Here is a 72,089-nt window from a genome sequence, read left to right as displayed (position 1 = left end):
ATAAAGTAAAAACATTGTAAACATTAAAAGAACATATATATCATACATACAAGTATACAGATACATCTACAACAATTAATTGTGTCATGCATTGTTAAGAATGAAATTAAATGGCACATTTAAAGAGTAATTTGTTCCATCTACTAATAATATGAGAATATAAATGAATGTCATAGTTCCAAAGAGATTTCACTATACAGTTCTTACTATTAGATATTCTTGTCATAATTGAGAAACATACTTTCTCATTACTTCATCAAAACTGAATTTATTATAATTTACAAACATGTTGGAGGCACTGTTCCACCTAGGAAGACCTGACACAATTACAAAATACAAAGAAATGTAGCAGAAGATTTCATAGCTTAAGTTACAAAATCATTAATTGTCAAGATTAACTGAGCGTAAAGTTAACTGCTGAAAAATATGGATACGTTTTAAAAGTTCATGATTTCCATTTAGAGTCAAGAAATGGTAGGCACGCTGCTACAGAGCCATTGGAAATGCAAACGCTCCAATTACTATTTTCACGTCATTAAAAAATTCCAGCTCATATTTCATTCCACATTCCTTACATATGTGTTCAATAATCTATGTATCCACCTATCGATCTATCTTATCTCATCTCACCCATTTTCATCCATTTCCTCTCATATCATCCGTTTCGTCTCATTTCATTTTCATTTCATCCATCTCAGCCCATCCCATCCATCTCATTTCATCTCATCCATAATTTCTCTGTCACTCTCATCTCTCTCTTTCTCTTCCTCGTCTATCTTTGTTCATATCATCTCCCTCTGTCTCATCTATCTATATAATGAAATCTCACACAGGATACTCAAACTTCCAACTAATCTGAAATATTGCCAAATTGTTCGCACTCTTAGGACATGGTGGTTGATCGTCAGTAAATAATTATCAACTTATATTAACTTTAAAAAACTTACCTAAAATTTGTGAAAAACAATCGCCTTTAATCTTACCTGATTTGTAAAGAAATATATTATTACACACTCATATCCAGGTTTCAGAGAAAAGCCTTTATTCCAAACCTCACTCACAAAGTTGGGAGATGCATCGCTAGCAACTATATATGACGGAACAATTATCGAAAGAAACTTACTTGGACTTTTGAAAACCATTTAAATTTTTAAAATCATGACATATTGATGAAAAACTCAAGGCATGCAAAATCGGCGATCATTCGTTGGTCTGGTTTGATTCTTACCCAACAGGAAGACAACATTGTGTATCTATGGTCCATCCAACATCTTTCGTACAATACGTCTAGCTTGGAAGACCTCAAGGTTCTAGTCTTGACTATTTGCTCCTTGACTTTTTCATTAATGATTTAAAACTTCATATGAATGACCCTGAAACTGATATTTATGCCAATGACAACCTTACATGCTATGAATCGTACAATCCATTCCCTTGAAAAGATCACAGCAGGACGTTGATGTTTTACTGTGGTGCGAAACCAACAAAATGCAAATAAATCTACAGGAAAATCTAACTGTATGACACTTGAAACAAAGGCGATAAATAAATAAATTAGACAATATCACTATATTTATTCAGGGAGTTAAGTGTATTGATATAGAAAATCAAATAACTTTTAGGCGTAATTCTTGATAGGCATATATCTTGGAAAAATCTGATATAGCACAGGTAGACTGTATTCATATGTCCAGGAATCTATGCTAAATGGTTTTATAATATTATATAGTGTCTTTGTTGGATTATGGTTGCTCGAAATGTAGGAAATGCATTGCTACGAATCTTAATTAGTTAATTAAACTCCAAAATGAATCTCTTAGAATCTTACAAGTAAAGGATATCCATCCTCATATTTGTTTGTTAATTTACAGTAGTTAGTTTTTTCCTTACTGGAGAAAGTTCATTAAAGCTAGTTTGAGAATTAAATCTTTTCATTACATGATTACACAATATATCAATGATCTCCTATTTATAGCTTCCAATATCCATTTACACGATATGCGGTCTATTTCGAACTCAGATTTTCATTTGCCTAAATTCAAACGAGTCCATACCTTTAACATTGGTAGACTGATTCAGAATTAAGTATATTATCACCAGAATATATACATATATATGATTTTTAGACACCATATATCTAAGATAAGAGTATATTAATTCCACTCTTCATCTACTGACAATGATTCGTGCACACAGAGATTTCATAATTTTTTTTCCCTCCTATACAGGTTCTAAATGCACATACCTGTGATGTTCAGAATAGCCGAATCATATAAGATTCCACCGTTTGTGGCAACGACTGCATATATTCCTTAATCTTCGAAATGCACTGACTTATGTGTAAGCGAAATGGTATTTCCCTTGATTATGCATTCCCAGCGTCGGTAATACGATTTAAAAGGATCGCAGGTACCAGCTTCTGGGTTACATATCGATATCCTAGATGGAGACAACCATCTTCCAGAGTAAAACAGAACTTCAGCCACTTTCTTTGAAGCGTATAATGGATTAAGAAAGACTAATTCCACGTGCTGCTGTACGGCACAGGTCCTTTCAATTGTATCTGAAATATTAATGTATTCTAAGAACAAAACACACATTGAATATGAAAAAGATTCATGGATTATTACATTGGTGGGTTTATCAACAAATGTTACAATTTGAAAACTATCAACAATCACAATTTATCTCGATTTAAGAAGTAGAAATTACCTTGGCAATTGGTAAATGAGTAATTTTCTCAACGCAATGTACATCATTTAGGACGTCAATTTCATAGTAAATAATCTATTATTTACATATTTCGTTTGCATCACACTCTACATGTCTTATTAAAACGACTCTATATGGCTATTTCAAATTACAACGAGATCACCTTGGTTCGTGAGATCGTTATACTGCTGTTCGTTTGGCAAAACATTGATAAATATAGATTTTGAAATAATATGTCTTCTTGCCAGATTAAATGTAAGCAAATAGAGGAGTAATACCTCAGTGGGACATATTCAACTGGTTTGATACCTGTCCGGGAGAGCCAATCCCGATCTCAAGACCTTCAAATCTTTTCATTTAGCCTTATTCTCAAATTATCCTTTCTATTCGTATTTTCTACTGAAACAATCCATCTCCCATTATATACAAATGATATTTCCTTACATACATAGTTCGCCTCCACGCAACTGAAGCCTGTGTATCTCAATAACAATGTTTGAAGTCTTTAGTGCTTATTGTAATGATTTGGTTATTACGTTTTTGTTTTGAGTTCGAAGAGTCTTTTCATTTTTAAATCTAACTTTGTGTGTCCATGTGATCAGACCTACGTAGTTGATTGCTAGCAAAGACGAGAGTGACATGTTGCGACCCAAAATCCAGAGAGTTCTACGATTCGTCTGAAGAGAGTCGAGTCGGAAGTTTAGAAATTCGTATGAATTTATAGATTCTTTAAGTCCAATACTTGCATACACTTATAGATTGTTTTGAATTTAGATGTAGTTTTCTGGACAATTCAATTCGTGTTTATCCCACGTTTAGAGATACCAGGTCCAGATTTGATGCAACAACGCAGCCTTGGTGTAATATTGAAGCAAATAGGGTAATTTCTAAAAATGTGATACAAGATTTGTAGATATGGAATCCAGCTACAAAGAACCAAGTAGTGGATGGTCTATCAACAGTATATTATATTTTTTAACAAACTGAAGAAATGATGGTCAACCTAAATTAAAAACATTTCATCCAGTGTATCATGCGTTTCAACAAAATTAATTGCTTTTATGGACATATACTGCAAAAGAAAATCAATTTGGTAAACTAACAATGAAATTTCTTTCAGTCTCCTGGCTAGCAGAATACGGAAAGATTATTCTGGCAAATGTGAGCGGTTCTGAAGATAGTGTTTTGAAGTTAGGGTTGATACCTATAGCAGCAGAGAGGGTGAACAGACCACTTAGGGGAATGGTCACCCTTGTGTTTGACCAAAAAAAATAGTGACCACTCATAGAGGTCAATTACCACGTCTACGATTATTGTTTGTCCCAAACAGAATTGTAGACGCCCCTCTCTGCTGATATCAATATTGGGAATCATCATCTGAATCATGGGAATCTTCATCTGTTTCATGTTCATCTGAATCTTCAGAATTTGTTCTATGTTTCAAGTAATATTCAAGTTCTGATGGTGGTTTTTCTATTTTGGGATTTATGTTCTTTCTTTTTCTGTAATAGTTCATCAAACTTCGATATCGATCTCCACCGCAATTTTTGCAAATCTGATATAATCCTCTAACGCCGTTGTTACATCCAACACATCTTCGTGGACCAGCATGAGGGTTTTTCTTTATAAGATAATTATGTTTCTTGCAATATTCTCCACGGCACCTTTTGTTGCATTTATCTGTTGTTCCTTGACGCAGCCACGCACAGTTGTTCATTATATTAATGATATCTGTTTAATTCAATTTAATTTTATCATCACCACTGTTACCCAAATATTTTATCAATACCCACACGATATCTTGTTCTTGGATCATGTAAATTTATTGTTATAAATCCATGCGGGGTAGCTTGCGCTCGTGAGAAGAAATTTTTGAATTTAATTATATCCATGTCACCACCACACCAAGTTTGATGAATATTTCGCAACGTGTGTGTGTCTACGCCATTAAACACAACTAAAATGTTGCAGTTGTCTCTGATCACCTTCGGAATTTGTGTATATCGTTGAGTAACATAGATCACATCTGTATTTTTATGTCTACCTCGGGAAAATATTCTGGCTGGATTTGATTGTTTATCTAGCATCACATCGTCGTATACAACTAAATTATTAATAAATCCGTCTATGGAATCTACGGATGGTGCTTCATCAATATCGGTTATAAACTCTATAACATCATTATCCTCATCCAGTAATCGCGCGTTTTCATTGAAATCTTTAAGTACATCATAACATCGTTGATCATCAACGGATGGTGCTACTAAATATAATTTATCCCATTTCAACCATCTCATTATCAGATTAAGTAATAATTGCGTCTTACCCGATCCAGATGGTCCTATGATAATCATTCTGATGGAGTTCGGTAGCGCAGGATGATGCTTAACTGGCTCTCGTTGCCGAGTTGCTGAAAAATCAATTATATCCATATATATTATAACATGAATTTATATTGTTTACGCTGTAAAGTTAAAACTCCAACTATTGATTTAGCCACGGTTATAACAAAAAACAAAAAAATAGCGTACGGTGGAAAATGTTCTATATGCGGTAGAAAGAAATTTTCATTTTTACCTAATAAGCGCGGTGGTGATATTGCTAATTTGATGTCAAAGTTTCCAGGTGCTCCATGGGCTAAATACAGTGGGGAAAAACATCTACCAGGATATAATTATTGCGGTCCTGGTACCAGACTTGGTATCAGGCTCGATGATCAAGATCAACCAAAACCAGGCGAGGAACCAGTAAACGCTATTGATCGAGCTTGTCATGCTCATGATGTAGCTTATAAAAGTCAAAATCTACAAGATAGGCATATTGTAGATGTAAAATTAATTCATTCATTAAATTCTATAAAAAATAAAAATATTAGAGAATCATTAGCTAATTGGTTAGTAAGATCCTCGATGAAAGGTAAATTAGCGATTGGGGCTGGTAATTAATAATGGAATCAATTTATTATTCACCGAGAGGATACTGGAGAGGCAAAGCAGCAATTGGTAAACTCGCTGATGCAGCGGCGGTTAAACATTCTACTGCTAAAACGTGGTTATCTAAACAAGCAATATGGCAAATTTATCTACCACGTCCTAAACAAATTCAGTACGCGTATTTCGATGTCAGTGTTCCTAATGAAGTTCATCAAGCTGATATTCTGTTTTTACCGCATGATACTGTGCGTGGAAAAACGTACAAGTACGCGCTAACCGTAGTTGATGTTGCAAGTAGATATAAAGAAGCAGAGCCGCTATCAGCGAAAACATCATCTGAAGTAGCCGATGCGTTTGAACGAATTTATCAACGAGGACTTGGACCACAAGGTGGTCTACGATGGCCGCAGCTACTACAGGTTGATCCTGGCAAGGAATTTCTTGGTCCAGTATCATCGCTGATGAAACAACATAATACCAAAATACGACGAGGTCATACTGCAATTCACCGTGATCAAGCAATTGTTGAGCGATTTAATCGAACACTTGCTGAGCGGTTATTTGGATATCAATACGCGAGGGAATTTATTCAGGATAAAAGATCTCGCGAATGGGTTGCAAGATTACCAATCGTGATAGCTGCATTAAATAATGAGATTACACGAACAACCAACATGAAACCCATTAGCGCGGTCACAAAAATAAATATACCAACACAACGAAAAGATGCTGGAAAACAAAAAATATTAGGTGATGTCACAGTCAGATATTTATATGAGCCTGGTGAACTTGAAGGTGGTAAAGCGAGAGCAACTGATCCTATTTGGAGTGTTACCACACACAAAATATCTACCGTGACAAGATCCACTGGAAGAAACGTAGGCGTTTCCAGACCTGCAATCTACAGATTAGATTCTGCTGCTCCTCAACGTGGATTTACACGTGAACAACTACAAATAATTTCCGCGGATACACAACTACCACCGCGATCACTTCGGTGATTTCGATCACTTAACTAGCGCCTCTACGTCGATTACACTCAAGACAGGTTAACATGGTATTTTCTCGTGTATGACCGCGACTATTATCTTTTCTATCTACGGTAAATTGTCTTGAATCATTACTCGAATACCGCCATAACATTATACAATTACAACATGCGCAATGATTGTTCTGCTGCTGTTTTAACTCAATAATAAATTCAACATCAAGATCAAAGTCACGTTTATTTTTTTTGTCAGATTGTTTGTATCCGATTAATTCTTTTCTTATTATATCATCATCGATGATGTTAAATTTATCAACGATTTCAGGAATTATAATTCTACGTAATTGAGATATATTTCTGACCCTCGATACCGCTAAATAAACTAAATTTAACCACTCGATGCGATCGTCTACAATCCAAACTCGTGTATCAGAAATAGTTAATCCCTGAGACGAGTGGATCGTCATAGCGTATCCCAACACCCATGGAGATTTGTCAGCGCGTAGTGCATCTTCGACCACACTGATATCAACGGCGACAATATCATTTAATACGAGATTCTGTTTCCTTGACTCTGTCAAGGGTCCTGGAATATCAACATTAATATTCTGTTTTCGTGTATCTGATGGTCTATAACACAACGGTACGGGTAATTCTGAATATTGTTCTTTATGTAGTTGAAATAACTGTTGTTGTAAAGCGTCTCTGATTATTTTTCTACTTGCTACGATCAAATCGGTGGGTCTCCATGAGTTCAAAAAATCACTCATTGATGTCTCTGAGATCACTCCACGTATTATTTCACACTGAATTTTGTTTGATTGTAATCTGATTAATTTTTTAAACTCCCTCAAATTTGCATCAAGAGCTCTATGATCATCATCTATTTCTTCGTAATAATCAACGAAATTTTTTAACCAATCATGTGGAGATGGTCCAACAAAGGGCGGCGGTTGACCATGATCGCCACACATTATTATGGCGGTATTTTTCGTCAACAACCAATCAAGAAACATTTTTAATGTATCCAATGACACCGTGCATATCTCATCCCAAATAATTATTTTAGGTATATATTTTTCTCCCATCCGTTCAGGAGTCCATGTATCTCCGCGCCATCGGAAGAAACTATGATACGTGCACGATTGTACTTGCCGCTGTTTCATCTCACGTGCAAGTCTATATGTGGGTGTCAGCACGATTATATCTGAATTTCTAAAAACATTAATCGTTCGAGTTGTTTTGCCGCATCCACCAGGTCCATTGAGATATACTGTCTTATATCTAGTTATTGGATCACTCAACGATGGTGCCTTCGACATTTCTGATATTTTATTACCCTCACGATAAAAATCTCTCACTGGAACATCTGCTGATTCTGTGTAATTGTGTAATAGTTCCTTTTTTATTCTCCACGAACCCCATCGTTCATCATTACTTGTAAATTTCATAACAGGTTCTAAATATTTACTTGAAATATAAAACGAATCTGTTGCGACTCTGACTGCGGTCTCAGGAAATCTATTAATCATCGATAATAAATTTATAGAAACATAAGCCAACATGGAAGATCTTAGATGAGTATATTGCGGGGATACATCATTTATGTAACTAACGATCGTACCTAATTTTGTTCCGTCGGACAAATAAACACTCTCTCGATTTACAAATGTATTTTTCGCCGTTGTATCAGCGATTATAAAATCGTACTCGGCATCATCTAAAATTAATCGTGCGTGATGTCTTTTATAATCATATGCACCACCTTGAGTAAATTTACCTATAATTTTTCTACCGAGATCTTTTGCGGTTTTGAGTTTATTAGGAATATCATCTTCGGAAATATCCTTAAACTCGCTAATAACTTCAGAATCTGACATGGGCAACCAAACTTTGGTCTGTGCATGATATGATATAATTGCCTCACTGACCACCAACGATGTCAGTATCGTACAATCTAGCATGTATCGTAACAAAACTATAGGTGCCCAACGTTTTTCACAAAAATGTCTGCCAAACCAAACATAACAAATCTTGTGAAGATTTTCGTTAAACTCGAACGATTCAATACAGGCGAATCCAGTCAGATCAAAATCAGGTAATGGTCCATTAATTGCCACTCGCGTCATCTCGTTTGTAGGGTGACCAAATCTTTCAAAGTACGTAGAACAATCTCCGTATCCCAGAAAACTTCCTGGATAACATGCAACCATATCAACCGAAATAACATCATTGTAATTGTATTTGGTATTCCATAATCCGCCATGTCCATATTCGACGCAACTTGCGCGTACGTCCTCGAGTAAATCAAATCGTGTTGGTTTCCATGAATTTCGTTCTCTGGCGAAATGAGCCGCAACAGATGGAACGGTAAAACAATTAGTTAGTAATTTGTCAGTATTTTCCGCGTGCTTGCACTGTAAAAACGTCGCAAGATTTTTCATCTCGTCATGGAGGGATTCTGTTCGATATATTTCACCGTTCGGTTTGACAAACTGATCAAATTCACCCTCCTCATTACTTTTGAATAACCATACCGATACAGGATCGGTTTTACTTATTTCGTTGATAAAATCAAACATACTATCTGCCACAGAATTATCTGCCACAGCCATATCTGTGGGGTAAAATCTAACAGTTCGATCACGTGGAAATATTGTTACCGCGTTAGTCCATGCGTGCGCGTTATGATCGATAATATTTATTGGAGCTCCTTTCGATTTATATTTCGACTGGTACAGTACTTCTCCCGTTATTGTCGCCACAGTTATTGGAAATTTTAATATTTTTCCTAACTCAGCAACATCTTTTATTGTAGCACCGGTATCCTTAACTGAATCAGCCCACGAGTTTATTTTTTCACGCCTTAAATCAGTTAATCCATTTCCACGCATCGCGTTTGTAAAGTGTTCTATTACTCGTTCAGCTACACAATTTAACCTTGAAAATTTCATCGGCGCTAGTTTATCAACGTTGGGTTTTTTATTTATCTCATAGATTCCATAAATAACTGCTGTTACAGGATATGCTCGCTCATAATACGGTTTATCAATACCAGTCAATAGACCCGGTCTGGAATTTTTACTTAATATGATAGTTTTATTATTACCAAGGACAGGATCATATTTGTCACGGATAATCCAACTATCTGTTTCTGTTAATACAATAAATTTTACTCTGAAGAAATATTTTTGATTGCCCTCGTATTCAGCGATGTAGTTAATGATAGTTGCCGCTCGTTTGTCGTTCATTGTGGCGTCCGTGACAAAGTCAGTGTTTCGTATAATCTTGAACGTTGACCATGTATGAGATGCACCATCCGTGTAAAATTCTTTCTTGGCGTCGTGAATTTTCGAGATCAAACTTTTATTTTTCGGATCAACCAGATCTCGTACTGGCAAGTCAGAAGATAATCTGTCAAGGTTGAATTTATACTTAACAGGCCTAGTTTGGGATAATCTCTCAAACTCGTTCATATAATTAAAACAAATATTTAAATAAAGAAAATTATATATATATATATACAATGTCCCAATGCAGATGGTTGATGATCGGCTCAGTAAATCGATGCAACAAATCCTGTAGAAAGGAATTTTGTTGGATGCACTCACAAAACATACGACGAGGAAGTCTAGGACCAATACCATGTCTACGGTGTGGTATTGGAGTGCGAGGAAAGACAGAATTATGTGGGAAGTGCGGCGGGAAACGGTTCAGAGAACTCAAAAGATATTATGACAAAAAAAATAATAGCGGTGAAAACGCTATAAAATCCGTGAGGGATTATATATCAAGATTTCAGACAAACAATGATTTAAACATATAATATTATTATAATGGAGCAAAATATATTTGTCCCACATCCTGTCATAACAAACTATGAATCAAATATTAATGGTATCATCAGACACTGCAAGTTGAAGAAACAAGTTGGTTATATTACTAATGCTGGTTATCTAATGTTCACATGCGGGGGGGGAAAAGAAACATTATCTGTGTCATAGATTTACGTATGAATGTTTCTTCGGAGTGATCAATGATGGTCTTGTTATTGATCATATTGACGGGGACACTCAAAACAATAATTTATCCAATTTACAAGCTATCTCTCACAGCGAGAATAATACACGCGGTAATACAGGAAGATGTAAGACAATCGGAAAGAGGGCGGTAATTTCCTCAAACATAGAAACTGGCAAAGAAATTATGTTTCGTTCAATATCTTCTGCTGCGAAATATTTTGATATTCACCCGCAATCAGTACAAAGAGTGGCAGAAAATATGTTTAAAACCACCTTCTCGAAAAAATATAAGCAGAAAATTATCTTTAAGTATCAATAACTATCAGCACCACATTATTAACTATCATCACCACATTATTAACTATCATCACCACATTATTAACTATCATCACCACATTATTAACTATCATCACCACATTGAATTAATTTTTTAATTTATGTCACAGTAGGTCCTCCATACACTACTGAATTTTTGATTACATAAGGGGAGATTACTTTGTAATATATAGTTTTCTTCGTAGATGGTTGGTTTTTTATGATCGTAATTAGTCAGTTTAACTAATTACATCGTAACTAATTACATCGTAACTAATTACTCGTAGAAGTATTATTTATGTTTTTTAAATATTTCCCCATCATACAACACATGATAATGTTATTGATCCGTAGGAAGCTGTGTGTGAAACAGAAACCGTTGCTCATTGTAATCGACCTGCAGTTGTGTGTTCACTGAACTTACATTCTGGAAAGTTCTTTGACTGGTGCATTAATGCCACTGTATTATTGATTCTCAGTCTACTTAGGAAAACCGCTACAAATACAGAAACTGTTGTTTATTGATTCTCAGTCTACTTAGGAAAACCGCCACAAATACAGAAACTATTATTCAGAAACTGTTATAAATACAGAAACTGTTATTATTCAGAAACCGCTACAAATACAGAAACTGTTATTATTCAGAAACCGCTACAAATACAGAAACTGTTATAAATACAGAAACCGTTATTATTCAGAAACCGCTGTTTACTGTAAATATTGGTTCCTTTGCTATATATTAACTTCCGAAACATATGTTCGTAACAATGTTTGATAGCTCGATCAGTATGGTATTGGACTGTGACGCTCGCGGTCCAGGATCGAATCCCCATGGCTGACAATTTGTCGGTGGTGCGCATAATTGCGATTTTTATAATAGTGGGGGGAACCGCAAAAACCCCTCCGCTCAGCAAATTCACAACCACAATATTGACTTGTGGTTGATACATATTTTCGTATCACCCACTGGATTAATTATTGTGGGTGGGATTTTGCTGAGCGTACATGTTTGTACTGTCCTTAGTTAGTGCTGTTTCATTCATAATCTGAGCTCGCTAATACACTCGATAGGGGCTCTTCATTCATTGTATATATGTTATATGTATATCCTCTAAGCTTGGTAGATTGCGGTGGCAAGCTACGAGTTTAATGAGGACTGTGCTGTCCTTGTGCTGTCCTTAGTTAGTGCCGTTTCATTCATAATCTGAGCTCGCTAATACACTCGATAGGGGCCCTTCATTCATTGTATATAACCATCTCATTGTATATATGTTATATGTATATCCTCTAAACTTGGTAGATTGCGGTGGCAAGCTACGAGTTTAACGAGGACTGTGCTGTCCTTAGTTAGTTATATGTTATGTGTATATCCTCTAAACTTGGTAGATTGCGGTGGCAAGCTACGAGTTTAATGAGGACTGTGCTGTCCTCCCTCTTGGGCCTCTAGACCGTTGTTTGGCGGGTTAGGGGCTCTCGTAGAGGGAATATTTGCCTAATGAACTTGGTAGATTGCGGTGGCAAGCTATGAGTTCTTGGTTGTGCTGTCCTTGAAACATCCCGACGAACTCGCTAAACACTCGATAGGTGTTCAGGGATATTTTTTTTATTTTAAAGATTCATATATTATATAATGAACCATGAAAATATCAATGATGTAATTGTCGCTATTAAAAAATTAAAAAAAGATGGAATTAATATATCTGATGAACTTAATCCTGAAAAAATAGTTTCTGATTTTGAGATTTTACAAGAACGTAAAACCATGGGGACACACACACTATCATCTGAATACAGTCTCATGAAACGGATTCAATCGGCAATGTTTCAGTCGCTAGCTACCGTAGAAGATGATCATGTGAAGGAGTTCGTTCCTCTTTCTACCGCCGTAGAAAGAATTAAGTCGTTATTATCCCACGAGTATGAGGCAAAGAAAACGATTAGTACTCGCATAAGACTATTAAGAAAAATTATGTCAGAGAGTAACTTCGTTACTGGTGAAACGATCCAAGGTAACTTCGTTACTGGTGAAACGATCCAAGGTAACTTCGTTACTGGTGAAACGGTCCAGAGTAACCTCGTTACTGGTGAAACGATCCAAGGTAACTTCGTTACTGGTGAAACGATCTAAGGTAACTTCGTTACTGGTGATAATGAAAATGAAAGTTTTGGTAACTGGGGTCCATGTCAACGCTGACCACGTGTATTGGTAGTCAAAATCAAGTAGTTCTAACCTTGTCAAATTTGTTCCTAATAAATTTTATTTATTATAAATTTTATTTATTATAAATTTTATTTATTATAAATTTTATTTATTAATAATATTATTTTTACTGAATTATTTTATTTTTTTTTTACTAAAATCAAGAAAAATGCACGAACTACTTGATTCTGACGGGGTAGTTGGTAGTCAAAATCAAAGAAAAATGCACGAACTACTTGATTTCTGACGGGGTAGTTGGTAGTCAAAATCAGGAAAATTGAGCAATTTCGTTGTATTTTAGTAAAAAAAAAATAAAAATCTCAGTAAAAATAATATTATTAATAAATAAAATTAATTTATAATAAATAAAATTTATTAGGAACAATTTGACAAGGTTAGAACTACTTGATTTTGACGGGGTAGTTGGTAGTCAAAATCAAGTAGTTCGTGCATTTTTATGTTTCTGACGGGGTAGTTGGTAGTCAAAATCAAGTAGTTCGTGCATTTTTATGTTTCTGAGGGGGTAGTTGGTAATCAAAATCAAGTAATTTGTACAATTTCAGTAAAAATCAGGAAAATTAATAAATATTATTTTTTTTTGTGATAGAAATTTTAATTTTACTTTCATCGACTAGCTTTTTTAGTTGCCTGGGCCGATTAATTTGTACCAAACACAAATTTGTGCCAGTAATAATAAAATATTTTTTTAAGTTGATCGAATTTGATTCTGAAGATCTACGACAAAAGTCCTTAGACAGAAATCCTTAAGACGGAAGTCCTTACGACGGAAGTCTTAGGACTTTACATACAGATTTATTACAAGCTCTTCTTCACGTATGTCAATTAAGCGATTAAGGTGGTCTGTGAGTTTAAAATTGATTCGTGTTAACATATTATTGTGACACCGCAAATACACGGGATTAGTTGGTTCTTGCACGATTAAATTTCCAGGGGGAACTTGTGGTGAGAACGTGTATAGGATGTATCCTTGTTGAGCTTGATTTGATCTTCCGAGATCTATTTGATAGTTGCCATCGATTACGTCACAAACCAGATTGACCGCGACCGTCGGTGTTATATTAACGATCCGCGGAGATACGTGTCTTCCGCCGCCATGTGGATCATTATCATGTCTAAGAACAGTTGGAGGTGGAATTAATTTTCTCCATGCATCGAGTAGTTTAGGAAAAAACTCATCAATGACATCATTGATAGATTTTCTTAACTCGGTTACACTATACCCGGGAAATTTATAATTTGGTACATCGGCTTCTGTTAATTTATATTTTTCTAACCATTTATATGCATCAGAATTTTTAGGTGATTCTAAAAGACTAAGCATCGCCTGAACTATTTGGTTATTAATATATTCCATATCTGATATAAGCTGATTTAATATTTCCACACGCGTGATGATTTTTTCACGCGATGACGCTGATATGTCAAAAATATGTTCGTTAAAATATTGATTTAGTTGATCTAGTTGTTTTTTACACTCTTGATTGATTTCCTGAAAATATTCAATAATATCTTCTCGATAAAAACCCTTAAAATGTCCTGTTTCTCCCGGATTTTTAAAAAACCATGCCTCAATTTCACCGAAGAAGGAAAAATTGTGAAGCATTGATTTATTTTTTATAATACGTAGTTGTTCCCCGTATGATGGATTAATTTCATGATATGATTGTCTATCCGTGACATAATCAGACTTTTTCGGTTCTGGTGGTATCGGTGTTATCGATGGTGATATTTCAGGCCAACCTAGTACGGATCTTATCGTGGACTGATAAATATCAACGGCATAATCAGGCGAGTTTATTTCAACCGTCGAGGACAGGGTGGGTTCATGAACATTAATTGATATTTTTGATTCTTTTCCCGTTATTGATTTTATTCTACGCGCAAATTCCTCACTGATCTCTTCAATCTGGTAACTGCCGGTTGGTATTCCAACAACAACCCAGTCAGGTGTTCCATCGGGTTTGTTGTTGTTAGTAAATACGAGCGAATTATTTGCTGGTGTATCATGAAATGATTTTGATCTGATATTTGGCCAGCTGTAATATACTCGTAATTGTGCTAGTGCTATTTCTTTTACTGGAATTGCAGTAGGAAAATTAACACTAAATTCAGGATTAGTTGAACTTACCGAGATCATCGTTATCTTTGGCGGAGTTGTGTTGGTCACGATCTGCTGGATTAATTCTGTCATTATTGATACTTGTATCTTTAATACCTTCATCGTATATTTTGGTTATCATTGAAAATTCGAAATCAGATATAATTCCATCACTGAGACTCGCTGATAACAACGAGGATAATTTCGAGTATGCTACCGTCGCTGTATGTAATTTTATTTTGTAATCGGATAATTTTTCGTTCGTACAAGTACATATTTTTTTTGTGATGATACCAAGCACACCTGCAATAGTTGTTGCTGCTGAAATACAGATAGTTACAGCTACTGGTGCCATCGTTGTCAACGCTGATAATATTACACCGGTTCCAGCAACAACAGCGGATACTGAATAAACAATCACATCAACGATAACCAATCGTCGTCGATATTTTTTTACTTTTACTGTATATTGATCAACTTGATCTTTTAGCGCAGCCTGCCATTCACGCGCTTGATTGTATCTGTATTGTGCACCGTCCATATATATTTTTATACAGTAACCAATTGAGGTGTTTCAGCTACAAATTCCAAACACCACCAGAAGGATGTTGCGGTTAATTTCTTATCATCTGCTTCCAGAATAAATATTTCTTCGGTTCCGCTATTTAATACAACAGATACAACCCCGGAAAACCTGTCTGTGGAATGACGCCATGGAAACGTTGTAAATATTTCAAATTTTGCAGCACTGAACACAGACAACCTGTACACGCCAGTGACTGTTGCGGTATATTTGATAGTATTATTTTGCTGCGACCATGTTGCAAATCCCGATGATACCGTGCATACGATGTTTGTGATATGCCCGGGAGTTATTGCAGCTGGAATTTTAATCAAATTGGTTTTGCTGACAATCTCAGGAATTCCCGCTACGACGTCTTGCTGTGTTTGTTTGATCGTGTCTAGGTTACTTTTGATATCAACGAGTTTCATGTCAATGGCGCGTGGAGTACCGAAGAATTTATCTATGGTATCATCGATTTTTTGAAAATTTCTTCGAAATCTTCCAAAAGCTCCTGCGTGAACGTCATACTCAGCCCGTAACGTGGATAATTTACCGTCTACGGTGCCATAGTTGACATCGACGTATTTTTTTGTTGCTGCGTCTTCGTCAGATGTTGGATCTTTTAAAACTACTATTTTGTTCCCGTTCATGCTAAGTTCACCTGTCATTGTGTCACCGGTGTTTCTCACGCGATTAGCAACACTTTTTGCAATTTCATCTCTGATGGTTTTAAGTGACGTACTTGAATCTCTGATTTTGCCGCTATCAGTAAACACGGGAATATTATCTGTAACTGCACCAAGTACTCGCCGGACTATATCATTGCATTTGATATTGCTGGTTTTTAGTTTACCATATCGATCTTGAAAAATAATAACTTCATCTGGGTCAACTCCAGCAAGGTTCATAATATCAGCGAGGTCATCTTTAGTCGCATACTTTGACAGATCAACGTCGGATTTTATTTTCTTAGTAGTAGAAGATCTTCCGTAGATGTCAACCATTATAATAAGATCCGTTGTTTAAAATGCTTTACGCGCAACAAATCGGTTGCTTGTATAATCGTGCACGACTTTATGTGGCGGCCTGGATGATTTTGATATAGCGTCGAGTACATTAATTACTTCACGGCCGCATATTGGCGGATCTGTCATTGTTTGTGTGGGTAGCGTTGAATACCAAACTTTGGAACCTCTAGTTGTTGCGTGGAGTGGTGCGACATACTTGATAAATTCAACAGGTGGAGCTAACCCGTACGAATCAAAATAAACAATTCCACGCGGGTCAACCGCGTATGATACCCAATGAGTACCAGGTCCGGAACGTTTGTCAAGATTAATAATACCTGTTTCTAGTTTGTTTGGTTGTTTCGGTAATTGATCTCGCATAAAAACACCTCTAAAGGCGGATATTTTTAATTTTTTAGCAGCATCAAGTAAATCAAAATTTGATGCTGGAACGTCTAACGAAATGATCCTGGAAACTTTAGGCCTCTCCCCCAACGAGATCCCGGTAATCTTAGACCGCGCCCCTTTTTTTTGTATCCTTGCCCTGTTGCTTTCTTTAGTGCCATTCCAGCGGCTGTTCCAACAGCACCTAACGCGGCCGCTTTTGCTACGGCTGGAGCAGCTGCAGCTATTAATGCCGGAATGGCCGCAAGAAGTGGAAATATACCACCCGTTTTAACCATGTCTTTGATGGCGCTCGGGGAGAGATGGAATTGAACTCCAGTTTTTGATTCTAGGGCTTTATTGAAATGTTTAATCTGATTATTTGTCAGCGATAATTTGTTTGGACCACCACTAATATGATCTCGTTTTAGTGATATTTTAGTTCCGCATTTGTTGGCGGTTTTTGATTGAAGCTTTTTTACCTGACCCGGGGTCAGAGTAACATTAACATGACTATACGACATTTTTATATAAATAATATTTTTCTAAATAACACGATTAAAGATTTTCCACCGGTGCATCAACGATCCTCATTCGACCACTACCACCTTCAAGTAACATGGCCTTGTCGCTAAGTATGACCGCGATCGCTCTGTAGAAGCCGGGAACAACTGGTGGACCGGGTATATCAGGAGGAGGGTTAGTAACATGAGCTCGAAAGTGTATATCAACAACAGATTGTTTGGATAAATCAAGATGTTCTAGTGAAAAATAATAAATCGGATATAGACCTGTAAAATCTAGTTGTGATATTTGCAACCCGGTATCTATATTTTGATCACGTCCCATGAATGACATTAAACGATGATATGCGCGCGCTACATGATTTTGATCAAAATTTAGTTGTATATCCTCGGCTGGTTCTTGATGTCCATTTATCCGTAAGGAAACTTCATTAACTCCAAGGTTATCAAATATCATATGTGAACGTTGTTGATTATTCGTCCGAACATTATCTTGTAGTGCAATAAAAATATGTCGTGGTGCAGAAACACCCTGTTGTGATGCTATATGCCATGTAAATAAACCATTAATATTGCTTTGAGCAGCATCTGTGGTTACTGTTAACCATGATAGCAATGATTTGCCGCCTTGATCCATAAAAGATAGTAATTTTTGTTCCTCAGTAATAGATGGAGTCATTACTGGCATCCATAGTGAAAGTTTTGATATATTTACTTTACCAGCATCAGCAACACCAGCACCTCGCCAGATTGCATCATTATCATCACCTTTTCTTACGAGCACAATTGTGTGTTTAGCTCCAAAGATGACTTTTCTAACATTTCTGCAGAATCCAAAGATGTGAGATAATGGAATTGCACATGAAAAATTTCTATCATCTCCTGACAGCGCTGCTTGGCGTGTTGCAAATCCTAAGTTGAAAGTCGTGCTATCACCTTTTACAATATCAAAAGCAGCAGCTGGTCTGGCTGCGTATTCAGGACCATCAGCAACCGGTTGTGGATCAGATGCAGTATTTTGTGGTGTCCGTATTTTAGCATACCTGATATGATCAGCGTTGTTGGTAATATCCTTAGCAAACATCATTGTTGGACCAGCTGATCTTGTAAAGTCGTCAGAATATCTCGCCAGACCAATTATTGTTGTAGCAACATCAACATCCTTCTGAACTGATTCAATATTTTTTCCATCAATCATGTATGTGGCGCTATCAAACAACGCCATAATCCCGTTGTTGACAAAACCAACACGTAAATTAGCAGCATATGGCGTATTAGCTACAACATTCGTTACAAGTCTACCTTCTACTTCAATAAACGCCTCAGCGGGCAAGAAATATCTACTTGTATCATGAACCTGTAATTCGATTCTCCCTCGCTGATTTGGTAGTCTTGCGTCATAAGAATAAAATTGATAATCACGTACTGACTCGTACTTAAGGACAGGTGCCTCCATATCAAATGCTGGGTCTGATTCGCGCCTGAACATTTTTATTATAGTTACCATTTTTCCAAATGATGATCATCGTCGACGAAGACCACTTCCTGCTATTAAATTTGCTGTTATATTTTTTTCCGCTTCTTCAGATATCGCCGCTAGTTTTTGATTTGCAGCCTGATTTATTATTTTACTTACGTCCGCGGGCATCACCTCAGTACTTGCCAGTTTCACCGGTGGTTGTTGTTTTCGTCGCAATAATCGTGCTAATCTTTCCTTGATCGCCAAGAACGCCTTACCAGCAACATTGACAATTGCACCAGGAGCTTTATCACGAACAATATCAATAGCCTTCATCGATAATTGTTTTGCAACAGGTGCTACTTTTGGAGCTATCCTCGTGAATAATCCCCGAATGACATCACCAAGTCCATTTCCGTAAATAACACTATAGATTGGTAATCGTGAGTTTACCGCTCTAACCTGTGTGGGTTTACGATGATTATCATGCACAATCATCTTATTTTATTTACCATTTATCTAACAACTAGTCATCAACGAGCTCATCAATAAGTTCTCGGTAAACGCCAATATTCATGATACCACCTTGAAATAGTCGCCGACAAATATCAGCTGCTTCATTGGTTATTTCTGGTGAATTATTTCCAGCTCGTTTTCCTCCTATGAGAACTTCTAACCGTGATACGTCATTGATGATATTATCAGGACAAATAAAATTATTTCCCAGACCACTGCCAGTAGCTCCTTCTTCTTCTGATTTCTTAAATAGTCTTAAGGGTGATCTTTTCTTAAATAGTCTTGAGGGTGATACTTCTTCTTCTTCCTCACTTATTGTTCTGAGAGATTTTGGTTCTTTTTGTGCAAGATACATGTCTATTTTTCTGCGATAATCATTATATACCTCATCACTAGGGTAAACTCTTTCTTTATTGTAATATATACGATATATCCATTTATACCAGATTTCAGGATCACTAATACGAGTGGAACTATGTTCAGGTCTTAAAAGTTCTTCTTTTTTATTAAAACTTTCTACTGCAAGTTTTGATAACGTATTAATATCCTCAATTTCTTTTATGAACTTGATACCCGCACTAGTAAATTTATTGCTCAGCATAATCATTTTCCCTTCTTCTGATTTTGTTGATTCACGATCTTTCATATCACCTATCGCAGCACGAAGTTGTCCAATTTCTTCAAGTATTTCCTCACCAACAGGTGGAGGCTGAGCCGCAGCTATTTTCCCGGCTATGCCAGTTGGAAGATCTCGTAAAATCTTCTTTGCCTGTTTAGTTCTTCTTGCTATTTTTTCAGCCTGACCCGCAGTTTGTTTTGATACCGGAAGAAGATCTTCTTTGATGACAGTTGTAACTTGTTCAGTTGCTGCAGTGACGGGTTTAAATAGTTTTTTAGTGTCTTCTTCAAACTCAACTTTTGCTTCTTGCTGCGCTTGTAGATTTTTTCTAAATGAGTCTTTGACAGGAAGAAATTTTTTAATTGCTTCTAATCGTTCTCGAGCTGTTCTTGCAGTATGAGATTCTGGATGTATCATTTTATTATAACATGATAATTTAATTAATATCAGCAAAAGAGGAATACAGAAGTTTGATGATATATTATAAACACAGAAAGAACATAAATCCAAAAATAGAAAAACCACCATCAGAACTTGAATATTACTTGAAACATAGAACAAATTCTGAAGATTCAGATGAACATGAAACAGATGAAGATTCCCATGATTCAGATGATGATTCCCAATATTGATAGCAGCAGAGAGGGGCGTCTACAATTCTGTTTGGGACAAACAATAATCGTAGACGTGGTAATTGACCTCTATGAGTGGTCACTATTTTTTTTGGTCAAACACAAGGGTGACCATTCCCCTAAGTGGTCTGTTCACCCTCTCTGCTGCTTCTATGTATCACCTCTAATCAAATCCCTATTCAGACTCTGTTTTGACTATTTGGTTTAACCAGCAGTCCACATATTATGTTGTTGTTGTTGTTGTTGTTGTTGTAGGGTTTAACGCCATTTTTCAGCACACGATAGGTTATATATGGTGGCCAGTATTAATGGTGGAGGAAGAACCCGGGAAAACCCCAGAAAGAACCACCGACCCACGAGAAGCTACTGGCAAGCTTTCTCACATACCCACATTGGCTGAATCCGAGACTCGAACCCACGCAGACAGAGGTGAGATGGCAGTGATCCGTAACGGACAGCGCTTTAGACCACTTGGTCACTCGGGGCCCCCAGTCCAAAGATCAAAGCTCGCATCTGCTGTAACGGTTGTAACTGATGTAATGTTGGACAAGTACATTTTTGAATATTAGAACCTTGTATCAAAGGTTTTCTGCATAACATGTGCCACTTTGTAGTTTAAGGAAGCTAAGACCTAAAGGTTAAAAAATGTATCAAGTAGTTAATAATGCACAAATGTTCTTAAAGTAAGGTACTAATGTTTTTATGCTGAATAATACACTCCAAAAATAAAGATAATACCAAGCTATATAATCGGTGTCATGAAGTTTATGTTGACGTAATTGCCGTACTGCAACGATGACCAGTCACTGAAGAGGAATTCTACCTGTCTTTGAAACGAGAGCGATACATTGGAATACAATATTTTCCAAATAAGGTAAACGTTTTAATATGCAGATAATTTCTCAGTTTGGTACTAAAACCGTTGCAAATTATTATCATCGTTAATTTATTGTATGGAAACAAGACATATTTCGGTAAAGGCAGCAAAGTAGATTGGAACAGCGGCATAATTGCTTTGACTTTGATGTCATATTGTTATTGCATCACACAGTTACGTCATGTTAACAGTAAATGTTGGTGACAGGAGCTTCCAAATACTTTCTTATTGTATTAGTCTCAACCTGCTTATACTGTTTCTTCATAACGAGTTTGCGGATATCACGCTATGCTCCCTTGTATACCTCAGACGGGTATATTTTGAGTCATCCCTGGAGAAAGTGTTGACAGCCTCATATTGACTATGACGTCATAAAGATGTATGGGTTGTATGCGTAATGAATTGTTCATACAATATTCTTCCTTACTAATATAAATTGTATTTTATTTATCTTAAATTTTTGAATCAGCATACTTTGTATTCTTGATTAATTTCATGTACTTTAATGAACATTTACAGTACCGTCTAGCGCCCCGAAAGTTGTTTTCTTTCGACTGTGTTTATTGTACCCTGGGCTCTGTTTTTCTTCTGTCCAATGCAGAGCGATGGAAGTGTAAGGGTCCGGGTTACTCAGTCTAATAATGTGTAGTATAAATGCTTCTTTCATATAGCATTTCACAGAGAGACGAAACGAAATTATGTTAAAATAGGTTAAAATAAAATGTTCATGTCACACCGATTCGATGACATCCCGTCGCTAATACCAACGTGAGCAATATTTCGAGGCTAATGAAAATGAACGACAATATTCTTTATTTTGGTTTTCTTCAAAAGTTGAAAATATGGCATACAAAATCTAATGTTCAGGCTCAATACAACCTTGACAAGTCATACTTTAACTACTCTATTACTTTGTATCATGCTAAATACATTCTTGGTTCTCGATTTAAGCCATCAGTGTTTTCCACTAATTAACTTAAAACAATGAAAGCATGGTGTCAGCCATACAGATGACATTTACAATTTGACTCATTTGTGAGAGAATAAATATTACAGATGTACAATTAAACGGAAAGATGACCATCAAAATTAATCAGCATTTTCAGCTGCAAACCCCTATCAACTTCAATCTTTGATTAATCCAGTTTTGACTATGTTAAATTTAAAATCAAATTTCCTGCTGTTCCTTGAACAAAGGCCCATTTACTTACATAAACAAATATTGACAACGTTAATATGTGTTGGTTCGCAATATATAAACGCTCTTCGTGTCAGCGCATCGTGTTCAAACCTTAATGCCAACGCTAAAATTACAATCGAAGAACAGAGAGAGAGATAAGTACGCAACTGCGTTTTTTTTCTATCTACTTCCAAATTTGGATTTCTCAATAGCAGGTAAGCTCATAATTTGAACCAAACTAAGACTGAAATGGAAATTTCCACCCCATGGCACTTGACGTTTTGAAATGTTTTACTGTATTTTATGATTAGTTGACAATGCTATCTTCAACGCCTATCTTTCATTATGATGGTCATTTTGCTCTCAGGTCTTGCTGCATATTTATCCACCAAAACCTTCTCAACCTGGGAGATTACATTATGGTTACATCCAATTATTGTTCTAGGATTTGGACCTATTCGACTCACAATAGAAAAAGACAAGGATGTTCAGACTTTGTAAGTAAGAAAAAACTTGTGTTAGTACCTAAACTGTCGACCATTTGAAGAGGACTTTACATCTAGGAGTAATTATTTGAATAGTAGAAGATGCGTTTTGTATAGCATGTAATAAATGTCTATGCAATTGACGCAAATTAAATAAAATGTAATGTTTAATGAACCATGAAATTCTCGACTTCGTTGTATCTTACTAAAAGTTAAGCAAGCAATCAACTCGAATGTTTTAATAATAATAATAACGTGTGTGTGTGTTTGTCTGATTTGGATTTTTAATGTAGCTTAACAATATTTCAGTCATATATCTACGATGTCTGCAGTATGACAGTTTATAGTTATGTCTGGTACTGGGGCATGATGCCGCAGACATATGTAGCATGATGTCCCACCCAGTCACATTATCCTGACACCAGGTCGACCAGTCCTAACACTAACCTCTTTCCAATAATAATAATAATAATACCAATACTACGACGTCTACTAATATTGTGCTTGTTTCTATTATTATGATTAATGAGATAATTTGACAATGACTTGAAGAAAAGTTATATAATAAAAGGCATGGAGAGCATTAGCGTTTCAATGAGGAAAAGAAGGATAATTACCGCTCACAAGAAGTATTCTTTCTCCTAATATTTGGCCGTTGTCACTGGCATAATATTTTCCTGTGTCATGGAAGGAAACATTTCGAAGGGTAAAGGTCACGTTTCTGGGAAAGTTGCTGTCTAAATTAAGTATTCTCTGCCAATATTCGTTATTGATATTGCCACGACACTTGTCACCTAAATTATAAAATGCTATAATTGCCTTATTTGAAGTTCCTCTTTTAATACCGTAGAATTCTATTTTTATCCTTTGACATGACAATGGGCACTTTTGAAACTCAATCATAATCACAGCATCTGATCCCGTTTCCCCGACACTTTTGTGTCCTGAAATGAAGAGGTAAACATTTCATTCGGGTCTTACATTTGAAAACATTTCAGCAGATTCTTATGATTTTGTAGAATTTTACGTTGGCGATATTGTTGTTCATCTGCTTGTCGTACCTATTTTGCAAGGACATTAAGAGATTATGATAATGCTGTCATTTAATCTCTCTTCGGGATCTGACGCAGACATTTTAAGAAGAGCTCAAAATATAAGTGTGGGTTTAAGAATAAACGTAGAATATTTGCATAGATGAATAAAGGTCGTCAGAATTGCGTGATTTTATTTCCATACAGTTTAACAAAACTAATGGAGTTGATAACCATTGGTATGTCTTAGTTCAAATCTCTAGGTCTGGTTTTCTCTATCTCATGTGTCACGGAACATGCAAAAATCCTCGCAGTAATAAAGATGTAGAACACAATAAATGGGCAAATGCACATGGTGTCAAGTATTATTTGAATATTTAAAATGCATGTTTTATAACATTAGTTTTATGCTTAGATTTTCCAGCCGATATTTTACTATTTTTATAAGAATTCAATAAACGTTTGAAAATCATAGAGAAAATTTAAAAATTATACATTAAATTCTGCCAGTAATAAGAGTGGAAAGAAAAAACAAAAACATTTATTTATTTATCTATCTATTTATTTTTTTAAGGAACACAATATTATTGCTAATATAACTGGAAGAAAGGCTTATTGCTTAAGATTTGTGACACGTTCATGTATTCATGAATATTAACTAAATTAAAGAATGAATCCCCGTTTGTTTACATGCAGACTTTGTTCATTGAATTAGTTGTTCATTGTTTTTTACTTACCAACTGATATTTTGAATAACCCGACGAGAAACAAATATCCAAATTGTACAATGTTTAAATACATTCTTGAACCAATGAATCCTTAATATGGATCAGAAAATGATCCAAATAACTTTGATTTAGATTACATAAACTAAATACTCAAACCTGTGAACAATAGCAATAATTTCATGTCAAGAACAATATATTCGGAAGTAAACGATGTCATACGACTTTTTTCTTTACACAGTTTCCGCTCTCTATATGTAACATCAAGCTGTGATATCTTGTGCATATCTAATCTCACATTCATATAAAAAATCTTAGAAAAGGTTGTTCTATCCCAGCATTTATCTCATCTGAATTCAAACAGTCGTTTTAGCAATGTACAATCTGCATATCGCCCTTGCAACAATACTGAAACTACTCTTCTAAAAGTAGTTAATGGCATTCTCTCTGTTTTGGAAAGCGGAAAGATTACAGTCCTCACCTTCCTTGATTTATCTGCAGCTTTTGACACAATAGACCATGACATATTACTTCACCGTCACCAGCATGTATTTGGCATTCGTGATACAGCCTTACTGTCGTTCAAGATCTACTTGGTCAACATAACACAGTTTGTGTCTGCAAATGCAATACACTCCAGCCCATTTGATCTCTGTTGTGGTGCTCCACTGGGGTCTGTTCTTGGATCTGTTCTCTTCATCGTATACACTTAGCCGCTCTCTAGTGTCATAGATTATCACCCAGTGTATAGATTATCACCAATTGTACGCTGATGACAACCAAATATACAAATCTAGCCACCCGACTGTAGTTGATGCTACCATCCAAGGTGAAGAGAGATGCATTTCTGATGTGAAATCATGGATGACATGTAACAAGCTGCCGATGAATGATGATAAAACTGAGGCCATTCTGATCACAACACAAATACTTTCTCATTCACATCCTTTACCTCAAACAATAAATACCAGCAACACCAACCTTAAATTCACACAATCAGTACGAAACCTAGGTGTTACTCTGGACATTACTCTCACATTGCACCAACATGTCATGAACATATGCAAGGCTGCATATCTTGAGCTGCGACGCATCAGCTCAATTCGCAAACATCTTTTAGATGATGCCACTAAAACACTTGTGTGTTCATTAGTACTTTCAAGACTGGACTATTGTAACTCAATTCTGTCCGGTTCATCTCAATATCTACTCCAGAAACTTCACAAAGTTCAAAACACAGCTGCTCTGATCATTCTTAGAGTACAACGATCAGAGCACACCTCCCCGTGCTCTGTACCATGCACTGGTTATTCATTCAATCCAGAACCAAACACAAAATTTGTCCTCTGTGCTACATTTCACTGACGGACTCTAGCCCAACATACAAACAACATTTTAAAAATATATGATATTCATATCGTAATATTCGTAATTGTTTTTAAATGAAGACACTGAAAATCGATAGAAGTAACAGATGTTGCATAGTATGTGCCTACCATGACATTGAAGTTGAATACCATTTTGTTTTAGTATGTCATGCTATAATAGCTTGCGTACAAAACTTAATCGAAAGTACTTCTGGAATAAACCATCCATGCACAGGTACATTAATTAAGAAAATAATATGTTTACTATTGATATTTGTTTATGAAGAGTTTACAATAAGAGCTCGATTATTGGTAAAGTAATAAATTCCATATATATATATATATATATATATATATATATATATATATATATATATATATGGGGTGTCGGTGGGGGTGAGAGTGTGTGGCAGTTTTCAGTTAACTTTTCGTTCAACCGGTGTAAAATATAATTTCTGCAAATTTGGTTAGCAGTAGGCTTTCATAGTGTATACAAGTCCATATTGTCAGATTTGCTGTCCTCAGAGACAAGTTCACAAATACAATTTAGACATGGCAGAATGTAACTATGATTGTCGAATAATAAAAACATGAAAAAAATTAAAGGTTATATCATTATCTATTTATAATAAACATTTTAAATTTCGCGCTATTTCATTAGAATGTTAAGTTAAACTATATCTCGTACACCTAATATATATAGAACAGCATATTGATTTTTGCTTGCATGTGTATATGTTTGTATACGAGTGGAGAAATGGGTATGAGAGACAGACATATATGCAAACAGACAGGTAGAGAGACAATATGGGACAAAGGAACCATTAAGAAAGAAATGAAAGAATTAGTAAGTGCTATCATGATATCTATCAATCCCATACATCGTGAACTGGTGATTTCCTCGTCATTGAATGACTACGTGCTTGCATACATATAACAATGTGGCACTTTGCTACTCCCATACATCATACACAGCTGATGTTGACATGTCACGTTAAAAAGCTTACGTTTTTGCATGCATGTATAAATGTTGTACCTGTTTACTCTAATCGATGTCTTATCAGTAGTTGTTCCAGTACAAGCCGTCATTTTATCTTCCTGTTCATAGTTTACCTTACCAGCACTAATTGCTAATCTAACGTGCGTTGTGATATGGGCCGTTTGTAGACAGAGACAGAAAAAAGAATTAGATAATATTTTTACAACAACAGAAAGAAGCAAATCAAGCCTTTGTTTTTCAACAGCAACACCTAGAAGAGGAAAGAAGAAAACAAGAGGAAGAAGAGCAAAGAATATGCAAAGGAGAGAAGAAGGACGTTGAAAATCTGACCAGTAGGGTAAGTTTTGCTTACTCTTCCTTCTTGACTGTTTAAGAGCTGAATGAATTCTCTGACTCTAGGACACTAGCCCTATGTATGTATGTATGTATGTATGTATGTATGTATGTATGTATGTATGTATGTATGTATGTATGTACATTGGACACTGCGTATAAAATCTAGTCACATGTAATATTGCAATGAAGATAAAACAGTCACATGATTTCAATAAGAAAGAACAAGAAAATAAAAGGCCACCACATGACATATCGCCTCGCACCCGTGACGAAGGCATGGTTCAAATCCATGCCAGCGATTTTAAAGACGACATGAGTGAGCCTGAATCAACAGCTTCCAAATCTGCGCCAAGTACAAGAGAAAGAATACCTTTAACCAATGTCTGCCAGTAGCACCCTAAAAGTAATATCACATTCGAGAGACTAAAAAACGCTCCTTCAGAAATGTAGAACCAAGGCATCCACTTTCACGGGGAAGTTTAAAGATATTACGTCCGATGTATTCAGTGGCGTCACTCGGGTTGGTGTCACCCCATGGTCCTCCTTCCGTAACAGACCATACAGACTCCTTAGTAATGTCATTTTGGTGTCACCCCTCTGATGGTGTCACCCGGTGCAGTCCGCACCCCCCGCATCCCCCTAGCGACGCCACTGCTGTGCCTGCTAGTCATGTATTTAACTATGATCGGTTATCCTCTTATGAAATCCGACTAGACCGAGCAGTGTGTGCTCTGTAAAATTTGCAATTTTTCATTATGGTGTCACCCCTCTGAGATGGTGTCACCCGGTGCGGTCCGCACCCCCCGCACCCCCCTAGCGACGCCACTGGATGTATCGCTAGAGACATCAGAAGGTTTCATCACCGACTTGTTGGATTTCTTGTTAACCAAAGTAAAACTACAATGCAAAACCAAAGAAGAAGATCGTTTGAGACTCTGCATAGATCACTTCAGCTTGAAGTCTAGTTTAGCGGCACGGCAGAACTGATACCTTCCAAAGTTAGCTGCAACAATCCTGCGTCAAGTTTCACATCACAGATTGCAAATCTACACGTTACATAACCCACATATCCCCTTCGAGAGGGAGCGGATGCAGAAAAGTATTGCTGGTGAACGAACTTGGCAACTTATTCACCAAGCGCATCATCGTCAAAATTAACAACCCTCAAGGCCAGATGTGCTTATTCTGAGCCATCGTCGTGGGACGGATTTTTCCGACAAGAACGAAACGGCAGAATAGAAAAGAGACCAAGTCAAACAATGAAGAGAAGCAGAACTCCCATTACAGCATGCCGGCTTATCCAAACAGATTATCTGTGACATTTCTGAATATGAAAACTGCGCCACCCCTCCGCTCCACGCTGCACGTGAAAGTGTTCCCTCAAATGGTGCGCGGAGTTCTTGTGTTCCGTACAACGATTTTCCAGACGGTAAATACATTCATGTCTATTATCACGAATAATATTTCAATGCTATTATCAATATCACCGGGTTCCTCGGATATAATTATTATGGTGAAAAATGTGACCTTGGGGTTAAAGGTCGGGAGAAACACATTCAGGGCAGAGACAAATGTCAGTGTTGTTTAGCCTCTAAGCCCTGCCTTACCGAAGGATAAGAACGATTTCATTGATCGGCTTGTAAGCGAACTTTTGACAGCCTACATGTTATCATCAACATCGCATGACGCAAGATACAAAGTAGAAAAGTGCTCGCCAACTTCTGAGATCGTGCTCTAGTTGTAGAGATCTCACACGCGTAAAAATCCCCAGGGTGCACGTTTGTCAATGAAAGAAACGATGTTACATTTGTCACTAAATCCTAGATTTGGAACATGATTGCTACATTTAAAAATCCAAATCCGAACAGAAAATTGAAAATAATTAAGGAAATGTTGTCTTTTTTATTTTGAATGCATGCAAGAGACTGTAATTTACGTTCCTAATTTCTAGGTGGCTCATCGAGAGTGCGAGCAGTGCATCTACAAGATTATTGCCCGTATAAGGAATTTGGATTTTCAAATACAAGTGACTGCTATTCGGATCGAGTTAATCTTCTGTCTGTCTTTTGATTTTAAATGTGTTGGGGACTGAGCACGTCAAAGACGAGACGGGATAAAATTCTACTCATTGGGAATCTTGCATTGGCATCATTTTTTTAATCCAACCAATTCTGGATGTTGGCCGTGTTTGCTTGGGTACTTTTTCTGGTGGAGATTGCATCCATTCTTCTCCTTTTTTAGTCCTGGTCACTGTGGGTGGTGGTGGTAATGGACTTTTCATCAGGGTCTTAAAATCTTTCGGAGTCGGTTGAGCTGTTTCGTCTAAAGCTTTCTAATGAAAGAGTTGAAGTCGTTGCAACACTTGACTGTTCCGTTGGGATATTTTTGTTTCTGACAGATCTCTGCGATCCATCAACAACTGCAATTCGTGTTGTAACTGGCACATCTCGGTCTAATGAGGATTGGGAGGTAAATGCGGGGTGCCTTGTTCGTGCCAACGATGTAACTCCATCCATCGTTTGTAAGGCACTAAAGTCAGTTTTCGTCCTTAAATCAGATTCCAAAGTTCACATCTGAGATCTTTTGACCCCAAAGGTCCCTTTGATCTTCTTGATCCTTTTTTATCTTTGACCCATTTGTGAAGCAGCTCCCATCATGAGTCTTGTAATCCTTGTTCCCAATACTCCTTACACCAGGGGTATTAACAACAGGTGCACAAATCCTCCGCGTTGCACCAACATATTTTTCTTTTGACGGATGGGTATTTTCTTTTGGACCATTTGGCGAAGAACGCATCGATGCTTGGCTAAGCATTCTTTCTGATGTAGAGACAAAGGTATAGTTCCTTTCAAGACATTCAGGCAGCATCGATGACGTCTTTGGAAGCCGTTTGAATGAGGTATTTTTGAATGGGTGGATGGGCCTTGGACAGGACGGACAACACGTACCAATGTTTGGCTAAACGAGCAGGATGTCCTTTCCTTTTCTTTTGTTTGGGGTTAGATGAGGAATGGCTTCTAGGGGGGTGACATCTTTGTTTGTTTCAGAGCACACACAAAAAATACACTGACGTCGATGACTTGGTACACACACTCTTATCTGATTTTTTCGGAGAAGGTCGAAATGTGTGTAACCAGTCAATTTGACAACCTCTTTGACTATCGCTGACGACATTTTGTTTTATGTCGCCAAAAATATCCTCCCATTTAATTACTCCTCTTTTTCCTTGGATGACTGTCGTTTCTGAAGTAGACGCCTATGATTGCCCAAGCGATTTTTTTGGATGCTGGGCCAATCAGCGAGACTGACCTTTTCTTTTTCAGTTCCATTTTGGACAGAAGAACGACAGTAGTGGTGGTGTGCACTTGTTTTAGCCGACATCTTTGTTTATTGCGGAGTACAAAAACGCTGATGCCCATCGTTTACTCCAGGTCTTTATAGTATCAACTTGATGACAGGCATCACGCGTCGTGGAGGGGTTCGCAACGGACTAAATTGAGGCAGTACTTGCTTGTATAAATCCAGTAAACTCTGTAACAAGCGCGATCTATCTGGGACATTGAGGGCAGGTACTTTGTTAGCAGCTGCCGCCGAGAATAAAGAGGCTGAGGGTGTCACCGCTGGAGGAGAATTTCTCGTAGATACGGGTTTCAATTTTGTCATCAAATGGGCAAGAACGGCTGACGAATTGGGTTTGGCTGGTATCACTAACAACGGGGAATTGGAATAACCTAAGGCTACTGGAGACGCGGTCACAACTGCTGCAGGTCGTGGCTTAGAAATGCAAGGTTACCTCCGGACTGTAGTGTCTTGTGGGAAGCTGATATTTTATGGAGTCTTTTATTGGCACTTTTCTTTTACTTTTTCTGGGGACTTCTCTTTAGCTGTGTCTGTGATCTGGCCGTGACACCACTGCTCTATTTCTTCTGGAAAAGTTTGGTTCCGAGAGTGGCTTTTTTCTTTGGGATGACTTTGGGGGCATTAGGATCCCATTTTAAAAGGGAACGAATGATTGCACCTCATATAGATCCGCTACCTCCAGGTTTGAAAATGATTTGCTTTTGGTTTGAGTGTCGATGAGGAATCTGCAAGTTGCGTCAAGACTACTTTGTTTCTCTCAAAAACAGCGTTTTGTTTGCTTAGGGATGTGTATGATGCCTTGCAGTAGTTGACGTGCTGTCACCGTAGACCATCTTAAGACTTCTCTGGGACTGGCTTCTATGACACCAGCACATATCTGTGGATTATTTTCACGACTGATGCCGTACAAGGCATGAACCAGTTTGACGGGAAATTTTAGACTGAAGGGACGTCAGGTTGAAGATGTGTGAGAGAGACCAAAAGTGACCGAGGATGTTTCTTTTGGGTTAATTTGTCGGGGACTTGTACACGACAGGCACTCCGTCTTGGCACCAGTGGTGAAAAAGATGGGTACGGAATCGCAAATAATCGGCAGTAGTGGTTTTAAAACTACGAGTGAATTGACATGTGAAGTTTGAGTGACATTGTCGTACGCATGAGTCAGCTAAGGAGTTCCTAACTATTTGGCTAACACTTGCACTTGCAATTTATCTTTAGGGCTTTTAAACAAGACCACTTAATAAGTATTGAGACTGATGGTGCGACGGGCTTTACTTTGTTGAAGCAAATTTTGTGTGATGTAGTGCCACAGGCATTAAGATGCTACCCTTTGCGCGTAAACCACAGTTTAATTTCTTCTTCGTATTCTCCTAACATGTCCCAGATGAGTTTGACTGGGGTCAGACACGATCATGTCGTCGCCAGGAATCCCTTCCACAAACACGATTGAATCGCCTTGGCTTTCTCGCAGAAGGCTGTACGCCGATTGCCACTCTTTCCAACACCACACGGTACGTTGAGGTGGACGATCGATCAAATTATGTTTATGTTCGATCAAACGTTTGACAAATTCGGTTTTACCTGAACCTTTCGGTACAGAAATTAACACGTTAAAGGGATGACTAAATTCAAGGCATCCCAACTGGCACGATCTAAGTTTTGATCGATGACTTTGAAAGTGGAGGAAGAGGGAGCAGAGACAGCAAGGTAGCCCTCGTTGAGGGAATGTAACATTTGAAACGAAGACAGACAAGACAATGAGTTTTTATACTTTTTCAGGACACTTTTATTTCATATTTGTAAAAAAATTAAACACGAAAGACAAACATTCATAAAGCCTAATGGTTAAGTACATCGATAAATTACACATCAAAATTATCAAAGTGAAATATAAACAAGTCATTGTACAACATGTTTGATGACGATGGCGTTGTGTCCAAGTGATAGTTTATAATGTTCTTAGAGTCTCTACACTTGGAATAGCCCCACAGTGGTCCTCTAGGAATGGCTTTTCGGGGATATCTATGTCGATAGGGTTCTTCTGGCACTGTAGCTAATACAGGTTTAAAGGTTACCTTTTTCACTGGACACGTTAAATTCACTTTTTCTATGAATGCGTAACACAAATCTTGGGCAATGTAAGCCACTTCTTTCGACCAAACCTCGAAACCAAAACTTTTTCAGTCAAGTGTCAATGCCATCGGTCTGCTAAACTTATTCCAAACGGGTGTCTTCAGACTCGTGATAAATAGAAAGTGTCAAGCCTTCGTCTTCTTTGGCTTCACATTGCCGCTTCAGTGTGGTTAATGAGATTCACACAAATCGGCGATGAACCTCTCTGTTTTGTCCAGTGGTACGTCGGACTTGAAATCTTTAAATTTCAGCGTGTACGTGTAGGTCGTTGTTTGCTTTTGGCAAACATTGAGTAGTCTCTTTTCGAGGGAGATGTATGGCCCTGAAAAGAACCGTTGGGGTTATTGGTTTTTTTTTTAAACAAATAGTCAGGAACGGGAGGTAATGAGCTTTAACTGTCTTATCCCTTTGCAACGGCCGAGGCTTACTTCTGGGTCTGCTACGGTCGATGATTTGGTAGAAATCACTAGGGCTGGTATCTCAGACGTAGCGGGAGTGTTAACGGTGTTGTAGTCTTTGGCTCGGGACGGTCTTTTTCTTTTATGTCGTATTAAAGAAATATGATATATTGTTTCAGACTCCTTAACTCTGCCTAAAAGTCTAAGAGTATCTTCACCGTTTGACTTTCACTATCCTCCTTCTCTCCGAGACCTTGTTTATTCTCTGCTTCTTCCTCTGCCTCTTCTTCGTTTCGCTGTTGCTGTTGAATGAGAAAGGCTTGTTCTGCTTTTTTCTGCTGTTGTAAAGATTTCTCTAATTCTTCTTTCTGCCTCTTTTTAAAATCCTCATCGTACGTAAAGGAAAAAGAAGGTGGTTAATGTGCTGGTTCCAGAACACATTACTGTGAAGAGGAGAGAAAGTCCAGTAAATTCCAATTGAAATTGTTCTCTTCTGAAAGTAGGAATTTGGTGGCTTTGGTGGCCGCTGCTATACAATCAATTCTAGTCTCAACGGCCAGTGCACACCAATTAATGGTCGTCGTAGTTTCTGTCATGTTTTAACTCTGTCACATTGATTCACTGTGCACAAACGCTAGCGCACCTATATAGGGAATGTGACGTCACAGGCAACTCTCTTTGGATTGAAAGACAGACTCCACCCTGTGACTGAATGTTGTAACGCGTGTTAGGATTGGTGAAAGAACTCAACCCATTTCGATCCGATCTTCCACTATAAATAACCGTGGTTCACTTCATTTCATTTACCTGTTCTCGTCACAAGATGTGGACTAACATAGATTCGTATATCATCCATTATGTTTAACCCGGACTATCCCATGTATGTCAAATCATCATGGGTTATGGCCCAGATCACAGAGACGACCCTTTGGAAATGAAGGATCTATGTGGAGAGAAAAGGCTGTCATCTGAAGAGAGTCTTAATCTACGATTCAGAGTCAGACGAAGTTTCAGGAAAAGAAGATAACATGTAAGATGCCCTCTATCTTAAATGAATGGTATTAACATAAAAACAAAGGCCCTTTTCAGGGCCACTCCATTGCCTAGAAAAAGATATTTTTTCTCCTTTGTCTAAATGTTTTAGTAGTTTTTCTTTGTGTGATAGATTGGTGTTCATCAATCTATGATTATGCAATATGTATATGCGTATTCAGGCCAGCCCCTTGCCACACTATTCCCCCCGATTGAATTCAGCCACTTGCAACATTGTTGCCAGTGTTCAGTACCGTGACTTTACCTCCCCCCCCCCCTTAATTCATATTGTCCATATACAGACCCAACACATTCCCTATATTCAATTTTCCCTTGTCCGTATACAGACCCCTCCATGTTAAATTACCCTTGTCCGTACATTCGATATACCAATTTTAACATTAAAGTCCTGTTGACTGTATATCACCGCCATTCACTACTAATCTTGTTTTTTGTTGTTTTTTCTTCTTTTTTTCTCCTTTCGAATCATTACTAATTAGTACACTTTGTGTACATAAATGCCTGAGGGGACAGTCTCAAATTCCCCCTTCAGGACCAAGTAATATTCTCACACTGTAGGAATAAACCAAACATGGATGCCATTAAGGTGAAAAGGTCTATAACTGAATATCGTATCGTATCACACTGACTATCTTTGTTGATTCATCAACACTAACTTACCTTCATTGACTGATCTGAAAAAAATTTGGCATTGGATATTGGAGGTGGAGTGTATACAGGAAAAGGTAGAGAACTGTTGGAAGTACCATGCCATCCTACAATTTATGACAAGACAGGTGACAGCTCTAATAACAGCTATGACACTTGTCAAAGAAGTGACGGAGGAGGAAGAGCTGAAGATGAAATGGTTTTTGACATATCAACATTGTAGAATGGGATAATTGAAGCAGGCTGTGGACTGAATAGTAGGGGCAAGGTATTATTTTTAAAGGAGATAGAGACATGCGTCGATTGGTGTTACCCAGTCCTAAACTGTGTGAAATGGGGAGTACATGCTTTAAACAGATCTGAGATCCTTGCAAGGAAAGTTATGGAGGAAAAAGTAATGAAGATCAAGGCTACCTGGGCGAAGGAAAGAAAAGAAAACAAAAATAAGAAGAAAAAAGAAGACCTCAACCATAAAAATAACAAATGGGTCAAGGCTGAGGAAATGTTTAGAACAATGGGGCATCTCAAATGGAATTGCTAAGGAAGAAACGAAGAATAAAATGAAGCCAGTAAACAAAACGAGGAGATGGTGGAAGAAGTGGAGGACAGGGAGAATGTATAACGTCGAACCCGACGGCTTTTTTTATGGCCACTCATTTACATCTAAAATATATACTCTTTGACTCTTGCCTCGAAAAATCTTTCGTCTTTCTGTTGTATAAGTATGTTTTCGTTTGTGTATGTTTACCCCATAAACCTTTTGACCCCTATAATCGTTTTTGACCGTATAAACACTTTTGACTCCCAAGTGTAATTCCCATGTTAAACCTATAGACCAATGTAACTAAGGATTTCACCCGATATGTTTGCTATCTTTTACCACAGAAACTCCCAATGACCCGCAAGTGGCCCATATCACTAATAAAATCCACAGTTTCGATGAAACTCGCAAGTATATATGCTGCTATTTATAGCATCCCGTCCTTTCCCCATCATTTTTATATACAGCTATTGTTTACGTGAATCCACTGACGCAAGATCATAATTCTTCTTACATGTCTTCATTTGTCTTAGGATCATCTTGTCTATTTTCAGATTCATCATGTATTCCATTTTTTAAATTTTATCCGTCAAGCAATCATACGGTAGAACAGGACACATTCGTGTACTGTCTACGGTCAATTTTTTTAACTACAAAGCTTCCTCAAATTAGTATGCAAATAAATGCGTGCAAAATCAAGATATAGATGTATCTATATGAATTATGGTTATGTATATTTAGTTGGTTTTTTTAATTGCTTGTTGATTTTTCTTCGTGATTATATGTTATGGATATCTGCATTATGAAATTGACCTTTGTCCCATATTATGTTAATGGTGTACATTACTAATGACATTTATTTTGTAAACAACATAATACTTAGCTAATATTTCTCGATGATTATAAATGAAAGATTCAGATAATTATCAATGGAGGTAAACTTGTTTACTTGTATCTGAATCTATGACATTAGCTGTTCTCTTGGGTGCTCCTGATGTTTTAGAAAGGAAACTGATCTACATCCTGGCTCTATTATTGTGTCTCGGAATTTTATATTACTGTTGTTTACTTCAGAACTATTACTTCCTACCTTAACATCCGAAGAGGAATCAGTCCTATTGTTGTGTTCAGTTTTAATTGGGGTGGATTTATTTATTTAAACTATTCACTGAAATTATTTAAGTCTCATTAATACTTCTTGGACTATTTAATTAATTTTTTATCAATTTTTGAATTCATTCAGGGACCTTATTGGATTTATGTTATTGTGTTACACCAAGACCATTAACTTATTTCCACATTCCAGGCCATTGGTACATTAGCATGTTCGAGACTACAGTCGCATCATCACATTTAATGTTGGAATTTATTTGGAACACCACTGGAATTTTATTGAACTTTGTACATTTGGACTTGTGACAGAACTTTTGGGGCTTTTTGGGATTTAATTCATAATACTTAAGTTCTTTAAAAAATTTAACTTTTCATTCTAGGGAAATCAATTATTTGCTGAATGTTAGAAAACTTGTTGGTTTCACTGTCTTTGTTACTTAGTTTACGACTATTTAGCCGCAACAGAGCCAATCTGTAAGCCAGAGATCTTATAGTAGTAATTGTTGATAAGTCTTAGACAAGTATAAACGAACGTATTAACAACTGATTTTGAATACGCACAAATTTATTTCCGTTTAACAATAAAAGCTAAGATTGAAATAAATATCAAGAAAATAACTGATCTTCTGAGTTTATTATATTAAGCATACAATATCATTTTATGATGCTTTATCTTTAAATACCATTATGTGTACTTGAATATTGCATGCAATATTAATGGGGCTACCCACGAAGTTTTCATAACTTTACACGCTCATCCATCACAATCATAACTGGTCTGCACCAAACCTTTGTGGTGCTGCGAGAACATCAGTCACAATGACCTGCAAGTTGCTTTGAATCTGACTTCAACCGTACGTAGTCACTTCATTTATGTGCGTGGATTTACCTTGCGTGGTGGCCCTTGATGGTTCCATTAATCCTTTCTATATACGCGTGGACAATATTGAACAAATAATGGCAATAATGTAAGCATGGCGTTGGAACTAGAGTAGCTTAGACATAGACATTCGTTCTATTTCTTGGATGAAAACACTTTGAATCCCATTTTTAACTTTGCATACAATGTGAAGGTGAATGAACCCACGTGGACAAATTGTGAGTTGATCACCTTGCATAATCAGCACATAGTGCATTATATTAGCTTAATACTCATGGTAGCATCGACAGAAAAATTAAATAGATACAATGATGATATTCCCCCTGTATAATATAGTGCGATCTCAAATACAATACAGTACCTTTTAATGAGTAACAGTTTGTGAGTGATCAACTATCTACAAATTGCTTGCGGGTAAAATGTCCATTCCCTGTATTTAAATATAACTCCAGTGTTTAAGATATTTACTGGGAACAAAGGCGAGTAATAATTGGGAAAATGAATTTTTATGTAGCATAAAGTTATACATATTTCCCACAAAAAAAACTCTGCCCCTTCTTAAGAAAGTATACAGTGTGAGGCTAAAACTACTCATATGGACCAGTGGCATGTCAAACCCAACGCAGAATGAACAATTGTTGTTGTTGTTGTTGTTGTTGTTGTAGGGTTTAACGGCATTTTTCAGCACACGATAGGTTATACATGGCGGCCAGTATTAATGGTGGAGGAAGAACCCGGGAAAACCCCGAAAAGAACCACCGAAACACGAGAAGCTACTAGCAAGCTTTCTCACATACCGACATTGGCTGAATCCGAGACTCGAACCCACGCAGACAGATGCTAGATGGCAGTGATCCGTAACGGAGAGCGCTTTAGACCACTCGGTCACATGAACAATTGTAATAGCTTAATAACCAGTGTTAAGTCGATGAACAAATTAAAAATATAGCGTGACATGGGCTGGCAGATGTACATATGCATGATGGAAGTGTCCTTAAGCCCAAAATCGATGTAGTACCAAATCGGTAAAATAGCCCATCTTTGTGCGGGTTTATGTGTCGCATATCAAGGTATTGTTATTGTATCGCTCAATATCAGATGTAATAATGATGGGATTTTCGTTATTATTTCTAATAGTATACTCAACGAACATGTTTTTCTGTCATAAATACATCATCAAAGCCAGATGTAAACTAATGAAGGAATGCTTTTCAGAAGTGTGTTATTTTTGGAACAAAGATTCGATACAATTTCACAATAGGTAAGGTAGCTCGAAAATGGAAGAAAATACATACAATCAGTTCCAATTCATTTAATATATTACTAGTGTCATCAATGCTATACTGATTCTGCTGTACCAATTAAGTATTAAGATTTACAGATATAAAGTATATTATCAAACAGGTTTCTTAAAAGCAATAGGGAGTATTTCATGCTGTTCTGTTATAAAAGCTGATCTAACCCATACGAAAATGTCAAAAGTACATTCCACCTCGATGTGGAACTCCTAGACCGTGAATGGGTATTTTTCACAAGGTTTCAATATTTGCGTACTTCGTGCATGCTACAGAGTACAAACTGAAACACACAATCAACTGTAATATGTATTTGCTAATAACAGATTATCTTTGGAATAGTAAAACATTGTTTTTTCAATGAAAATGTCAATGTTCGCAGCAATCTAAAAGGGTTAAAAAGAGGACGAGGAATGTTCTGCTTTAATGTACATCCAAGCAGGACAAAACCAATGTACAATATTTTTATTATTTTAAGAAAACCCATAAAATCCGGACAATGGGCTCATAGTTGGATATTTCATTGTTATATCTTAAATGTCTATCCATTATTTTACCAAGGATTGATAGCAGAGAAGCAGCCATCCCAGCAAACTAACTACAAATACATTCAGCGGGCATATAATATTTTATTTAAAGAAAACTCTGGCAACATTCCTTATTCGTTGTCGGGAATATAGTGTCGAAATGCGAATTATTGATAGAGCTAAAACATTTGCCCACATTTATATTGAATTAGAACCCATAATTACTATTATAAATCGAAAGCTATATTTGTGTTATTGCATTATGTAGTTATTTAGCATTTTGACACAATGTTCGCAAGAGAACGAGGTAGGTAAATTCGTGCAGTGGAAGACGATCTTTCTGGTAATCGCTGGAGAACAAAACTTGCACAAATATATAAACAAATAAAGCTTGAAAAATACAGAACTAGCAATGAATGGCAATCCAAATAATTAAAATCAATACAACGTTGTCCTGTTTTATTTGTGTAAATATGCATGCAGACCTTATGTTGTACAGCAAAGGTTGTGAAGTATCATTAAGGAAATGCGTATAATATAGAAAAGTGGCTACCTTTTACTCCATGAACAGTTTTGAAATATGCTCCCTTGCTTACTCTTATCTTTCATCATTTTCCTGCTGCTAGCCTTTCCTTTAATTTAGTCTTTTAAAGCTTCCGTATGCTGACATTCTATGTCAAGTTTTCCCCAGATGCAATACTCCCGTAGGCAAAACATACTTTTCTTAGCAAAATTTGTTTTCTACGGTTGCAACAGTATTTGATGTGTCATTGCCTGAGCTCTAGTATGACATGTCATGTGTAACCCCTTGCAAAACTGGGTACCTTACATCTTCGTTATTTTCATGCAACAAACAGAACACAGGGAATCAAATACTGATGCTATCAGTGAAGTTATAATAATAAAACTCAGGATGACTTTGGATATGCGTTTGCTTCTGCAAAGTTGTCAGACAAATATTGTTCACAGTCATTTCAATATGGACATTGGGTTCTACTGTGTGTTTCCTCGTCATGCGAAAAGTCTTGTGTAGAGGATAACTTTTCAGCCAGTTTCAGCGTCATTGTTTTCAATTAAGTTTTGGTTACAATTTCATTACCATTTAACTATAAGGCAACATCGTTTCACAGTATTAGAATCGAAATGAGTAGCCTATAATTTGCTTTTTCTTTGCAAATAGATGAAGATTTGACAGAAAGAATATATAATACACACGCGATTTGCTTGGGATCTTTTAAGTCACAAACCAGTTACTGCAACCGATGTAATCTTTATCACTAGGTCAAACTTCAACTATTTTGTTTTGTTCTGTACTTTTAGATTGTGGTCACCATGATGGTCAGAAAAGGCAAGGGTGAAATGAATACAACGCATATAAAACAACAATTGCAATATATATATATATATATATATATATATATATATATATATATATATATATATATATATATATATATATATATATATATATATATATATAAAGAGATAAATGAACACAGTTCATATGTTAATTGCATCCGTTTTAAATCATTCTACATCAAATCGAATGACGCACGCAAAGTACAGTTTGACGTCCACGTGAGAGACCAGCTTGTGCTCAGTAAATGACTCTGAGATGAACATTCTCTTTTGAAACAGTCATTTCTTGGTTTAGTCCACATTGACTTTGTTTTCATTTGGTCACATGAGGTTTGAAAGGTGATTACTTTCTTGCTCTTTCTCACCTTTTTATATGGGGTGTGTGTGTGTGTGTGTGTGTGTGTGTGTGTGTGTGTGTTGGGAAGGGGTTCATGCACTTTTAATACCTCATGGGCTATGCCATACCGAGGAAATGAGAGCTAAGTGCCTTTCCACACTGTAGCATTCGACCTGAGCTGGACTTGGGGGATATCGAACCCATAACACTTCGAATCCTTTACCAATGCTACAGCCACTTGACATCTTTATATTGCTAGTATGTTTTATCTTGTGTTGAAAGACTCACTCCCATATAATTTGGGAGTTATGGCGCATCAGTTTGCAATTAGTAAATAATGCCTTGGGGACGTGACCTTCCAGCTGTTCGTATTTCTTGACATGTGCTAGATATGTTTCACATTCGCTGTTCAGGACCATCGTGGTTATGTAAAGTTTGTGTAACCGTTCAGATTTAGATTAAAACTGATACCCAACCGAGAATGTGTTCATGAATTGATACATTGTCAATTCAATCCGTATCTACCCTCCGTACCTAATACCTACGAACTTATTTCCTTACCTACCATTTTACATACATACATACATACATACATACATACATACATACATATACACACATACACACATAAACACATACATACATACACACATACATACATACATAAATACATACATACATACATACATATAGACATGCATGCACGCACGCACGCAGGCACACACGCATGCATGCATGCATGCATGCATACATACATACATACATACATACATGCACACATAAATACATACATGCACACATAAATACATACATACACACATAAATACATACATGCATAAATACACACATACATATATGCACGCACGCACGCACGCGCACATACATACATACACACATACATACACACATACACACATATATACATATATATATACACACACACATACATACATACATACATACATACATACATACATACATACATACACATGAATGAGTGATTCATAAGTAGAGAAGCCATAGTTGATCAAACGTTTTCGTACCTAAGCTGCTTTGAAAGGTGGATGTGTCAGTTATATTTTAAATGACTACATTATATAAAATATTATTGCATGAACTGTACATGTTAATCTCGCGACGAACCTTTGAACATTTATCTCTTGTCAATCATTGTGACCGAGAATTCCCTTCAGATAAAACCATTTTACCAGATTAACGTACATAGCAAGCAGATAAGTGACCGTCTAAATTACGATGGGGGTAACGTTTGCACTGTGCATTCCTCAATCGATAATGAAAAGATCCCATGCAGTTTGAAGATAACTTGTAGACCTTCTACCACTTTATTCTTCACTGCTATCTGTTGTCAAACTTTCCATTATGCGCAATAGTGGATAATTGTCCAAATGTGTATCTTTTTTAAAATGTTTTATTGATTATTTCGTATTTTATCATACACGTTTGTTTATTTATTTCTTGATGTGTAAATATTGCAGGGTCCTAGATGTATGGTCTGAGATACTGTTTAATTTTACCTCTGCTAGCACGCGGATCGCGTGTCACGTTATTTAGCTGTCTTCCCGAGGCGTCCGTAAAAAAGTTACTTGCTATCTCGGCCAGTCCATAGGCTGCGTCTGCTACCCAAGCCCCATCACGACAGAATAGGCAACAGTGGTACACAATAGGCCTACACCGAAGGCTCCCATTCGTAAACTGATTGTAAAAATGGTGGCGTGAACGCGATCATAGGCACTGACACACCTATGGTATTTTTATGCTTGAGAAATGCTGTCTTTCATCCAACTTTCGCAGATGCAGACCTCTTGTAATAAACTTGCAGTTCATCTCGGTTTGGCTAGGAAATCTTAAAGTTCCATGCGTAGTTCTATTCTTGCATGATTGCGCTGTTCCATCTTCTTCAAAACACTGTGCAGTCAAAGCTCACATTACTTATTTCGAGCAAACAATGCAACAGCAAAGAAGTTTTCATTGAAAGGCATACCTATTGATAATAAAACTTTATATGGGAGCTCTAAATAGAATAGCAGATGGCGTCCCGACCAACTAAATGGAACAGAAGAGTAGAAAGACAGAAGGTCTGTGGACGTATCAACCTTACGCAGACTATTACTGACAACATCGCTTCTATGACAAACCGTTCCGGAATTAATCACTTCAGTCAAACATTCATGCAGCATATTTCACAGTTGATTATAGTGTTCCCGTGGAAACAGTGATCAGAGTTACTTCGACATATGTATTGCTTGGCAGGGTGACATCTATCCTATGACAGGTGCCAGTCACGTTAAGGTCTAGTCTCATGGCATAACCAGACCTTGAGAGCTATGCTTCCGCTAGAGTGTTGACATATTGTCAGCATAGTCTTGCAGTACGTTCAAGCTTGCGATAATTTTTATTTGCCAGCTTCCACCGAGACCGTACATTTTCAGTTTTATTTAGGTTTGAGGGTTAACTTGATAAACAGTATAATGTTCTTAGGGACGTGTTGTCTATCAGTGTCCCGAATCTTTGACTCTTTGCTTCACCTTGCAGTCACCTAGAATCATGTTGAGGGTATTGAGTGATCATAGCAGCGTTAAATTCCTGACATTATGTGGAAATAACTCTCATTAGTCGGTCTGGAACGCCATCGACAACATTATTTCTCGACGATGTGTCAACCCACATCATCGAGTCAAATGTGGGATCGTAATTAGCGACTAACCTGCACATCATAATTAACCTGGTCTGCGACTTATATCAATCTGTTTGCTTTGGGAAACTCGAGCGATAGATCTGAAAGGGATCCGTCTATCTGCTTTGAAAGCATTTATAAAACAATAATCGTTAACGTACTCGCCAAACCGTTAGTCGCTCGCCGTTGAAAAGACTTGCCGGCCAAACAATCCAAACGTTGAGAGATGGAAGTCCAATCATGAGACCCAAATTCTCCGAGCTGTTGTCAACGAACTGGTGTAAGGCACTGCCTCCCCGTTTTGGACGAAGAGTAGCAAGAATAACATTTGCGCTTGTGCATGATGACATTAACTCTTTGGCTTTAATGCAGATGTCATATAACATGCCAGATGCTCTGCAAGACGGCTCTGGCTGGCAACGAACTCACGGTCGCAACAATGCAGGTTAATTTCTAGCGGCTTTATGTCATCTTTCCCTATGCTTTCACCAAATTCCGTCTCTCTAGCATCAAAGCGGTGGTGGCTCTTATCCGAAAATAGAGCGTCAACCCCATGAAGTTCTGGCATAACAAAATGTATTTACCCCGTTTGGTACGCAACAATGGGCTGCTGTGTTTAGGCCGTGGATTACCTCAGAGCAAAAGGCCATCTTACTCTCAGAACAGGAACAGTGCCTGGTCTATATTTGTAACGCCCAAAATGTAGCATGATACGAAGTATTTCACAGGATTAATGTTAACTTCAATAAAAACAGTAACGAATGACTTGGAATGGTATATTATTAATTAGTCACACACACGAATGAGACTTTTCAAAAGGGTCGGTTTGAAGCCTATAAAGATGAAACGACAATATCAATTACATGTACCGGAGGCTGAAAATGCTTGAGCAAGCTTCATCCTGAGCAACTCGGGGGGAGTTAGTTGGGCTACAAGTTGTGCTCTGCTACACCTTCTTCAAGGTCGCAACCGACCTTAGATGACCTCTAGTGACATGGATCTCTGCGTTTGTAGCATCAACGACTACACCCATGAAATTATTTTTGCAACCAAAAACAATAGAGTCTGGGTCTTAACGACAATACAACTCAACACCGCCTCGTCACCCACCCAGAATGAAGATAAAGGTCGGGTACTTGGAATGTCGACCGACATGCCGAACATTGATAGGGTAAGTTTGTAAGAAAAGGCAGACATAAAGATAAACAAAAATTGCACAGTGCTTATTGTCGGCGTCGTTGCCCAGGGTCTAGCTGTGCTTTGAGTTTGGAGGCAAAACCATCCTTGACATTTGAGTTTGGCTAAGTAGATGAAGCGGACCCTATTTGTGTTTATAGCTCCTGGTCTAACCGAAGCATCACACGTATGTGTTGTTATGGCTGCTGTCCAACGACGCACTAACAGATGGCAGCCGCGATCGTTAATTGAGCCAAATATATTATGAAGCTAGACATTTCCAGTGGTGTGATTTGAGGATATAGAATTCCACTTCCTCCCCGATTTCACCAAGAGAGAGAGCCATTTATTTCGGTGCAGAATCTTCTATAACCTTTTTGTGCGTAGTCGTTCACTCGAAATCGAACCGCTTGACAAGCTTTTGTGTCGTGTCTTATTAACCGCCTTTTCTTGTTAAGTTCTGTCGGAATTTCATCGCCTCTGGCTGTATGAGTTGCGTATCAGTCTCATGAAGAGTTTCAAATCCCATCTCCTCGTCGTAGTCGCCTGCGTCCCACGGTTTGACTGATACCGTCTTCTCGAGGTCGACTTCTTCTTCTGTTTTTCTGTATTTAAAAAGACGACAACGGAAAGTGACAGCAAAGGGCGCCCAGAAGGTAATGCTATTCGTCAATCAGAAACACCACGGCGTTCCAAACAAGTGTACTCGTAATTGAACAATAGACCCGACGGTACTATTAAATAAGTAAGATTAACGTTTTAACAATACGATGCCTGCAGACTGCAAGGACAAGAAATACAGCCCCTTCTAGCGGAGAAGCATCGTCTCCATCATACGTACAACATCAACCCCAAGTCCGCTGGAAAGAGAGATGTCTTTTGCAGAGTCCGCCAAGCTGTAAGGAAGAAACTGCGCGAGATGCAGTACGCATGGCTGAGCCGAGAGACTGGTGATATTCAGTATTTTGCCGACATACACGACATGAAGAATTTCTATAGTGCTCTTCGAGATGTTTATTGCCCAGTATCGGCAGGAACAGCCCCACTCTTACGCACAGATTGTAGCACTTTCATAACCGAGAAGGAGAAGATACGGGATCGCTGGGCTTAACACTTTGATGGTGCCCTCAACAGACCCTCTTCCAGCAACGATGAAGCAATCAACCGTCTAACCCAGGTAGAAATCAACGAAAGTTTGGCTGACCCTGCAACAGTGCTGGAAACTCACAAGGCCATTGAGCTCCTGTCTAGTGGAAAAGGTCCAGGAGCTTGCCAGAGTCCAGGACCAAGGTAACTATTCCGAACCCTTTGCAGTCACGAATGTTGTGAAACAAGGATGAGTCTTAGCTCCCACTCTCTTCAGCCAACATGTTCACCGAAATTTTGATGGATGCTTTCAAGGACGGTGATGTGGGATTAAGTCTCCGATATCCGTATGGATGGGAAGTTGTTCAACCTGAGGAAGTTTCAAACCAAATGCTTAGTCAGAGTTGAGAACATTCGCGACATTCTGTTTACAGATGACTGTGCCCTCAACAGAGCATATACCTTTTTTCCACAGAGTGCACCAACTTTGGACTCACCATCTCTACCAGTAAGACCGAGGTTCTGCATCAGCCAGCTCCCGGAGAAGATTACCTGGAACCATCCATCACTGTCAAGGGCCAAAAGCTCACACATGTAGACAGGTTGACATACCTCTGAAGCTCCCTCTCTCAAGCAGTCCACATAGACGATGAGGTCAACACCAGGATTGCCAAAGTCAGCGTAGTATTTGGCAGACTCTGCTCAAATATATGGGATAAGAGAGCATCAAGCTTGCCACCAAACACAAGGTCTACGCAGAGGTTGTTCTCCCCACCCTCCTCTTCGTTTGCGAGACCTGCACTGTGCATAGCCGCCATGTTAAGGTACTGAAACACCTTTATATGAGCTCCCTGAGAAAACTAATGAAACTCAGATGGCAGGACAACGTACCGAACACAATAGTGCTCACTCAGGCTGGCAATACAATCATCCACACCATGCTGTGCAAGGCAAAACTCCGATCAGCTGGCCATGTGTTATCCGTATGCCAGTAGAATGCCTACCTAATAAGGTCTTCTATGGAGAGCTAGAGCAATGCAAGAGATCTCACGGTGGTCAAAAAAAGAGGTACAAGGACACCCTCAAGGCCTCGCTGAAGTACTTAGGCATTGACCCTGACAGCTGGTAGAGTGTCGCTGATGATCTATCTGGCACAGTTAAGTTAATGCCGGTGCGGAAGCCTTTGAGCAGAAAAGACTGGTGAGCGCAGCTGAGAATCGTGATCTGCGCAAATCCAGGAACAGCAGTTCCGCAACTCACAGTCAGCAACATGCACATCCATGTCCAAACTGCAACAGACTCTTCAGGGCTCTGATGGGACTGATCAGCCATCTCCTGACCCACCCCCAGTGATTTGATGACATTGAATGGTCCTCATCGACACCGATGGACAAACATCAGAGGTTAAGTCATAAATTGTAAACCTAGGTCTTTTCATGTGTTTATGGTTGTTTTGCATGATACTGTTTCACCTGTCGTGTTTATTATTATTTTTTATAAGTACATTGTTTAGTCCTTATTCAGTGTCTACTTGGCGCTTCTTGGCTTGTCTCTTGTAATTAGTAAGTGAAGCATCTCTTGTCACTGTCCAGAATAGTCTGCAAGCATTGATGGGCTCCATTTGTCCTGATAGCATTTCTCCATTGTTGCAATGTCCTGATGAAATCGCTCCCCGCATTCGTTGCTCACTACTCTGCAGTTAAATGGAAAAAATGTAGGTGAGAGTGCAAAAATGTATCTTTAGTGACAATGATGCAACCAAGGATTTTGTATGCCTTGATGAGGTTTTCCACCAACTCCCTGGAGTTGTCTGCCTTGTTGTTTCAGAGAAGAGTTGTTGCCACTAACTGGAAGGCTTTCCATACCGCCTTTTCCTGCCATGCAGTGTACGATGAAATGCATGATCTCGAAGAAGTTCACGAATATGAGGACCAACACAGACACCTTCCTTTACCTTAGCTTCACTTAACATTGGAAATTGTCCACGGATGTATTTGAGGGCTACTTGTGTTTTGTCCATGGCCTTGGCAAAGTTCTTCATCAGAACCAGCTTGATGTGCAAGGGTGGTATCAACATCTTCCTTGATTCAACAAGTGGTGGATGCTGAACACTTTTCCTCCCATGTTCCAATGACTGTCGCAGTGGCCAATCTCTCTTGATGTAGTGGGAATCACTCGCACGACTATCCCATTCGCAGAGAAAACAGCACTTTTTGAACCAGCAGTCTGCATACCAAGTAAGAGAGCAAGAACCTTTAAATCACCACAAAGCTGCCACTGATCTTGGTCATAGCTGATGCACCTCAGAAGTTGTTTAATGTTTTTATAGGTTTCCTTTACATGGAGTGCATGACCAGCTGGAATTGATGGCAAGATATTGCCATTATGCAGCAAAACAGATTTAATACTCGTCTTTGATGAATCAATGAACCGTTTCCACTCATCTGCATCATGAACGATGTTGAAGGCTGCCATCACACCCTCAGTGTTGTTGCAGGCTACAAGATCACTTTCAATGAAAACGAATAGAACAAGATCTTTTGAAGGTCATGCAACATGGAAACCCTAACATCACCTGCCAGGAGATTCCACTGCTCTAGCCTGGAACTCAACAGCTCTGCCTCACTCTTGGATAGTTCCAAATCCCTGACAGGGTCGTTCAGTTTGCCTTGTGTTATGATGTGTGGTTCAGAGGAGGTGGATGGGTGAAAATATGGGTCATGTGACATTGATGGTTCAAGACTAACTGTTTAATGTTCTTCGGCCTCGCATGACTTAAGTGAGAATGATTCTGGAGCTTCAGGAACCGGTAGTCCTTCTCCATGTGGTACTGGGCGTATAAGCTAATGGACAGTCATTTGTGTTCTTCTTTTACACACCTTTCCTAACTGGAGGCACCATGCATACGTAACAATAGCTGATATGATCTGCTGGTTCTCTCCAAATCATTGGCACTGCAAAAGGCATATATATTCTTTTCCTGTTCAACCACTGGCAAAGGTTTGTTGTACAAGTGTTGTAGAATATGTGTGTTGCCCGCCTCTTGCCCTGATCTCCAATTTTGTAGCCGAAGTAAAGGTGATAGGCTTTCTTAACCATAGTGGTTATACGGCGCTTTTGTGACGCAACTTCACTTCACCACAAGCATAGCAGAAGTTATCTGCATTGTGTCACACAATTATTATGCATCTCTGGTCACTTTGGCTAAACAGAAATGTGTCCCTTTGCAAAATCGAACACTGACAACTACGAGAGCATGACACTATCATTTCTAGAGCTGATACAGAGCAATTGGTTCAGCAGAGTAATGTAAGCTTAATTATGATTGCATCATCCATGAGTTCTAAGAAAATAACATGATGCAATTCATATTATGTATGATGTGATACCAGCTCCAGATTGCATCATTCATTGCTTTTCCTAAACTGCAAGAAGTACCGTCCGAACCCAGTCATAGATATATTCATTGATCTAGTCAAAGATGTATTTTAGTCATTTCTGGTGTAAATTGAGATCCCTTCTCTTTATAAATCACTTATCCTCCGCCATTCTCAAGTCAAGCGTCGTATATTCTGACACAGTATCATATCTTTAAAACTAGAGCCAATCAACACTTTTAAGCCTCGTTTTCATTATGAGTGACACAGAATTAATACAGTTTGACTACGTTTATTTCAGAAGCATTTTTGCTGTAGACCAATGCTATATATCATGATTATTAAATCTCTGCTGTAATTACCTAATCAGTTCCTGCAACGCTTTTCCATGCTGCATGTATATTTCTGTTATTACACCTTTTGTTGGACAACTCTTTAATTGGACATTTTGCCCCTAATAAGCGGATACATAACAGCGGCAAAGTTTTTTCTGTTTATGTTGATTGTGCACTCTGCTGCTCCTTGAGCGCTTAGGATGTTTCTCAGGTTTAGAGTCCCTTTCCCAGAGAACGACACGGATAGGAGGGATCGCTAGCATTTCTATTGCACTGAAGGAGCATTTATCAGCAAGCCCAGTGTCATTATCTCGCACAACATCTATTTCACCAATTTTCATTCACTGACATTGTTATAGCCTCTAAGTTTATTAGGCTTATCACAAGGCATTATATTTGTTCTAACAGATAATTGATCTTCCTATAGCCCTAAGGATGGTATTTTGCGTTTCTTTTGGATGTGATTTGTGCGTTTATTTCCGTTGGAAGGGATAGATTGGAGTACAAACCGTCCCATAAGATGGAATGATGGTCCAAGGCTGTGGTAAACTCAGTGGTGCCACAATCATTGTGCAGGTGTATAATACATGGTTTGCTGTCTTTAACTTTAACATAAGCTCGACATCAAAGGTTATGACACCGATCTCAACAATAGTTTTGAAGTCACATTTGATTTCATTGGCCAAAACCTCTATGAAGTTTGTGTCATTGGAGAGGTAGACCATTTCCTGATGACCATTTGCAGTCAGTCAACCCATGGAATCGTCAGAGATGAGAGCATTCAACTCTATACAAAGGCAAACAATTTGCTCATAACGCATTTGGCCGCATTGGCCATCATCTTATAAAGTGCGGCGGCACCATACCTCTATCTGATGCGAATAATTTTAATTCGGCTCCCTGCCTCGCCCATTCCCCTATCCCCACTCGACCTCAAACCTCGTCAAAGTTGTTGATCACCCAGGTTTTGTTTTATAGAGGAATACAATATTCTTCTGTCCCATATGTATCACACGGACCGTAGTGAGCCCAATTTACTGAAGCCTCAGTCCTTTTATGTTTGTATCCTCACTGACCATGATTGAGCTAAACGCCATTTCGTTACACGTTTTATAAATGCGAATTATCAGCTCATTTCCATATTTGGCTGCATTGACCCTTGGCTGGGTAAACCTGACGCGGAATTATTTAGCTGTATGGACCAGGACCAGCTCCACACTTCAAAGAGAATGACCTAAGGTCGTCTTTAAAGACAAGAACGTAAGCCTTGTGAAAATTATCCATTGTTATTTCAAGTACATGATTGAATGATATTTTAACATTTTTTAAAGTTAATACGTGAGGCTCAAAATTATTTTTCTTCGATGAGGTTGAGGCGTGTTATCCGGTGAAGAGGGGTTGAAAGCTAGGTGAAAGCATGTCGAAGGGTTTCAAAGTAAGCTATCCAATATTCGCACAGCCCTTATGTGGAAATTCGATCTTTTATCTAAGAATAACGGTTGTTCTATCAGTGAGGTAACATATATAAATACTCTATCTCGCACAAGGAACTTTCTTACCTTATCCATAGAATTATATCCAAGCTTCTGCAGAAATTGCTACCAAAACAATTTAAATACTACTTGTTCTCAATATCTGTATGCTACTCATGTCAATACTAAAGAAGAAAATTAATACTTTCACAGAGACTTGAGCACATAACTTTTAAATGCAAATGGCTTGTTTCGGCCATTACAATAAGATTGAAGCGCCATCAGCATATTGGCTGATATTTTAATACCGCTTATGGTTACATTATTCCAAAACATTATTGCTAATACCTATGCGTAGAATTTAAATATACAGAGTATTCGAGATAGAGTATTTCTTTGTTACCCTTTTGTCTCCATGCACGACGAATCTTAAACTATGGGGATATATGTTCTTTATTGCGAAAGATTTAAAGGTTACTACATTTGTATGGGAAAATATGAACGTGCTTTTCGAACGGAAATACTGCACGATCTTGGGAGTGCAGTATATCCATCCGACAAAACGAGTTTATATGTTCCCATACAAATACACTAACCTTTTTAATTATATGCTATTTTTCATTTCTACCTAATGCTTAATTATATCGACAAAATACACTACAAGAAACAAAGTAACTGAATGTATGCCGTATTCAAAGCTAAATACACAAGTGCAGATTCATCATTACACAACAACAACATTATTACTGCGCACATAACTCCGTTCAGATTTTGAACTTAATCGCGCGCTGGACATAACATTCGAAAGAAAATGGCTTGTCTAGTTAAAATTGAAATTAGGAGTCATATTGTGAATGAACGCGCATCGCAACAAATTTTCCATTTGATCTGGAATTAATAGATTTTGGTATCTGTTTCTATTCTACGAAATTTCGTCATTATGGACTGGATTTATATGTGACAATTCCAACTACATCGGATTGAAGAAGCGAGGTGGAAGCGTGTTGACATCTGCACACGTGTTTCTGTTTCTGTCAGTGAATGTTTGAAATCATAATGTGGGGAAAATATGAAGTTTTTCAATTGCAATTATCGAAAAGACTATGGATGTTAATGCGTATTTAATTTTGAGTGCATTAAGGATGATGTAATTGCACTTATATCCGAAATTACGGTACAATTTCGAAATGTGTGTCAAGATTGAGAACCTATGACATGACTCGTGTAATTCGGATTTGCAGAACTGAGAAATTACATTTTGAAGACATTCAGGATGTAAAACTTTAGGTATATTTTGTTTTTGCCATTCTTATCACCAGCTAAAGAAGACAGTATATGACTTGTCATTTGAATGTTAATTGTAAGGACCCTTTCTTGCTTATGTTGTATAGCTAGCCTAAATCCGAAACATTGTATCAACAAAATTAACGCGGAATGTGCTAAAGCAGCTGGTATGAGGCACTCCATGTAACATCTGTTTTACATCATTCAGAAAAAAAGTTAAAGAACCACAACGTAAAGCGCTTACTATTCGAATGTATATGATTTGTTTACAAATCAAAAGTGCTGGCGTCTGCGTCCATTGTTTGTTAACAATATAAAGTAGTTCCCTTATGCACGTGAATGCAATATGTGTATTTGCGCTCGAGTTCAGTATCGGGTAGTACTGCACGATTCTCACACTGTAAAGTTAACGGATAAAAAAATGAGCATATAATACTTTCTTGTAATATTGAGTCATCAATTTCTAATAAAACTGACAAACTTAAACAAAATGTCCAGAACCATCGAAATACATTTTTAGTTCAAAGAGTCAGACGTTTTCGTTTTAAAAATTAACAAGCAGAAGCCAATCTGGCATTTTTATGTTCCGAATTTACGTTAATTCATGAATCAATATATAATACAACATCCATCTGTCCTTCATTCTAGAGCTAAATTAGTTAAAGAACTATTTTCAGAATTGTGTTAGTCAAGGAATGTAGATTACATACAATTTCAAAATAAAAAGGTAGCTCTTTATTTATTCAGCATCCATTTGTTTACATACTTTGCAAATGCTGTCGTGTTCTTATAAGACTCATAGATCAGTAAGAATATTTGTCTGAAATTCAATCAGCCCTTTAGTAACAAACAAGTACGTTACATGCATTTCACGTATGTAAGTGTATTCCTTACAAGTCCGAGACAACGGTCTGGTTATTTTCCATGATATGTTATGCATCAGAAGCGAAAAAAGGCAACACCAAGAAATGACCCCGAATATATTGCTCAAGTTAAACAAGGTTATTATGTGGTACTCAGACTTTACTTTTTGGGTGAAAACTGACGACAACATTAGGAAAAAACCTGGGAAGTACTCAACCCAAAGGGAACAGCTAAATTTTACAACCACCAGTTTTGTTGTAATTGCAAACCGACAGTAATATGTATATATATATATATATATATATATATATATATATATATATATATATATATATATATATATATATATATATATATATAATTTACCTTTTTGTCACAATTGCATCAATAACGAGTAATGCATTTCGTTCATTAGAGCCATGGGCAATTAAAATTTGTGTCTACATTTGATATTCCATTTGGTTTGATATTCCATTTGGCTTGATATTCCATGTGAATTATTGTGAATCTGAACTATTGTTTTGAATTTGCGATAAAATGTTTCGCCCTTGTCCCACAGCAAGAGTTTGTCCTATTTCGATTAAATACCAGATTTCTCTTCATATAGAAATTATATAAAAAGGACAATACTGTTTTGTATGTTATTTAAAATTGGCCAAAATTTCTCGTAAACTACTCTTTAAACATCCAACATTGCTGATGCTTAAAATAGTCTATGATCACCCGGCCACTATTGGCAGAATTATGAATGTACTTCTAATAATATGGTTTAATCAAGTTCTTGAAATAAATAGCTGCTTTAAATGTAACTCTCGTAATACTGTTATCTTAAAACTTAAAAGTGCGACCGAGGTTGCATCAACGTTCTACAGAAGAAACAATAATGTACTGGCCAGATTCAGAAAGCCAAAAAAAAAAAGAAAAAAAAAAAACAATGCAGTAACAACTCCATGTGTGATATTTGTAAACAGCATTGGTTTGGCAATCGAAAACGCGAGCAAGTATGGCAACGATATATCAGTAAACTGGGATAAACAGTCTCGGTATTGCATTAAACACTATATCTTTCTTTTCTTCCTTGATAATCTCAATTTGCACTATATTAGCAAATACAGATTGTGGTTCTCCGCACTTTGATATCATCAGGTACCAATTCCCTTCTTTTTACTCATATTAATTATTGAAATGTCAACAATCTGAAGCTTATCCTTTATTTCCAGAATAGAGGACTAAATGAAATGGCGAGTAGTAAGATTTTAGCGCCATCTGCAGAAAAAGTAAATTTTTCAAGAATCATAGCTTTGTTAATTGATGGAGGCCAGCTTGCTCTTCGTTGCCAGTTTGATCAACATTTCCCGCCAACATGCTTAGGTAAAGATCTCTGTCAAGGAAAAATCCGAAAACCTCTGGGGGACATGAAGAGAAAAGGAACAATAAACGATATACAATGGGGCAGACTGTATCCTCCAATGACGGAACCTCCAGTCTCTTCGGAGAATTTTGATATTAGCCTGCTTACATGCTTGCTTCGGAATATCTGTGGTCTAAATCCTCCGAAGACAGGTTGGGACAACACGCCGTCAGCGGGAGATACATCACCAGAAGCAGACATCGTTCGCATCCGCCTTCTTAGAAATGAGGTAATGATTAAAGTGACATAGACAAATTCGTTATTTAAAAAAGACGAATCCTTGCCATGTAGAAGGATTTCATGATCAAACAATTCTACTCAGCATTGCCATTAGACTTTCCATCATTATATTTTCACATTCGTTATGCAGCTTCCTCGTTTCTACAGTTCGCCAATAACACTGGTCAACAGTGAAATCATTACTGACTTGAAAAGGCCCTAATCTGTAGTATTTTGGTGTGCCGAACACGAATATAACCGTGAAAAATTTGTATTGGCTCTCGTTTTGAAGATATTCATATACCTCATTTTCTATGTTTCACTGTGTAAATTTCTCCAGTAGGACTGCAGCAACATCCGGAATAATGATGTAACATTGCATAATACCATCATGCTCACATCATCCACAGTTGATTGCATCATTTTCTGATGCAGTGCAATACTAATGCCATGCGGCTGCTGAAGTAAGTTGACGTCAGCAGTGTACTATACATGTGTAGGCCTATTATACTAATGCCAGGCGGCTGCTGAAGCTGACGTAAGCAGTGTACTATATAAAGCCCAATCAGATAGGTTCAGCATTTAAAATATTTTAGACGTTGTGCGAGACAGTTCAAGCTACTGTTACATAAAACTTATTATTTTATCCATTTACGTACAATAAAGAACAGTAATGCCTCGAAAGTGTGTTAATACCGCGGACAATTTTTGCTATATTTGTGGGGAAGTGACATTTGCCAACCAGAAGAAAAGTATCAATTCTCAAGTGAAGAAGGCATATCATCTTTACTTCGGATGCAAGGTTGGTGACCAAGACAAGCCTTGGGCTCCGCATATATGCTGTGCTACATGTACAACACAGCTTTCACAGTGGTTGAATTGCAAAAGGTCATCAATGCCGTTTGCAGTCCCAATGGTGTGGAGAGAGCCAAGCAACCACCTAAATGACTGTTACTTCTGCTTGGTTCCTCCTCTTTCCGGCGGAATAACGAAGCGAAAGAAGTCGAGAATAGTCTACCAAAACATTCCGTCTGCATTGAGACCAGTTCCACATGGTGAGGGACTTCCTATTCCAGAACCTCCAGCAGAATATTCTCTTGATTCATCTGACGAAGACAAAGGTGAGTCGACCTGTTCTTCTCCTGGTCCATCAGCATGCAGTGATCCAGATTTTCACTGTGGTGCATCATCAACCCCACACAGAATAACACAGGAAGAACTAAATGACCTGATCCGTGATTTGGACTTATCAAAGAACAAGGCAGAATTGCTAGGATCAAGACTCCAACAATGGAATCTTCTAGAAGAAGATGTCACAATTACTGCATATCGAAAGCGCCACCAGCAATTGGAGCCTTTCTTCAGAAAGGAAAGTAATCTGATATTCTGTTCCGATATTGAGGGTCTCATGAATGCTTTAAAAATCACTCATGACCCACAAGAATGGAGACTATTTGTGGACTCTTCGAAACTGAGTCTCAAGGCTGTGCTTTTGCACAATGGAAACATTCTTCCATCTATTCCAGTAGCGTATGCTGTCCACATGAAAGAGACATACGATAACTTAAGGCAGCTACTGAATTCCATTGAGTATAACAAGTACAGCTGGCACCTCTGTGGTGATTTGAAGGTAGTTGCCCTTTTAATGGGACTGCAGCAAGGATATACAAAATACATGTGTTTCTTATGCGAGTGGGATAGCCGAGCAAGGGAAATGCACTACATGAGGAAGGAATGGACTCACAGGCAGAATGTAGCCATTGGAGAGAAGAATATCCAACACCCAGCTCTGGTTGAGGCTCAGAAAATCTTGCTACCACCCCTTCACATCAAACTAGGTTTGATGAAGAACTTCGTGAAAGCCATTGACCGGACTTTGCCAGCATTCCGATACCTGCATGAAAAATTCTCTCGACTCAGCGAAGCAAAGATTAAAGAGGGAGTTTTTGTGGGTCCTCAGATTCGAGAGCTTTTCAAAGATGACCGGTTCAACAACTTGCTGGAAGGTGACGCGAAACAAGCATGGAATGCTTTTCGCCTAGTTTCTACAAACTTCCTCGGAAATGTTAGGGCAGAAAACTATAAGGAACTAGTAGAAGACATGTTGATGAAGTATAAGAAACTTGGCTGCAATATGTCTCTAAAGATTCACTTCCTTCATTCCCATTTGGATTTCTTTCCTAGCAACTGTGGTATTGTTAGTGATGAACACGGCGAACGTTTTCATCAAGATATCGCAACAATGGAACAAAGATACCAGGGAAAATGGTCCACTACAATACTGGCTGACTACTGCTGGACACTCCTCAGAGATGCTTCCGAACAGCTGTACAAGAGACAGGCGAAGAAATCTAAGATGTAGTCAATGACTTGATTTTTTATAGGTAGGCTATTACAGTTGATCTTTTACTATTGGAATGCATTTCGTTATGTAAACATTAATTTCTTGCAAATTACAAAAAAACTAGAGCCAGTTTTGCAATTTGACTGTCATATTCGTGTTCAGCACATAAAAATTGATAAGAATTGACTAATTTTATTTCAGTAACATGACTTTTGTAAAAATTTGTTGTCCAGTGTAATGTACAATATTCAGGAGCTAACATGTGCTTGAATACTCTGGAAAGACTAAGCCTTGTGGATCCAATTTTCCCATCTTTTAACGGCAAGCATTTAACTTAATGCAACCTCTATGTCTCTACATTTTAAACCGGAAGTTAATAGACTGCTTTTAGTTTTTGTAAACTTGTGACTCCATTGTATGCGTACCACAAGTGATTAGTTTGCCAGATGATCCCGAATTTGTTAATGATAAAAATGGTATAATTAGTAATGTACTAAAACTGCAATTAAGTCTTATTTTCCCCATATACAATGAAGTCTGTCAAGTCCAATTATTAAAACAATGAGTGCTAGGAATTACAAACTTTATGCACCTACACAGCACTCTTTCTGAGACATTCCACAATTAGGGATTCTTCCTCTATCATATTTTAAAATAAATACTATTTATATTTAATATGCTTATTTTAAATTAACGCAGAGTCTGTAAAGCACTTATTCCATCTTTCAGCTATCTATTTGATTAGAATAATGATACTAGAAAGACATTTTAACAGACTTTATTTGCAGTTCTACTTGTTAAAATCAAAGTATTAGCCCCCACCCAACCCATCCCCCACTCCCCTCTAAGAAGCATATTCAAACACATTTCCATTAGTAGCTGTTGTCTTGTTTATTTCAACTTCCACGCATGCTTATGTCTATTTTAGTGCATCCAAGATACATATGATTTTAGATGCAACTTAAACCTCATTAACTAGTGCTATTTTAATGTCAATAACTTATATTTGTAGGAAAAAATAGTTTTATCCCAAACATATGTTATTTTGTATTTAAAATACAGTTGCTATAAAGCTGATTTAAAAGATTTTAATTAATATACTTTTTTAAAACAAAGAATTATCATTTCGTTTTTCTATTATTTAGATCCAGCATATCACGACAGCATCACTCTCCGATCAAGAGTTTCAAACGAAGTGGAATGAAATTGAACAGGTAAGACAAACGTTCATTGCCTGCAATGTATCTCTAAACAACATTTAGAGTAATTATTAGAGTCATATAAAGGATGATATACGTTGATGGCTATGTGGAAAGGATCCATTTAAGTACTTCTTTTTACAGGAATGTAGGGTCCACTGCCTCTACTTAACATGTACCAACTGATGTTTCAAGGCGCTCCACTAGTCAGACAGCAGTCCATTGCACGTGAAGTACGAATAATCGCTTATTTATTCCTGCTTAGGCAATGATTAGAGAAAATGGACCTGTTATCATGACAATTACTATAACTTACCGAACAAAATCTGTTATTTTGACATTACAGGTGCTAACTCGCTTGGGCAGTGCAATCCCTCATATCACTGCTTCTATAAATAAACTAAAATATGATACCTGGGATCCAAACAAAGAAAAGGAATATCAGGATATTCTTCAGGGATGGATGAATTCGGACAAGGTACTGAGAGATATAATTGAAGATATAGACGAACGTACATCCACATTAGAAGCCGACTATAAAGATCTCAGCTACCATGTAACACAGCAGATTCACAAGCAGGACACTGCCATAGGAAAAGTAGAAAGAGAAGTCATCGATCTGCGAAAGGAAGAGGAAATGCAACATACTGAAATAACTTCACGCCTTGAAATTCAAGCATCTCAGATTCAAGCTGTAGAGAGAAAAGGTCTCTATCTCTCTCTCTCTCTCTCCCTCTCTCTCTCTCTCTCTCTCTCTCTCTCTCTCTCACACACACACATAAACACACACACACACACACACACACACACACATCAGAAAAACACTGGTTAGTTGTGCGAGCATAATGAATCCACATCGATTTTCGAAACTTACGAGACGAATGTGAAACAAATTGCTTATTTTACTGTGTATCGTTCTGCAAAGCAAACATATACGTTCGTCCACTTACACGGAATGAGGTAATTGTTTTCATCCGACAAACGTTATTATTCGCATCCGTTTTCTTTCCGTTCAAAAACAAAAGTTAAACAAATCATAAACCTAAACAAGATATTTTGCTACAATATGGTTCTTATAACAAGAATACTATATTTTACCTCGCCTAGAACATTGATCTTTGACTACGATCTTAATTTTGTTTCTTATTATTCAAGAATATTGTCCCCCAAAGTATGTCCGATGAATCGTTTCGCTCTGAAATTGATTATTCTCATTTTATCAAAAATTAACAGCTGTCAAGCTTACTTCACAGCTATTATAACAATCCGATACACAGGCGCACAGTTATACTATTCATTCAGCTTTTGATAATTTCATTTGTCGAATTTATATTGGGTCAATCTACGTTTCTCCGTTCGAGACGTCTTCTATAGACCAAAAAACATGTTCATGCATTGATTTGTCATTACTGAATATTTACTGTTGGACCGCCTCTATCGACCTTCAGAGCGATTTCAATTAATTTAAAAAAGATAAAAATGATAAGATATTCCTAGCCATAAATTAATAAATCATATAACAGTATAGCATTATTCGGAGCTTCTGTTTGGTGTTAAGTACTTTAAGGAATGCCCAGTAACACACGGTCATATACTGGTAGTGCTTTTTGTATATACGTAGTTCTAGAAACGCAAATCGGCATCAATCTAAATTAAACTGCAAACAGGTGTCCATAGTTTTTTCATGGAGTTCGATTGAAGGCATCATTTGAAGGACATGCGAGTTGGGAAGTACCTCAATTTAGATATTCACTCTTTTTGTCTGATATCTGTATTTTCTCATATTTTTCCTCTCTCTCTCTCTCTCTCTCTCTCTCTCTCTCTCTCTCTCTCTCTCTCTCTACCACTTTAATCTGATTTCCATGAACGTGTGCCTTTAACTTTAACATTTTCATACATCACTGAGCTCCTTTTTAAAAAATAAAATCTGTAAAGACTAATTCAATTATTCCATACAAAGAGGAAACTAAGGTCTCTCTCTCTCTCTCTCTCTCTCTGGATTGTAACTGTGAGAATAAAATATTTAATTGTACTGAAAAATTGAAACTGGAGATTCGGATTTTGATAGACTAATTACGTTTAATTATTCTCCAAATGTCAATTAAACAGTATTATTTTGCATCCACGTGCTTTTGCAGTGACTGACGTAACAAGGCGTCCTGATATGGATCCTGTTCTTAAAAATATGCACAGTAAGTAAATATTAGACAGCTGTGTGTATTTAATGCACCTGTTTCTAATAATTAGTATCACTGAAAGATTGTGTACTATTCCCTCAAACTCTCTGATATTTCAGTTTGCCCCAAAAGAGGTGCCGTACATGTTGATCCTGTGATTGCAATATTTCGAGTACCGTATCTTGATTTATTTATATCGCTTGTTACTTCCACCTTACTCTTATTCTAAGACTGCTTTGAATTCTACGATTTTGCACATTTTTGTATTTGTGATTATGTTTATCAGAATGTGTCACAGTCAAGTCTTCGTCGACTAATATTTATTCCAATCAGTTAATAGGTACCACAGTCTATTCTACCTCTACTAACGTTTATTTAAAAACTTTTGAAAACAGACAAATGGAATAGTCTATTAATCCTGAATGTCTTACACGTTAAAGCTGCATTTACTTCCAACATCAGTTGTAAACGACCATTCTTCAGCTTTGACCTGTTCATTAATTTTGCTAGCCCCGTTAGTGTTGACAAAAATTAGTGCTGACAACACTCTGTAATGTGTCGGATTTAAAAACAATGCTCATCTCCATGTATAGCTCCGAAATTGCAAACAACCAATCATCGTGCTCCTATGATCTTTTAGTATTATGATTGGGTGCAAGTGAATAAGTGGCGCTCTCTCTCTCTCTCTCTCTCTCTCTCTCTATATATATATATATATACCCGGATTCCATTCTCCATATAGTACGAATTAAAAAATTTCTAACCTCTATGATATTGCTATATTTATTTGTATTTATAAATATTTTTGTTAATATTATTAAGCCATCTCATGTGGAATCCAGGGATAGCAATTTATGTTCAGTTTAGTGTATATTTGTAATTTAATAGAATTGTGTTTATATACATTAATTTGTGTGTTAGAAACCTGAATGACTGTGCACATATGAGAATTAATTACTAGACCGATATGCTACACGCGGATACATATACAACCGATCATCTAACAACGTGTTTTTGGTGATGTGTGTCATGGTCAAAATGGTATAGGGGTGAATGCTTACGATTCTCCGTAGAGTACTAATTAAAAATTCCCTAATTTGTATGATAGCGTTATTTATTCTTATTTATAAAAAAAAAATATATTAGTACTAATAAGCATGCTCAGGTATAAAACCAATATTTAGAAAGAGTTCATCGATAGAATAAAGATCTGTGCTGTAACATAACTGTTGACCAGTATTTTTGTCGTGAGCCTTAATATAGACGTTGAGTGCTATTTAATTAACTTTAAGTCCTAACTAAAATAAGTATAGATGCTTTTCTAACTATCTGCATTCGAAGAAAACTAGTTTTTATAGAGGATGAAGAATAAATAATAAAGAATCAAAATGGCGGAAGCCTTTATAAAAGACCACAACTTCGGCTGGGGTTGTCGTGCGGAGGAGGAAAAGTCGGCAGGTCACGTACAATGAAATAATTTCGTATTGACACTGAGATTACATGATTTGGCAAGCATCGGATTAATTATAGGTTACTTGTTTACAGTTTTGTTTGCGCCACAATAGTGATTTTTTCCATTGTTTACATCGTGATATCATTGCGTAAAAACGAGTGTGGTGTACAAAAATGATCACAATTATCAGTATTTGTCAAATGCTATTTAACTGTTATTCTCTGAACCTGCAATTTTTGCTAGTGGTTTATAAGGAAGCATTAGTGTTTGACCATTAACCGTTATCTAAAAGGGGATAAATGCTTTATATAATGCGAAAAGGACATCTTTGAAAGGGTAAAAAGCCAAGTCAGCCAGATAGCTACTTACATGAATTGTAGTAATTTTCAAAATATTGAAATCAAATCAAAATTTGTAAGGCAGAAGTGGATAAACTGATTTACACATAAATAAACAGAAAGAAAGAACTGAATTGACTCATGGAAATAATTCATTCTTTCATTATTAGACACGGAAGAGTGATGGAAATTAAACATTAATTAAAGAAAATAGTAAGCCCGAGTGGACAATATCAATTTATACGATCCAAAAACAAAATAAAGATAGAGATTTAATATTTGTTGATGACGCAAAAACGTGCATTCAAATTAAGGTAAAAAGATAGACATGAAATGAAACATTAAATTGATTTGTTTAAAATGTGATCAGTCTTAACATCAGAAGGTGATTAAAATAATAGTTAATATTTATCTTTGTAACAATTACTTTACACGAAACTAAAATCTTGTATTCTTAATCAAGAATACGTTGTGCTCCATATTCCACGTAGGATGACCAGGACAGAAAGGCTGGAATTGTAGTATCATCAAATTACACTTGTTCTGAGCCACATTCAGGTTTAAACTGTTTGGCAGCATTATATGCTGATTCGCCTGTTTGTTAAACCCTCACTGTTAAGTACTGTTAATTAGCCAATACCTTTGAATTACGTTATACGGCAAAATAATTTTCTGATAACATGTAAGACAAGGGTTCATATAGTCTCGAGAAGAATGTATGTTTATGCTGTGCCCTCACTATATATTTTAAACATAGTTCAGTAAATTTCGATATTTTTCAATAATTTATACCTATATCGTGTAGACTCTTGTCCGGAAAAGAATAAGAGGGGGAGCGAAAAGGAGAGATGTACATCTCGAAATTATTCTTAGTAACCTTAATCTTCCTAAGTTAATGCAACACCATCGCATACGAATAGTTTTATATTTTTCCATAAAACAATGAATTGTTGCTGTAATTTTAACTTTTTCCATATACATGAGAAGAGAACATTGATTACATGTTAATATATATATATATATATATATATATATATATATATATATATATATATATATATAATTCTCGTATCGATAGCCACAGGACCTTGTCATTAAAATCTTCCTTTTTTATGCTAAAGAAACCAAATTTTGTCTTTCTTCCAGTAAGAATAAAGCCTCGAAATACCTTGCAATGAATCACACCATTCCTACTCTTAAATTTCCTTAGCAACGCATACGCTGTTAAAACAAAGACGTTTAACCTTTTTTATATTCCGAAAATAATATTGGCTTAGTTGTCAATACTTAACATAATTCTTTCTAACTTGCAGCAAAGACGGTCGTTTGGCTGAGCAACATACAAAAGCACACTATGACAAACTTCACAAGAACTCAAGCTTTTCATCAGGCTGTAGATATTCTCCGAAACAAAGGTGTCTTGATTCTCAGCGGTGGTCCTGGGGAAGGGAAAACTACGACTGCCGCTAACATCTTGTTACACACTAGTACTCCAGAAAAATGTTTGGTGGTAAGGTCGCCTGACGATTTTAAGCACGTCGACCCACTTTTATTTGACGTCATTTTTATTGATAACATGTTTGGAGAAATAAATGTAAATATAGAATTGGTTAATAAATGGATGCCTTATCTGGAAGATATGTGGGCTTTGGTCAGAGAGAAGAAGACATCATTTATTATAGCCTTGCGTGAGCACATCTTCGAAAACTGCAAACCGAAACTTAAACGTACGGAATTATTCAAGCCAGAATTCTGTCATAGGCTGTCGTCTGTTGATCTGTCTGATACGGAGAAGGCCGGGATACTGGAACAGTACCTGTTAGATAGAAATCGAAATTGGACAAAGGACTTCATCAATGAGTGCGTTCGAAACCATTCTGGTTTGCTCGGTTTTCCAGCGTGTGCTCAACTCTTTGCCACCAGTGACTATCTATATTCAAAAAAAGGTCCAGAATTTTTTAAGAAGCCACTGCATTTCCTGGAGAAGTGTTTGGAAACTTTGTATGGTGACAGAGAAGAAGAGTTTGTACCGTTTGCTTTATTGTGGATAATGCACAACAGAGACAGAAAAGTGACCAAAAAATGGTTGTCGTCTGGTAGTTCGAGCTATATGCTGGAAAGTCTAGATATGCATGGTGTCAACTCAAGATGTCTCGAAAAGTCTTACTCAGACCATTCGGTGTATGGAGGTTTCATTAAGTACTCAAGAGTAGAGGGTTCTTATGAATTTAGCCATCCTGCTGTAAAAGATATGGTGGGGATGATTCTGATGCGCAAGCACCCACTCATTGCACTTCAGGAATGTAATTTTGAATTCATCCTGGAGTATTTGTGCGTTAGCGAACCAGCAAGTGACGAGTTGAAATACAGGGTGGAACCATGGCTGCATTCCTGTTTGGCCGACCAATTTATTGACCATGCAGTTGGATTGATTCAAATGCAACCATATTTACATGCTGATGTAGATGAAACGTTGGGCTGGCTGGGACATGAGATTATGAAGGACTCGGCATTTATTGTCAAATTTGTTAAAAAATTGATGAAAAGGGGACTCGTTGATGAGATTTATGGATTTAGCAGACATGCCTATCAGATGGTTTATAACTGGCAAAAGTTGTTCCAAAATATATCGATTTTTACATACGCATTATGCTGCCCTCCATATTCCAATTATCAGGAAATTGAAAGTGTTATCAACGAGCAATTTGCTCAGCAAACAATCCAACTCGGAATCCTTGATGAGGTTGTGAATAAAGAATTCGTAGCATCACAAAAAACCATTGCGCTGCTCTTTGGCTTACGTTCCAAAAAGATGTCAGTTGTGAAGAAAATCATCGAATCGGGCACCATTGTTGATAGTAATTGTCTCTGCATGGCTGTTTATCACAACTTTGTCGATATTGTGAGAATCTTTATCGAAGAAATGAAAGTTGACATCAACGGCAAAGCCCAGATGATGAACGAGAGCACGGCACTTTGCATTGCAGCAAAAACTGGAAATACGAGTATGGCGAGGTACCTTTTGAAGCATGGCGCAAGTATCAATGTCACTGATGTGTACAAAGTCTCTCCTTTGGGGAGGGCAATAATGAACATGCATGATGAACTAGCGGAATTTTTTATCCATCAAGGATCTGATATCTTCCTCAAGATGAGTAGGCTACAAAACACGCCACTGCATCTGTCAGCAGATAAGGGTCTGAGCAATGTCGTACAAGTTCTGTTAGAGAAGGGGGCATCACCTGCCAAAAAGAATAGAAGAGGACACACTCCAATTCATTGTGCTGCTATGAACGGGCATGCGAATACTGTGAATATTTTACTCCTGCACGATAGATCACAGGTCAACAAAAGAGCCTTCTGCAATACAAAGAAAATTAAGAAAGGTTCTGGCATTCGGGGAACCACAGCACTGCATTATGCAGCCAGACAAGGATATGTTGATGTCGCAGATACTGTGTTACAGGCAGGTGGAGAGGTCAATATCAAAGATAGTTTCGGTCAAACTCCGCTGTATGTTGCGTCCAACTTTGGTCATTTGGATGTTGTTCGGCTGCTTGTCTTCAAAGGTGCAAATATAAACAGTGCAGAGAATCATGGATTCACCCCTTTGCATGTTGCAGTTTATCGGCAACGAACTGATGTGGTGAAGTTTCTCGCCGAAAGGGCGAAAATCGATGCCTTAGATAAGTATGGCAAAACTCCATTACATGTCGCTTGTCAAAAGGGATACCCTGACATTGTCAAGATACTGTTAGCTCACAATAGTAATTGGAGATTAAGTACTTACACAGATAACACAGTTCTGCATTATGCATGTAGATATGGTCATGTAGAAATAGCAGAAGAATTCGCAAACAGAGATAAGGAAATGTTGTATGTAAAAAATTCCAGAAAATCTCGTTTCATAAAAGTACCATTTATAGAGGCATTGATTTATGGGAGACAAGGGGTAGTAAAAATGCTCAAGTCGATGGAATTGCCATATCCATATGACATACCCAAATCAACTTACTTTTCTGATTCTGATTCCGATGATGATCTTGATGTATGGGATTTTTTACCGTAGTGGTTATGTCCGTCCTGAGCAATCTTCGTGACAATATCCTTCCTCTCACGCACCACAAATGCTCATTATCCTACGGGTATCCCACTCGATGAGCATCTATGCTGACATATGCTTACTCTATTGATTTTTGGTACGACCGAATACATTTACATGAAGTCACTTTGTTCGATCAATCAGAAAGATATGAATTGAATTGTATCATGAAGTGGTGGTCTTCCAGGTCCAAAACGCTGAGTGCATTCCGATTTAAATTTAACTACGTTTGTTATCCCATCAATTCAATTGCGAAAGTTTGTGTGCAATTATGAGAAAGATATATATCCTTGATTAGAGTCCACTCACTGATGAGTTAAACTGTTTAAAAAGAATTCATTACATATGCGATTTTGTCCACATGTTTGTCTTCGTTTACCCTAATGACGATATCGTAAAAGAGCACAAAAATCATTTTTAAACCGAAAAACACACTTTGTCAGACAATATGGAATCAAGTTTTTAAACGTAAATAACCACAGATCCAAGATTCTTAAACGTATGGCTGTGTATGATGACTCAAACCACAAACATCAGATGTCAAAATTGAAATCAATATGATATCATATCATATTGTAAATTAAACACTAATATAAATCGAATTGTTGAAACAGTGACCTGACAGACAAACTGAAAAATCAGAGACTGAAAACCTTAATAAAAATTACGAATAGCTCTGACAGATCAAAATCGATTTTGTCATGCTCCTCTCCCACAGTTAAATATCAGATTTCGTTTACGTGATATACATGTGACATCGGGCCCTTCTGCTAACAACGCTGGTATGAAAACACATGACAACAACTTTAGTCGCAACAAATACCACATAGTTATTGTTCAAGTACAACAAATTATACTCATAGAGGCCCTAACCCATGTCATGTCTGAGATTAAATACAAGTCCAGTATCAACCAGTTTCCCACTCTGGTAGTTAATGGCGTTGTACCGGACTTTATTTCATGGATATGACTCATTATGTTGATGTATTAGTAAAGATTTGCAGATCGTTTAGCCTACAATGCATACAAAACCACAACACCTTCTCCTAGTGTCGGGTCAGTTATAAATCACTTTCTTTCATTCTGACCTAATTAACCAGAGAGACCTACACAGCAAACCACTGAAAAAATGCACAAGATTCTTCATATTACTATTCAAAATCAAACAACCACTTGATTAATCACTACTCAGTTACGTAATAACAATCAAGACAACAGAACAACCACAGATGCACAATGTAGGCTTTGTAATGAGTGGGACTGAAAGCCAAATAGACAAAGGATGTGGTATGATAACCGATGCAGGCCCAGTCGAAATAATAGTTTCAGAAAAGTGATATTTGGAAAAGACAGTTGTACATACACGGCAAACGTGAAACATCTACCTGTAATCATAAACATTAAGAACCTCACCTTGGAGACATTGTTAATACATACACCTCAGTCAGATATAGTATCATTTTCTCGGTAATATATGTTCTTGATATCTTATGGTCTAAAATATTAATTAGTACTGTAATTTCAAAGTTTTAATGCTCACAAGAAGAACATAAATCTGTCATATATTTTACTCTGATTGGAAACGGTGTACTCTGTAAACCATTTGGCTTAAAAAGAATGGTATAGAGCGTATAAACCTCCAGAAAAGACACCGCTTGCCACAAACCAATGACGTCCGACGCTAAATGAACCCAGACTTGCAGTAATTGGACAGTGTGAAAAATTGTTATGACTGTAATGTACCTCACTGTTTTTCTTCTATTAAAAATGTTTATTGGAATGGAGTTTCAAGTAACCTATACTACAGGAGAAAAACTAATGTTGATTTTTTATTGCAAAATCAACATGGCTCGAGAAAACGTTAATCATCATCATCATGATCATCCTTAGGCAGACACTCCTCCCTAGCAGACAATACAATATCGTTCATACATCTAAAGATAACGTCTGTCGGTCATAAAATAGATTAGATAACAAACCATCTTGATGATTATTTTTGCAAGTGTGGTATGTATAATATTTAATTTGTATTGTTTGTTTCCTATTATCCATGATTATATATGTACGTCGATATTTTGCACTTGACTTCAGTCCAAGATCATGTTAAGGGTCTACCTGTCCAGAGCCATTTATTTTGTCAGCAAGATAATACATAATGTTATGTAAATTTAACTTGCATTATTTGTTGGTTTTTTCAAGCAAAATCTTTTTAGTTTATTGCATTATATGTTATTGTAATGTAACATTCTATCTTGGGCTTAACCTTGTCCAAAATACAGTTTTTTTCCTCTAGAACTGATTTATTGAGCCTTTTATTTCTGTAAAGAAGTAATACATCGCTAATTTATTATATACGTGTATGAGTTTAATATTAGGATTATTATTAAGAGACGTAAACATGTTTATTTGTGTCGGAATCTAGGTCATTGGAATTCCCTTCAGTTGTCCTTGCGTACCTGACATAGTCCAGGTTATGTATTATAATTTTAGTAACATACATTCTAATTCTAAATAACATTTTATTTTGTTAATGTTCCTCTCTATCGTGTAAATTTCTCGTCATACTTAATCTCAGAACCTGTGACTATCGGATCAGTGTCGTGCATTTGATGAACCATTTAGCTGAATAATGGTAGACAATGTTGGTCCCTTACTTAGAAATTATCAAAAAGGAAATTAAGGTATGACAAAATTACAAGGGAATGGAGGTTTTTTTTGGGGGGGGGTTCTAGTCTAAACCTCAAGGTCCCCTCAGTCTCAGTAACTTCTTGTAAGTTAGAAAGAAAGTAAGTCGTTTAAATTATATCATTATCACCCCTGGGAGACGAAACCAAAAGTCACTTTGCCATATAAATATGCTAAAGTACCATGTTGATATCGTCTTGTTAATCATGCAATAAATTTGGTTGTACCTTTCCCGCACAGTGAGGATTCAAGCACTAGAACGAAACTAGGCTGTAATGAGATTGGTGTAAACTATCCAAAAATTCATAAACATTGAATAATCTGGACCAGAAGCCTTCACATCTCCAGCAAAAAAAAATGAGTGAACTAAAACAGCTATTATTTTGAAAAAGAAAACTCAGAGATTATCAAGATGAATTTGATGTTGCGGCAATATCATATTCACATCGGTCACATCAAGAGAAAAGGTGATCTAATTGCAGATGCTCTATCACGTGTACAAGTATTATATTGCTTCATGTATATCTTTGATCATTCATGAGACATCTTCTTATGTAAATTTTATTATATGTATCTTTGATTAATATTTCATATAAAGTTTAAATGTAAAAATCTTTCTTTTCTTTTTGACGAGAAGCGTTATGTATATTTAATTTGCATTCGTTGCTGGCTTTGTTCCATTGTTATAAATTATGTATATCATATTTTGTAATTAATCTCAGTCCAAAATCAAGTTAATGGCCAACCTGACCCGAGACATTTACTTTGTAAACACGAAAATATATAGCTCATATTTCTCTATGATTATATAATAAATGTACAGATTATTATTAATGGAGCTAAGCATGTTTATTTAAAACTGAATCAGTTTTCCAATTGGAAATTCATAAATTTGTTGATAACATATAATGTTTGAGAGAGGTAACGGACCTACATCCTGGCTCTATTATTGTGTCTTAGCTTTTTTGTAAAATGTTGTTTACATGAAAATTTACACAATATTGCTTTAGCATCATTGCTGTGTTCAGTCTTTAAATGTGTGGATTTATTTATTCAAATTCTTATTCATCGGAATTACAAAGTATTAAAAAATAATCTTCGACTAAATCAATAATTTTGAATTGTAGTAAATTCAGTCAAGGACATTTAGGATCATATTATTCTGATACTTCAAAAGAATGTTGTTATATCGCCACATATTTGCACATTCAAGGCACATTCAAGATTGGAATTTATTTGGAACATCGCTGGAATTCAATTGTAACTTGATATATTTGGACTTGTGATAAAATGTTTAGGACTATCATGAATTTAATTCCTGATAATGAAAGTTTCTTTTGAAGTTTTAGTTTGCATTTTAGAGGAATGAATTATTTGCTGAATTTTACAAAACTTGTTGGTTTTCGCTCTTTTCTGTTACTTAATTCAAGACGATAGAGTCGGAACACTTGCAATAACTGAAACCAATTTTGATAACTGTATACAAGATGATGAATGCATCATTAAATGATTTCACAATCCAGTCAGATACCATAGCTTCAACCGTGGTGGTTGTATTGTGGTCTATGTAACGAAGACGTTAATGTTTATAACATTGCTGAACTCTAAGATAAAACTAGAGAAGGTTAATAAATTCAACTTTTGAACAGCGTTGTAATTATTTGATATGCGTAGTTTAAAGTCCTTCAGCAGCAGCAGTGAGTTTCTGGGATTCTTGAAATCATACCTTTTTCTAAACGCATTATTGAGGGATCTAAATGAGGGCTTAACAAATGCTAGCCTAGTTGGTTAAAGCGTCCAACTCGGATGCGGGAGGTCGCGGGTTCGAACCCAGGCCGAGTCATACCAAAGACATATAAGCATGGTACAAGCAGATGCTCTCCTGAAGCTCAGCATTAAGAGGGTAGTTTTTGGACTGGTCGGCCTGGTGTCATGATAATGTGGCTGGGTGGGACATGATTCTACGAGTCTGCAGCAGAGATCGTAGCGACACGAGTAAAATTGTAAAAGCTATGTTAAAATGCCCCTCCCCAAACACTCCCAACACAAACACACACAAAAAAATAATTCTGAGAAATCTCAGGCATATAATGACATTTTACAGTTTAGAAAATATAATAACTGAATCTACCAGGATAATTGACATCTCACCTACTTTACTTAACCATATTATAACATCTAGTAAAGTTAATGTGAGGCGTTTAGATGTGATTCACGTTGAACCATATATAA

The 72,089-nt window shown here is 37.1% G+C and overlaps 1 protein-coding gene across 2 annotated transcripts; it reads left to right on the top strand.

The window, feature by feature from the left end:
- Nucleotides 1-27,822: 27,822 nt before the first annotated feature.
- On the top strand, nt 27,823-71,503 carry LOC149794025 (uncharacterized). 2 transcript variants are annotated; one of them, XM_089967966.1, is made up of 6 exons: nt 27,823-27,997; nt 55,150-55,569; nt 59,049-59,117; nt 59,449-59,809; nt 61,241-61,294; nt 64,384-71,503. In XM_089967966.1, exons 2-6 carry the CDS (start codon nt 55,168-55,170, stop codon nt 67,137-67,139), a joined length of 3,642 nt encoding a protein of 1,213 aa, XP_089824092.1. In that variant the 5' UTR covers nt 27,823-27,997; nt 55,150-55,167; the 3' UTR covers nt 67,140-71,503. The 2 variants fall into 2 exon arrangements, with proteins under 2 accessions (XP_089824092.1, XP_089824094.1); XM_089967968.1 differs by lacking the exon at nt 27,823-27,997 and having other exon boundaries at nt 55,099-55,569.
- The last annotated feature ends 586 nt before the right edge of the window (nt 71,504-72,089 follow it).

This window comes from Sinohyriopsis cumingii, chromosome 8 (assembly GCF_028554795.1).
Source record: "Sinohyriopsis cumingii isolate HCF-2022 chromosome 8, ASM2855479v2, whole genome shotgun sequence".
Lineage (NCBI taxonomy): Eukaryota > Metazoa > Mollusca > Bivalvia > Unionida > Unionidae > Sinohyriopsis > Sinohyriopsis cumingii.
The sequence above is the reverse complement of the archived record's forward strand: the minus strand, read 5'-3'. Positions and strand labels throughout refer to the sequence as shown.

Bases quoted from the DNA above. Each gene is read 5' to 3' on its own strand.
- LOC149794025 (XM_089967966.1), top strand. From the start codon at position 55,168: ATGGCGAGTAGTAAGATTTTAGCGCCATCTGCAGAAAAAGTAAATTTT. The intron at 59,118-59,448 runs GTAAGACAAACG...TTGACATTACAG, and splicing joins AGTGGAATGAAATTGAACAG to GTGCTAACTCGCTTGGGCAG. The intron at 61,295-64,383 runs GTAAGTAAATAT...TCTAACTTGCAG, and splicing joins TGTTCTTAAAAATATGCACA to CAAAGACGGTCGTTTGGCTG.